Source organism: Mercenaria mercenaria, chromosome 16, assembly GCF_021730395.1.
Source record: "Mercenaria mercenaria strain notata chromosome 16, MADL_Memer_1, whole genome shotgun sequence".
Classification (NCBI taxonomy): Eukaryota; Metazoa; Mollusca; class Bivalvia; order Venerida; family Veneridae; genus Mercenaria; species Mercenaria mercenaria.
Genome location: NC_069376.1, coordinates 54,492,384 through 54,553,331, shown reverse-complemented (window position 1 = coordinate 54,553,331; position 60,948 = coordinate 54,492,384). Strand labels below are relative to the sequence as shown.

The 60,948-nt window shown below is 33.9% G+C and overlaps 2 protein-coding genes across 2 annotated transcripts; both read left to right on the top strand.

The window, feature by feature from the left end:
* The first annotated feature begins 1,248 nt into the window (after positions 1-1,248).
* Positions 1,249-15,891, top strand: LOC123540997 (uncharacterized). The gene is made up of 3 exons (XM_045326337.2): positions 1,249-1,921; positions 11,721-12,254; positions 13,729-15,891. Exons 2-3 carry the CDS (start codon positions 11,753-11,755, stop codon positions 15,141-15,143), a joined length of 1,917 nt encoding a protein of 638 aa, XP_045182272.2. The 5' UTR covers positions 1,249-1,921; positions 11,721-11,752; the 3' UTR covers positions 15,144-15,891.
* Positions 15,892-50,671: 34,780 nt separating this feature from the next.
* Positions 50,672-57,326, top strand: LOC123539871 (uncharacterized). Its single transcript, XM_053525946.1, has 6 exons — positions 50,672-50,785; positions 51,211-51,297; positions 51,917-52,157; positions 52,913-53,023; positions 54,617-54,748; positions 56,194-57,326. Exons 1-6 carry the CDS (start codon positions 50,672-50,674, stop codon positions 56,610-56,612), a joined length of 1,104 nt encoding a protein of 367 aa, XP_053381921.1. The 3' UTR covers positions 56,613-57,326.
* Positions 57,327-60,948: the final 3,622 nt, after the last annotated feature.

The following is a 60,948-nucleotide window of genomic DNA, read 5'->3' as shown; positions in this document are numbered from 1 at the left end:
AATATCTTTCACTTTATTAATAGTATAGAGATGACGGTTTAAGCACGTGTATACATTCACATACATCGGTAAATTGCTGTCTGGACTTTTTAAAGTTTTAGGCCTATCTGTCAGTACAAATTGTCCTACAAACACTCGGAAAATACTAAATTGGATCACCTCTGCATTTATCGTAATATTTATCATTTCTCAACACCTAATTTTTGTGATATCATGTGTTGATATCATAACTGTATTTAGTTTATGTACGATATATTTGTCTTGCGAGAGATTTCGTAGCCTAAGCCGGTGGCAGGGGGCGTGAGAGGTGTTGCACATTTCATTACCTCTCATGAACAGGCTCAATCAACCAGTTAACTTATGACTAAGTCTACGATTAAAATTGATAACTTCCCCTGCAGGTGTAATAATGTCGTTTTTATTCACTGTTTTTAAGTTTGTGATGCAATGTATGATTTGTCTTATCATGTTTGTCGTAGATGTTTTTGTCAGAATGAAGGATACACAATCAAATGAATAATAATAACCATTTCCATATATAAAATGCCCCCCCCCCCCACCACCCCCACCCCCACTCCTTTTTTTATATTGCCATAGAAACAAAGTAACTGCAGTGGAGATCAAATATTGAAATGTTCATAATTTTCTCATTTATAAGCCGATTTTGATAATTCTCCAATATACACTTTTGTATTTTCCCGTTTTTATCCTTTTTTATTGATTTTATAAAGAAAAGAAGAGGAGACATGTTAAAGAGTACAACCACGTTGCCTTTCCCTTCCGATAATTATATAAGTACATGCAACATTATTACAATGAATTTGAAACCGTTTCTGGAATGTGAAATCTAATTTTAGCTTTTGAATGAAAATCAAAGGCGAATTTCCACCTCAGATAATGAATTATAACAGCAGCATACATGTTTACAAAAAAAAAAAAAACAACACTTACACTCACCAGTTTCCTTTATCATTTAAAGAGATTTGCATTTTTCTTCATTTCATCCCCGATGTTGAAAAATCTAGGCTCTATTTCAGGTCGACATATTCTCTTTAAACGAGAAATTGTTTGTTGCAATTTTGTTTGATAGAAAGCAAGTTTGTTTGTGTCCAAAAATAAACCGTGAACATTCGCTCATCTCGCTCTTTAGCACTTAGGTAATTTGTGTCAATTATCAAAGTAGAGCCTTTCTCAGTTTTAACTCAAACAAACGACAAACATCGCAGTAGTTGTGATGCTACTATATTAAAGGTTCTGGGAAGTTTGGCTTACCTACAGAATAATATTATGTTATTAGTGTAATGTGGATATGATAAAAGCGAGCGTTTTAAGACATTTCTCAGCCACTTAACGCTGGAGTTTTATGAGACTTGAAGTGCGTTCGATATTCATTGCCTTGACTATAAAATCTAGTGCATTTTCCGTATTATATACTTGTCTTGAAGTCATTCAGACTAACCAGGTTGCTGCAATTTGTTTAAAGGCTTATTTTTAAATAACGTATTGTTCATATACCGTGAAATACTTCATGCATTATTCACTCATTCTGTTTAACTAGATATCGGGAACACTTAACTGCCTAACAAATCGTAGTGCATGACATTTCCAACCATATACAGTTTGAAATGTGTATCGGATTCCGTTAGTTTCTGTGAAAATATTGGCATTTTCAGGCCATATTACTGTCCTCACAGAGAGCGGGAAAACCATGACTCATACCGATCTATTACTAAAAGCCGTAATGTCTTAACGACAGTTACAGCAGTGTTTCAGAAGCTGCGGTCCGATTGAGCTTTGATAGCTGTATGAAAACTTGTTGCACATTTTTAAGACGGGAAAAAGACAATTATTATGTTGATGCATTAAAATGTGAGGATTTTATTCAAGAATGCCAGGATTCCAGATTCCAGAAATATATTGGGTATGTTTATATTTTTTTCTCTTGATGTTTTGTTAGCTTGTCACAGAGTTAAATGTCAAAAGGCGTGACATTACATATAATATTACTGATTCGTTCACATATATATAACTTTTACAAGAATCATGTTATACAGTATCACTGCCGACTGGTGAAATATAGTATTTCAGTTAGAACGCTTATGTAACGACGAAAGAAGAAAGCAATTAAATTGGAATTTGTGGTACAGTTTTCAGTATATATCGACCAGGTTATGTGATAATCCTTGTATATTTCTTTAATTTTTGCGCATGCTGCAATTAGAATTTTCCAGTTTCAGAAATATACGACGTTTTATATAATAAACTTCTTGTGTCTCCACGATAAACGTCTCGCAAAAAAAAAAAAAATGAAACATGAGCTTTTTTTCATGAGCGAATTTCTGTTGTAAAGTTGGGATAATGGTTGGGCAATTTTATGAATTATTCTCCATGTACTACTATTACTACTATTATTTTGCACATATTCGTTTGGCACAGCATATCTTTAAAAAATACTATACATGTATGTGTTTGTTGACACATGAGAATGTGAAGCTGAATTCGTTGTAATGATAAATGAATTTAGCACATTTTTTTTCGGAATACATGCATGAACTTTAAGTCTTAACGACAGAGTGACAGTACATTTTGAAAAGTACGGACTTGTATCGCAATATATTCTAGAAACGCGTCTCGGGGGGTCTATATTGATTACGTATTATATTTGTTTAATTTGCTCTTCAAACTCAGAAGGCGGTATAATGTTATACGGATTCAAACTATTTACATTGCAATTGCTCCGGGACAAAAAATTGTAGTTTGGGTTTGATCATAACATTGATTTTTGTATTTTGTTTCGTGCCAATTGTATTATCTATATTAAGTATATATTTTTCATTTACGGCAATGTTCGGAGCCAGTTTTTCCTACGGAACATACCTAGCTAAATTTAATGTTACATTTGAAACCAGAAAGAAATGTTAAATATATAGTTTAAAATCAGTGTTCTTGACAGTAAATGCACCATCTATTAACAATAGCAGTTATTATGCGTTTTTCTTTTAAACTTCTGATGACTTTTTACAAATTTGAGTGTAATTCTCTTGTAATTAACGTCAAAATGACTTTTTGCATAAACACGCTTTCTGTTAAAATGTTTTGGACCGCAAAAAGTAGAGTTATTTAGGGAACTTAAGAGTTTCACATATTTTCCGAACAAAATACTAATTCAAGTCTTTTCAGGTTCATTTTTGTGAATGTCGTTTACTACAGTCGAACCTGTACTGAACACTGCCTCAGTACGTAAAAAGCCACGATTTTTTGAGAACTTGCAATGAAAGGACAGTTCACCTATTACTTAGTCTATATAACATTTTTATGTATACCTTTTAACTGAGACAACTTTTCCCAATTTCTCCAGCATGGTCTTTATATACAAGGTTGACTAAAAGGGGAAATGATCTCCTTTGTTCGATCAATATACCACTTTTTCACATTCTCAAGGATAATTTGACTGAAAGGGAATTTTTTTCTTTTCAATTTGCTACTTTTCCCCGTTTCTCAGGCATTGTCGTTTACATAGGTTCGACCGGAACGGAAAGTATTTTGCTTGTACCATCAATGTACAATATCTTTTTATTTCTATGATGATCTTTATAATCCGGCATAACTGTGTCGGAAAGAGAATAGGAAACGGTATTGGATGGTCTTTACTGAAAAGTTTGACTGTACGGAAAAAAAACATCTTCTGTAGGACGGTCGTTACATACAGGTTTAATTGTGTAGTTAAAATGATCATCCGACCTAATGAATGGCCTTTCTATACAGGTTCGACTGTAAATAGAATGATATTCCTTAAACCATTAAGAAAACTATCATGTCTCATTGTTTACCCTTAATCATATTATTATGGCATAACACCAGCATGAGTTTTGTAACAACAATAATTGGATTACGCAATGGTATCAGCTACCTGTTACGAATCAATTAGAGGAGAATACCTGAGAGGGTTGCTTCTGTCAGATATCTATGTAATGTTAATGGAGGAGTGGTACTCGGCTTTGTAATAAAATGCAACATAGCATGAGGTCACGAAATGTTATGATTCAGTAAAAGTGAATTATTCAGTAGCTGTATAACTACGCGCGCAGAGTAAATTAAAGCTCATCTAGTATTTATAATATACTAAGTATACTAAGTAACCATTCACGCTCTGATTAGAAAATTAAAGCTTATTCATAATAAATTATAGACAAAAGTAACATTTTCATATAATGTACAGTTTGTTACGAGTTACATTAAATAGAATAACCGCTTGTATACTAGTACATATACCGCTTATGCCACTAGTTCGTTCATAATTTACGTTATTTTTAGCCCACCATCATGATGATGGTGGGCTATTAAAATCACTCTGCGTCCGTGGTCCGTCCGTCCGTCATTCCGTCCGTCCGTCCGTCCGTCCGTCCGTTAACAATTTCTCGTTATCGCATCTCCTCAGAAACTACTGGGGGGATTTTGACCAAACTTTGTCAGAATGATGTATTGGTACCCTAGTTGTGTCCCCCTGAAAATCAGACTGGTTCAACAATTTATGAGTGAGTTATGGCCCTTTGTTTATTTCTATAATTTATATAGATTTATATAGGGAAAAACTTTGAAAACCTTCTTGTCCAAAACCACAGAGCCTAGGGCTTTGATATTTGGTATGAAGCATCATCTAGTGGTCCTCTACCAAGATGATTCAAATTATTTCTCTGGGGTCAAATATGGCCCCCCCTGGGGGTCACATGGTTTATATAGACTTATATAGGGAAAAACTTTGAATAACCTCTTGTCCAAAACCACAAGGCCTAGGGCTTTGATATTTTGTATGTGACATCATCTAGTGGTCTTCGACTAAGATTGTTCAAATTATACCCCTAGGGTCAAATATGGCCCCGCCCTGGGGGTCATATGGTTTACATAGACTTATATAGGGAAAAACTTTGAAAATCTTCTTGTCCAAACCACAAAGCCTAGGGCTTTGGCATTTGTAATGTAGCATCATCTAGTGGTTCTCTACCAAGTTTGTTCAAATTATCCTCCTAGGGTTAAATATGGCCCCGCCCCAGGGGTCACATGGTTCATATAGACTTATATAGGGAAAAGCTTTTAAAATGTTCTTGTCAGTAACTACAACATTCAAACTTGGACCACATGTATATTTTTGAGTGGCAAGATGAACCTTGACATGAGTTGACCTTGATTTTGACCTAGTGACCTACTTTCACATTTCTGTAGCTACAGCCTTCAAATTTGGACCACATGCATAATTTTGTGCACTGGAAAAAACTTTGACCTTTATTTTGACCTAGTGACCTACTTTCACATTTTTGAAGGTACAGGCATCAAATTTGGACCATATGCATAGTTTCCTGTTTCAAATGAAATTTGACATTGATTTTGACCTAGTGACCTACTTTCACATTTCTCAAGCTACAGCCTTCAAATTTGGACTACATGCATAGTTTTGTGTACCGAAAAAAACTTTGACCTTGACATTGACCTAGTGACCTACTTTCACATTTTTGAAGGTACAGGCTTCAAATTTGGACCACATGCATAGTTTTGTATTCTGAAATAAATTTGACCTTGATTTTGACCTAGTGACCTACTTTTACATTTCTCAAGCTACAGCCTTCAAATTTGGACCACTTGCATAGTTTTGTGTACTGAAATGACCTTTGACCTTTACATTGACCTAGTGACCTACTTTCACATTTTTAAGGTACAGGCTTCAAATTTGGACCACATGCATAGTTTTGTATTCTGAAATAAAATTTGACCTTGATTTTGACCTAGTGACCTACTTTTACATTTCTCAAGCTACAGCCTTCAGATTTGGACCACATGCATAGTTTTGTGTACCGAAACAAACTTTGACCTTTACATTGACCTAGTGACCTACTTTCACATTTTTGAAGGTACAGGCTTCAAATTTGGACCACATGCATAGTTTTGTATTCCGAAGTAAAATTTGACCTTGATTTTGACCTAGTGACCTACTTTTACATTTCTCAAGCTACAGCCTTCAAATTTGGACCACCTGCATAGATTTGTGTTGTGTACGGAAATGAAATTTGACCTTGAGCTAGTCAGTAAGTCTTGAAATTTGGAACACTCAAAAATGGCACATTGGTGGGCGCCAAGATCACTCTGTGATCTCTTGTTTAATTCATGCAAATTACATAAAAATGATAGAATTTTTATATCATTATGTTAGAGAACTATACGTTACATTGGTTTTAGCCAAGTTAAATTAAGTTATTGTCATTATATCCTGTAATAAAACGAAAAAATAATTCCTCAAACTTATCTTTTTCATATGACATTAAAGATAAGTCATTTTTATTCATTTTTTTTATTTTAATTTCATATTAAACGATACAATTTCAGGAAAACATGTAAATAACAAAAGTCAAATTCTGTGTAGTGTCAAATGCTGTGTAGTATTATAAGAAAAAAAGCAAAAAAACAAAAAAAAAAAAAAAAAAAAAAAAACAAAAAAAAAACGGAAGGTTGCTTCTGCATGTCATTTCTCGAAATTGGATCATAGTTCTGGAGTCAACATAATTTAAACATTAAACCTCTCCACAGACAAAGTCGAAGTATTCACAAAAATATTGCTGTCTTTGTCTATAACATTGTCTTATATACTTAACTAGACAAAAATACTACTTTCACTTCTTGACATGCCGATACATGCTGTTTACTTTACACGTGCCACGCAATTGTCTGGCACGTGCTCATCCTTAAAACTATCGTTATTTCACTTAATGCGATACATTCTATATTCATATATTGATATTCAGAGTTAATCTGATACCGAGGGACCATTAAAGTATCAAGTATTATTCGCTTATTGATATGCAGAGGACAGAAAACTAAACTATTGGGTTTTCTGAATCTCTCCTCGATTCACGAGACAAACTCGTGCAGTTTGTGGCTTAATTTGGAACCATTTGACAGGACTCATAAATATTAGATAAGTCTTAAATTTAGAATTGGACGTTAGAAGCTTAAGTTTTATTTCGAAACAGGCAACATTTTTAATGAAACTTTGCATGTATATTGCTACAACTATAACAAAATGCTCTGCATTGTTGCAACAGTATAATTTCATCGTAAAATTTTTATAAGCAGTTCCACTTTTGGCGTTTTTACGACTCAGTTTTAGGCCTAGAAAAGTTTATTTTGGGATTCTCTGTCGAATGAAAGAATGAAACGAGACGCTAAGCCGCTTTAAAAATATCTTTATTTTTTCAGTTGTATTTTGATTTAGATGACGAATGCTTATATGTTGATTCAGGACTCCAGGTTGGCTAAGACATCTAAATTTTATGATTGCGAAAAACTTCTGAGAAATTGATCTCATTAGAATGTCTTGCAGGGCCATCTATATTAGATAAGAGTTGTTAACAACAGAAGTTGTGATATTGATATCTAGACAGGGCGTGAAATATTCATACCTTTAATAAAATAGAAAAATGTGAAATTACATAACCGAAACATTACTTGTGTTGGCCTATATCGCCTAACTATTCTGGCATAGCACTTATTAACAGTAAATAATGTCTTATTAAGATGCGGAGCATATTGTCAGGAATATCGTATTTCGGTCAACCGGTCATACGACCTTTATTTAGATGGCGTAGAACTACAGTCATTGATTTTTATAGGAAGAAGCCACTCAAGGCCGGTGTCTACCCAGGTATCCATCCGAAATTATTCTCATACATGTCCCTTGCTGTGGGTCTTTCATCACAATTTGACACATATATTCAATTTACAATTTTATAGTTTATTCAAGTGTCACATTAAGCGAACGGTATATACACATTTCAATACATACAGATAGAAATAAAAAAAAGATATCATTTGTTATACACCCAGCCAAATATTACTTATGAGACACAGATACAGATATGTACTGTTTATTTAAGGAAAGTACATTATAACCGGGGTATTGTCATACGAGTTTCGGGAATGCTATCAAAGCGTACGATAGCGGAGAAAACTGCTATCAATTCTAACTGTTGTTTCCACTTTTAGTCCAATTATAACGAAGTTTCTTTCTCTTAAAGCTCGAATAATTGCCCTTTAATACCAGTGAACCCTCCATGTATCTTTGACCCTAAAAACCTGTAGAATATTTCAGGAAAAAATCCCAAAAGGTCCCATTATTCTGTCAGAATTTCCGAATTTTCTAATTACCTGAGCGCCTAATTGGAACATAATCAGGTTTTCCCGCCACTGATATATTTCCCAAGGGGAGTTAATTACAGCATTGATAAGAAATCCACATTCATTTGCAGGCCATTATTTGTTTTACCTTTTTGCCAATATTTTGTTTTTCCCATGGCTATATTGTTTGAATGATTCTTGATTATATTTGCTTAACTCATGGGCATATTTCACACATATATCTCATTTCAATTTACTCCCTGTGTAGTGTTGGTTCATCGAAATATATCTATTTTATACGTGTTTTATATTAGTGTATACGCTTCTCAATCGAAAGGAATGAACTTTGACTGGCAAATACACATTCTTTTGAAACACTTAATGTTTTCCAGTACCTTGGAGATATAATATCCAAGAGTACATTTCAATAAAATCAAATTTTCATCGCCTCAGTTGTAGGCCGCCTAATTGTTTTGCTTGTATCAAATCAACGAATACACTAGAGGTAAAGATTTATTTAGTTTTCATAAAAGATAAATTAAATAAATATTCATTGGAAATATTTTTCCGCAATATATGAGGCTACCAAGAAAGAGATGAGATAACGATGCTAAAACATTCCAATTTAGTCATTTTTCCATATGTCTCTTGCTTTAATAGTATTATATGTTATGTATTGTTCTGAGGGCCTCATGGAAGATTGATGTTGTTCGTCAAATGAGTTCTCCTCGTTAAATAAAGGCTTTATTATTATTATTATTATTATTATTATTATTACACCATCCCCGATTCCCTTTCAGAAATAAATTGGTTTTATCTTCTGGAATTCATTGTCCCGTGGTGTTGTTAGCGCCAATTCATGCATGTTGATGAGCTGAATCAGACCAGATTTTTCATTCCGATAATTGTGTTATACTGTTCTCAAAGGTCACAATTTTATGATAGTTTCTGTAAGAATAGTATAATAACTGGATATGTCTGACATTTCAGGCGGAGTAAAATCTACTAAGTGCCACAGGAAAGTCATTTCGTTATGAGAAAACGCTCTCTCTTCAAAGAATAATTACTTTTTTTGTGTACATGTAGTGAAATAACACATCCTTAATTGCTATCGGCATCGTAACTTTACACTACCCAACATCAGTTATATTTCTGTCGTGAAAGATATAAAGTATATTTCAGAAATTTTGACGCATAAATTTATTTACTACCGCTGTCCTTTCACATATACATACACATCTACACATCAAATGATCTGAATCTGGCTAGGGTTCCAACCTACTACAGTATTTCATTCGAATCCAAAGATCTAAACAAATCGATGTCGCATGAATGTTTATTTCATGTAGAAAATCTGTCAGGTATTTTTACTTGCAATGTAACACAATTTTTAAATTCTACATACTGTACATTTTTCTAAAATAATAGTAACTGCTTTATAACCTTTTTCTAAATTTATCAGTAGATCTACCTATTTCAGAATATTCCTAGGACGTCAAATATTTTGAAGACGTCATTTTTTCAATATCTGTAGCTCAATGATATTACTTTAATTTCTTTTAGATTTTATTCACATATTATGACTTACGAGAGAAAATTGGAGATACTGACTAGTAAAACTTCCTGTAGAGTAATAATTGCTTTAACCAATTAATCAATATACAGTTGTATAGAACAAATGTCTTTGCGAACGCATTAGATTGTATATGCAAAGTAAATTTTGTCCGTGTTAATTTTCCGAAGACCTGCATCATGCCTATGAATGTTATTTTGATTTTTTGACTTATAAATTATTATTATTATTATTATTATTATTATTACTACTACTACTGCTACTACTACTACTACTACTGCTACTACTACTACTACTACTGGTGGTGGTGGTGGTACATGTAGTGGTATTTCACGAGATATTCCACACAATCAGGTATTCCATTAAATATCAACTAAGTTAATCACAATATCATATAAACTCAAAGTGCAATCATAAACACAGTCTCATAATAAAAGTACATTAAAATAAAGAAAATTTGTATTCATGTCAAAACATTATTTACAAGTTCTCCGAAAATATTGAAATAAAAAGTCTCGGCAATATATTTCGTTGCAATAACATGTTTACGTTAGAAAAAGTTATAGAATTCCCCGTAACGTTCTCCTTAAGGGTAGAATTAACATTTACATACTTGGGATTTTATGTCTCTGAGGATACAAGAACTAACTTTAATTATGAATATATTTCCATAGCTCGATGTTTACCGCGGAGCAATGAATCACAGAAATTCATGAATCACAGAAATACATGACGGGGATGTCAGATCTTGTTTAATCGAGGGAACACTGCACTGGCTATGTTAGGTTAAACGTCAAATATAGCGGAATGGAGAATGATGAATTGAGATATCTCCTATAGCTTCGTGGCGTTCGTCAGATATTGTAAAATACTGTAAGATATATCGACTGAAAATGACGCGAGTGAGTCATTTGACTAGATTATAGATATATCTCTAAGATTATGGTTACTACATAGAGTCGTATATTACTTAAAATTGCCACAGGGTACATCTTGTAATTTACATCCTGGTGCCAGTTCTGTGAAACTAATTCTCAGTCATCTCAGAGTCTGCTTCAGTTCTCATTTTCTTAAAGGGGCATGCTTCAAATATAACTATTTCTTGAATGTTTGAAGCATTGATATTTGTTTCAAAAATATAAACACAGCTATATATCCAGGAACACGTGTATAACTGTAATGGTCATATGAAGCAAAATTTTTATATGCGTTAGTCACGCAATAAAAATTGATAAGCAGTCAACTCATTCTGCTATTATTTTGCTCGATTCTTCAAATGATCATCTAATAGATTGTAGTTAACATACCACAACAGCAGTGGCTGTGTGGCGGTCGTAATAGTCTACCCTTGTTTGAACCTATGGTCGTTATATCTTCTGGTCCTTTGCGTCAATAGAGTCCATGTAGTCGAGTTCCTATGGGGCGTGGCCGGTGCTGCGCGTGTCAGTACCCGTCATAAACAAACTCATTCAAATATTTTTTGGCTATGTACTTCGTAGATTTCAGTCATTATTTCATTCAATAACATATTTCATGTGTTTTGAAAATGAAATTCGGACATTTGTTTGATGAATAGTCCCTTTAAATACGCATACAAAAGCTGCACCCAAAAGAACATTTTTTCTGGGAGATGGAATATGCGTCCTTGTATCTACACATCAAAGTCAGGACTCAGTTAGACACGTATCTATGTCAACAGAGTCTATTGATTTAAACTTGTTGGCTTTTATATCTAGGACATAACAGAGTTTATACACAATATGGAAATGATTTTCTGGCTGTAGGACAGGATTATCTCTTATATGATATGTCATCTTATGCGAATAAAGTCATATAATTGTATTGAGTAGAGGAGTAGCCATTTTGTATAGAGATTCATCAAGAAGTTCAAAGGAACAGATATGCTCAGTAGATGATATTATATGAAATTCATACTGTATCATTCTTATCTAACCAAATTAGAACGTTTTCATTTCAATTTCAGGCTGACAGAAGAATACACATCATTGATTCAACATGAAATTTAGACAGTTCGAATTTCGTCTGTTTCCAAGGATACGGAGCAGAAAGAAAAAGAAGACAAAATTCAGCCACACTGACTACCCACGTGATATAAGTCTTGATAAAAACTGTAATTTATACAAGACTGATTTTCCCTGTTTCTATGACAATTTAGCTGTAGATGCTGCCATTTCGGAGCAATTCCCAGGATATGTATTGTGCAGAAACAATAATGCAGTACTTGACAATTTCGGTAAATCATACAATGATGATATCAATACGAAAACATTCCCACTCAATGAACTAAAAATTGATATCGACAGTACCTGCAGTTGTACTCAGTGCGCCCATTTGACAGAGAACTTGCCTTCTGAACAAACGGCATGCGGAGTACTTTCGGAGACCTGCACCAGGACTTCTGTTGGGACACCAAATACCATTCCAAGGTCAAGAACTCGTATAAAAACAAATCCATGGTTACCATCCCCAAGATCAACTCCAAGCCCTTCTCCAACAGGTAGTAGAACAACTTCTTAGCCTAATCTAAATATATAAAGATAAAATATAGTCAAATAGTCAAAACGGTTTTATATACAAGTAAACTTTCAAAACTTGTATTCCGTAGCTTATTTATTGATCTTGTATCTTGATTTTTTTGAGTGGTCCGACAAGTAAATATTTAAGGTAGTTCTGCACGTTTGAAAAACCGGAAGTGATGGCGTAACGTTATTTATCCGGTAAACGTAGTAGAATAAAGCCTGGATTCGGCCTACGGAAATGAAAATCAATTTATGAATTAATTGAAACCTGTGAGTAAATTTATTACAATGGCATTGTTGCTATATTACTAAAGTCAAGATATGATAGTAAAACATACGGCACGTTAAATAATTCAAAATAATGTGTTAACATTAGCGTGAAATGTCCGGTTCACTTTATTCATAGTCAAATATCTCAAAAATAAGTACACGGACCTATACATTTTATTTAACCAAATTATAGTCCATATGTTTATTAACAACCATGGGAAGTTTCATCAAAATCTACATTGTAGAAAAAATTCTATTCGCGAAAATGTTATGAAATTTATGATTTTCCCATAGACTCCCATTATGAAATATTGCATGAGGTCCAAATTTTTCAAAGCAGTCTAGCAAAAAATCAAGCACACGACCCTATCTTTTTTATTTGCTGAATTTTCTAGGTATATTCTGAAGTTTTGAAAAATCAGAGTTTAATCAAATTCTACATTGTAGAAAAAATTTTCACCCAGAAGTGCAGAACTACCTTAATGATATTTGAATAATTTGAACAATTCATTTTTATATAATGTGCATCTTTGCGACAAATAACATTGTTACATTAATTGTACTATGATCTTAAAAGCGACAAAATCCCTTCCGGACAAAACCGTTCCCGCTGCATACCATGCTCTAAAATATCAAGGTGAATAATTAACTCTTCGGTAATTCTGAATAAGTAGAACAAAACTTCTTTCATCTTACTTGTTCAAACCCTGGGCCTTGGAATTTTAAACGGAATGGGCTCTGTTTATATTGGTTTAGTCCTTCTCATCATCAAGTGTCAGCGGGAGGGGTTTTATCCGAGAGGGTCTTTTTCTATCTGCCATAATGACAATAGATAACATATCTGCGCATTTGGTACACTTTATCCATCTATTAACGTATTGAACGAATTCAATCGTCCTCTTGTCTCAATTCCATTCATTACCTTCAAAGTTCACTTTAAACGGACTCGAAATATCAATCTTCAAACAAAGACTGGCTAATAATATGCTGTCAGATTTCAAAATTAGTTAATGTGCTGCATTTTATATTTAAGTTATTCTAGGAACATTATTTGATTTTTGATATTTCCTTTTATTTTGAAGATAATATGCAATATTCATAACTAATAAAAACAAAATTATAACAAGACCATAACAAAACGAGAAAACTAAGAATCGTGCATACATTTTGCTTTATTTGCAGACCAACATGTGATAGCCTACCCAGCAGGCTATGAAGAAAGTGATATTATGTATGCGACGAGACCGAGTACTCTCCCCTTATTTTCCTCTCATAACTCTAATTTTTATGCATCTGTGAGAGCATTAACAACACCTTCAACGGGCTTGGCTGAGATTCCGGAAACTGAAATTCTACATGACGGTTTAAACAGGAAACTATACGACAGAGGAGGAGAATACCTTTACAAAACTATTAAAAAGGAAAGTAAGCCAGTCTTTGCAAAAGGAGGAAGACAATCGCCGGTGAACAGTTTACTGAAAGACGATCCGAATTATGAAACTGATGTGTCAAGCTGTGGCTCACCTCTGAATGAATTCCTGAAATGTGTCAAGTATGAGATCGATTTCTCCTACGAGAGAATTGCCGATGATATGTTAGAAAGTTCAACATTTCCAAGAGATGATAGTTTTAATTCCAGTATTAACACTAATACCGACATTCCGGAAATAGAGAAGTTAGATGGAGCAGATAAGATTGCTTGTCAAACGAAAATTGAAGACGACGCTGATATTACGTTTGATGATACGAATAATAACATGCAAGAATCTATTGATACAGGGTATGCTAGTGTATCACGTGATAGTGATTTCATGTCGTCTGATGATGAGTTTGGAATGAAATCTGAAAGCAAATGTGAGATGAAAGATGTAGATAGCACAAATGACGCACATGATGACTACCATTCCATAGATTCTAAAGAAAATAGTAACATGAAAATCATGTCTGAATCCCCAGAAGTATATGAAAGTCATTTCACAAGAAAGACTGATTATGACGTCACAGACTATGATACTGACATTGACCATGAAATAGATATTGACCAGATCAGCGATTACAGTCATACAAGCGAGTTAGAATGGGATGATGAACCTATGACAAAAACATTAATACTTGAATTTCCACACGTCATTTCCGCTCAAAATGGAGATACCAGTTATGACAGTCCAATAAGTGAAAAAGACGATTCTGTTCGGCAACCGATAAAAAGATATAGTTCTGTCAAATACAGAAGAAACAAAGGACACTATTTAGAAAATGATTGTACTTGTCATCGTCGAAGGTCAAGGTCGCTTGCTGATATTCAACTTAGTCTAGACGAAAAAGTAATTCTACTTAGAGAAGAGAAAACGTATGTTCAGCGCAAAATTCACGAAGCAATATTAGAAGAAAAACTTAAAGAGCATCAGATGAAGATTTTCAGGCTGCTGTCGGGTGACCAAAAGAAACAGCTCATTGTAAAGACTTTGCATGATCTCAAATCGAGGCTAGAAGACCAGAGCGCTCGGTTGCAGTCAAGTTACAATACAGTAATCTCTCTGCAGAATATGTATTTAAAGCGACGCAACGATCGGATGTGCGAAGATATAGACTATTGAAAATGGTGACTATATTTGAAATATTCCCAGCATGCAAAGTCTTACAAGTTCAGGTAAAATTCGATATCTGTAATTCCAAGAACCAGTGCATTTTACTTTGAGATATCGCAACTTCGACTTGAAGGAGGTAGACGTATGAGAAATTTGTTCCTGGAGTTTCTGTCGCATCTGTTTATCCAGTGTTCAAAGAAAAAAAATGTTGCTACATATTTTTAATGCCTTTCCTCGAGGTTTATTTCTTTTGACATCTAGACAGTCTGCGCCTTTTAAGACAGATTTGGGACATATTTTACTTCGATAAAAAAACGAAAGTAATATGATTGACGGAAATTTAATATTTTTTTTCGGAAATTCGGAGTCGTGGTATATTGATTACTTTCAAAAACGGAAAAATTACAGAAGTTTAGAAGAAACTTTGTCGGGACTTCAACATTGCTTCATTTTGGACGAGATGAACGAGTTTATTGACTGTATATTGTGTGACATTTCACAATACGCGTCAGCTAAGATGTAAAATCTATAACGTACGACAATAATGTCATTATGCTATGAGATATTGTGAGTGGTATCAAAATATAAGACAGTTGATGTGTGCTCTAAGATATGCCCATTTGTGCAATATGTTATTTATTTGATATTTATTGTTGTTTATATAAAATATTACATATACATGTACATGTAAACATGTAATATCGTTAATTTCATTCATTAAAGTAGATATAGCTCAATCTTAAATAAAAGTTTAAAATAGAAAGCTGGGCGATTTTGTTTCTGAAACGAGTGTGTGTATTTAACATCTGGCCTCTTGTATGTACTGCAAATGTTTTCTTTTGTAAAATCTCCCCTTACATTATTGTTTACTCGCATTTGTTACAAGGCTGTAGTGTGCAATCTTTAACATAAGTTAAAAGTACTTTAAGTTATATATCCCTGTACGTTTTCCTGTCCTAATTTGCGAAGATGGTTATTTAGTGACGTCATAAGCATACCGTTAGGAATTTCTAACGCCCGATAGTTCCAATCATGTTTGGTCCAGATAAGTAGGCATTAACCATCCAGAGACGCATCCGAATTCGTATGCGACAAATGTGTGTAGAAATTTAAAGCAAAACGCGTTTACAAGTTCTTATTCTATCATATGTATACCGGCTTTCAGTCCATAAAGCAAAATTGATGCGATTTTCAAATAATACCATTGTTGTATTTAAGAAATAATTTACAACAAAAGAGTGCTTTAACACTATTTATGCACGATGGGCGGTTATACGTCGGGCGAAATAATTTCACGAGGGCGCAGTGTATAAAAAGTGTTAAAACCCGTTTGTGCTATAAATTATTTCGATTCTAATATGCCCTTAATCTATCTAAACAGTAGATAAAATATAGAAGCGCTCTTTCTTGGTCGCAACAAAAACTTTGATGTCACCGCACGTTAAGTGTTTTAACAGAGACCGGCATATTAGAATATAGTTTATCACATGATTGACGTCGTGGGAGTGAAATAAAACCATTACACTCTAGATAATGTAATAAAGTTTGACGTCGACGTCATTTAAAGTATATGAGACATTGGTCAAATCGACTTGTTTATAATAGTTAAAGAAAGTAGGATTTTTTTATGTTTAAGCAGAAAAAAAATAAGAATATTACATTTGCGACTATTCACAATGAATTTATTAAACTCGTTTAATAAAATTGACAAAATGCTCGACAGAGCCTCGCATTTTATCATTTTACTCAACTCGTTTAATAAATTCGATATAAAAAAGACACTCATCAATGTAAGATCCTCTTTTTATCTTCCGGAAACCATTGTCTCACTGTTCTGTATGCGTGTTGATGAGCGTTATCAGCCCCAGAGCTTTTCATTCCAATAATGTGAATACTGGCATACATTTCTCAAAGGTCATTGTCTGCTAAATTTATCGAAACCTTTGTATTATTTCACTAAATCATACCAAAACGGCTAATGTGTATCATATAGTAGTAGGTGACATTTTCCGCGAAATAAAATATACTACATTTGCACATTAGTTCAGAAACAACTCTATTTCACGGTAGTAGTATATACTGAACAGCAAAAGAAACTATCCAGTTTTATAACCGGGGTAATTTTTATTTAAAAATTTTGATTTATAAATCACTTGTGTTTTTCATATCACATTACACTTGAAGAACTTCACATGATAATATTTTAAAAATCAATCAACCGTGAAGTCAGTATTCCCACAATAGCCGTTTTGCACGAAATTCACGTGGGCCTAAAATTAACAACTTTCTTTGTAAAATTTTGTTGTCATTGGAAATATGGATAAATGGCTAACTCGAAAAACAGCATAAAGTTTAAAAAATATTGTTGGTTGCATCGTACGACTGAATCAAATTTAGCGCAAGCGCCCAATTGGCATGTTACGATGCAACTGACGCAAAGAAGATATAGCATTTCAAACGGCTATTGTGGGACTACTGACTTCACGGTTGATTGATTTTAAAATATTATCACATGAAGATCTTCAAGTGTAATTTTGGTATGAAAACACAATTCAAATTTGAAAAATTAATTTTTCATTTCAAAATATACCAGTTATACATCTGGATAGTTTCTTTTGCTGGTCAGTATATGTATACTGTTGTTATATCGATAGATTTTCATCATTTTAAAGCTATGCATGATTTTGACCCGACTTATATTAACCTCTTTTACCAAAACACATGTTTAAATATTAAATAACACTATGAAATATTTTGAAATAATTATAGATAATTTTTTTTTACGTAAACAAACATTTTGCAAGAACTGATAAATTTCCTCACATCACTGACCGTGCAACACAACCTTTAAGTGTGTTGATGCAGATTAAGTGTAGAGATGTCATATATCCTGGATAAATATGTTCGAAAGATTCGCTGTTATGCGAATAAAATTGAATCAGTCTTCGGAAATTGTTCCGCTGGCATCATTTCTATTCCATTACAGTCAATGAAACGAAATTGCATCGCTATCTTCTAATGTTCATCGCTCGTAACAACGTTAATTAAACACAGAGTGGCTTTTCGACCGGGAGCTACGTATTTAAGCTTTCAGGACAGAAAATAATTAGCGATTGACAGAATATATATTTACTACAATTCAACACCCTACTCTTTGGAGACCTTTATACAATGTGCTTAACACTTTGGAGACCTTTAAACAACGTGGTTAAACGGACATCGTCCTAACAAGCGTGTTCATATCAATTATAACGGACAAAGCTCTGTGACACGATGTTGTTTTCCCGCTCTTACCTTTACTTAACGCCATTAAAATCACACATGAATATGGAAGCACTGAAAAGAGCGTTACTTTTCAATATTAGTTTACAGTTACAATACTAGTATACACTTAACAAGTCTACTTACACAACAGTTATTGTTTGCCAGGTTTTGTTTTGTTGAGTTTAACGTCACACCAACACAATTAATGGTTATACGGTGACCTTCCAGCCTTTTAATGATAGAAGGAGACTCCAGGTGCCCCTTCGGGCATTACTTTATCACGGACATGCACCAGAGTAAAAGCGCTGACCGACTGTAAGCCAGCGAGATGGCTTCCTCACATGAACACATCGGTGAGGAGCATGTCATTCATCAGCGACAGTAAGCACCCAGCCATGAACCCCCCTACTATGTTGCCAATATTGTTTAAATAAATTAAAGAATATTTTTAAAATTTCATAAAAACCGACTTCTTCTAGAGCAATGCGTATTTACTAATAACGGTGTCCATTTTACTAACTAGTGTCTACAGGTAGAAATGAGTAACATTATATTCGAATGTGACTCGGAACAGCCCCGTTCAGTGAGGTAGAGTAGACTGTTTTCGATCTTTTTAAAATGTTCTTACGAGGTACATTGAATCTATTGTAATGAGTTATTGAAAATCACGTAATAAATTATATTAACGATAAACTAGTTTCTACCAGTTAAGCATTTGCAGTCAAACATACATCAGAAAGATTGCCGTATTTCTTTAACGGCAGATATAGCACTGGTATATAATTCAGATTATACAAAATACTTAACAATCAACATTGTATTTAAGCAATCAGCCAAGGGAGCGACAAAATCTCGCTGTTTAAGACAGGTGGTTGTTTAAGACAATTTAAAATCATCAGGACTAAACGTCATTGTAGGTTAGCTGGCTGGTTTATTAAGACAACTGGCGGCCACTAACGCAGGCACAGCTGAAATATTATACACCAACAAGGCACCATGGTGTACTATGGTGGCCTTACTCATTAGATATTACTGTTGATAAAAATGAATCATAATGCATCAGACTGTTTGTCCTATACCTCATTACGTTGGCTTTATTTCTATTGCGTGTATCAGTGCTATACACTGGGCACGTTAAAGAACCAGGCTGTCTATTCGCAACGAGCTAGGCTAAGTTAGCCGGACTAGCCTGTATCTGATTTCTGATCTCTCTGTCGTGGGGGCTTTGTCTCACTCTGTCCCTCTGGTCAGATCGCTCTGTGTCTGTACTAGTAGAGGATGAATTATGCGCCCTGTGTGGCTGCATTTGAACTATGTAAAGCGCCTTTGAACGTGAAATTGATCATGAAAAGGGCGCTATATAAATCTGGTATAATAATAATAATAATAATAATAATAATAATATTGCATTTTGTTTAATAAAACACGATTGTATCACAATGTAGTCGTGTCCACTACTTTTCACAGCGTTAATTAAACGCAATCCAAGTAAGTTATCGATCAGGAAGAACGTTGAAGAATATAACAGAAATAGTTCAAAGCTAGTTCATTAGCACAATTTTCATGTATTTTATGTATTTCTGTTGCAACTGATTACCTAACACTTTTGAGACTTTTGAACTATGTGTTTAAACGGACACCGTTCTGACTAGAGTGGTCAAACCAGTTATAAGTTCTGTTTAGTGGGCAACAATCAACGGTATTTGCAATGATATTCTATTCCAGTTCTCTTGTTTTGTTCTACTAGTTTCACTGGTGCCTTTTATATTTCTGTGTCTTTTGATATATGCACATATAAGCGGTTTTAAGCCCGCCCGCTTAGCTCAGTAGGTAGAGCGTTGGTCTACGGATCGCGGGGTCGTGAGTTCGATCCTCGGGCGGGGCGTATGTTCTCCGTGACTATTTGATAAACGACATTGTGTCTGAAATCATTAGTCCTCCACCTCTGATTCATGTGGGGAAGTTGGCAGTTACTTGCGGAGAACAAGTTAGTACTTGTACAGAATCCAGGACCACCGGTTAGGTTAACTGCCCGCCGTTACATGACTGAAATACTGTTGAAAAACGGCGTTAAACCCAAAACAAACAAACAAACAAATGTCTACAAAGTTATAACTTGATTCTTTGTCGTTTTTTTGTGTGTGAATTTCAAGCCTTCAGTACCCATACAATGTCTACCTGTTTTTCTTAGTGACTATGATTTTTGTCTTCATATCTATATCCTAGTTTCCGTATATAAATGGCGATGCATTCCATTCTGTATTCGTTTCCCTTTTCAAATAGAATAGATAGAAAAAATACTAAAATGTTCTATGGCATGTGGATATTGCTTATTTTATTTTTTTTTATTAAAAAAAACCGCGAAACCAATTTTCTTTTTTCTCTCTATTTTTCTTTCTTGTCTTACCTCCTTACCCTAAAAAAGTTGAACGTCCGTCCCTCTGGCAAATAGGAAGGTCAATGAATAAGTTTGTTATGGCTACTTCTCTTAAACTTCTGAGCTTGATAAACATACTGGCAATATATAAAGCATTCTAAATGTAATGAAAACCTATATATCCATGTAAAGTATGGATATATCTTCTGGTCGTAGAATTGGAACAGGATCGAAAACCTTCCAGGTATGCCCAAAATAATGAAATATTCCAAGAACGAACATTACCCGGATCACATTCTTTGAACTGTCCTCGCCTCTAGAACTGTCCCATGTACCCGATTAGGTCTCAAATGGAAACAAAGTCCTATAACTACATGTAGGGTATATCTACATCTCCTGGGTTAAAAACGTCGATCTATGTTAGTTAGTAAGTTAACATTTCAAGTAAAGTAAGATAAGATTTCGTGATAGTATATCAAAATTTCGGGTTTATATGTATCATCTGGCATTAATGTTCTTTCGTACTTGAGCACAGCACTTTGGTACTTTCGTGAATTTGAAATGAAACAAAAAAAAAACTGAAACCAAAAAAATAAACGAAGAACTTAGAACGGTTTTGCAATTGCTTTGGAAATAAATAGATTAGTTCACATGTAACCTATATGCCATCGTCCATGCATTTCACTTATCGACGGATGTGTCATGTTCCAACTTTCAGGACTATAACTGAAAAAGTAAGACAAGCGAAGATAGGGTAACACATTCACTGACGAGTTAGTAGTTGAAACTTATCAACCTTTAATCTATGATTTGGGGTCTCCATGTCGATGTGGCTGATGTCGCTGACTTTGAATCATTTGTCCTCACCGCCGTAGGATAAGGTGTTGAAATCTTTCGTGCGAGGACCCATCTAACAGACTTGCAAAAAGATCAGCTGTGCTACCCAGGAAAATGTCCTGACCTGAAATATCTCTTGGAGGATCAGCTAGAGTCATTTATCGCCAGCTAAAGCTCGAAACTTGCAGTATGACTTGTAATCGTCTTGTAATGACGTTGAACTCACACAAAAATGAAAAGAAAACATCTGTGTTTTATATGCAGTTTATAATTACTTTTTATTCAATATTACAGTCGAATGCTTTAATTCTAAGATTATAATCCGTGAAAAAACAACTTTAAAATGTGATTTAGAGAACAGGTTTTATTAACATATCTAGCGAGGAAACAAAAATGAAAACAGTTTAAGGCAAAGAACAAGTTCATAGCGTTCGTGTGTCGGAATAATAAAAATAGATATCAGCTATAGCATGTAATTGCCTTTGCAAAGTGGCTTTGAGATTAATTTGTTGGCTGAGATGAGAGTTTTAATAGTGATTACTTTATTTCATTAATAATAGATCGCGCGGTGTACGTTCAATACAGACAAGAAGGGAATATTTGTTGTCAACTGCAGTTATAAAAAGAATCAAATTGCTGTTAAATGGAAAAGAAGAAAAAACCAAAACTATCAATATGAAAGATGTGGGTTTGTGTGGGAAGTCAAACAAATTCATGTACTTTATTCTCAGTTGGAAATTACAAAACCGCAATTTATATTTTATATTTACAGTTTTTTTATATTAACCTAGTCGATCCAATGTTGCAGACTTTTGAAATAATGCATCTTTGATACAACAAACGGAAAAAGGCAGATGTCGGAAAAACGTTGCGCCGCAATGCACATTTTGTATGGGTAACATCTGGTAAAATTATGTTTCTCGTACGACATCGTGACGTAGACATTTACGAAAATAGAACCTGATTTAAAGATGTGAATCGGCTTTTAAAACCCTGTATTTTAAAATTTAGACATTAAAAGATGTGTAAGTGGAAACATTACAGATGTGAAACATTCAAGATGTCTAAAATACAGCTACAAAATTTACATTTGAGAATTACAGTGGTAAAATTACATGTCCCAAAATTACAACTGTATTTTTTTTTTGGAAAACATGGATATTGTCAGCCATCTTGAATACATTTTGGTGGGATGTAACTGAAACTCAAAGAGGCACCACATCTTCTAAAAGTCTGGAATAATAGAGTATGTTAACTTGTTTAAACATCTAAAATATAAAGACAGTTAAACGCACAGACATTAATAATTTGCAATATACTTGAGCCTGAAATGTTTGACAAAATGAACGGAATGATGTATTGCAATGCAATACAAAGTCTGTTGGGTGGCTAATTATCTCAGCTGCAGTATAATCTATTGATAGATAATATAAAATATCATTTTATAGATATAATATGTTATAACGCATAATTTTTTAATTGAAATCAGCACGTATAAAATTAATTAATTAATTATTAGAAATACATTGTTGACTGCTTATACTAGTAATATGGTTATAAAAAAGTATTTCTAATTACGTTTCATTTTTAAATTGGTGGCAAAATAAGAGAAAGATTGAAATGAAATACTTCATCATATTAAAGGGAAGTAATAATGAAGCTCAGACACCAACACTTTTTTCATTTGGTTCATATGACACATGCCCTTGTTATGTTGAATATTCATTCAAAGTTGCATAAATATTTTACAGATCAATGTTGACTTTTGACCTCAAAGTGTGGTATTGGCCTTGCGCGAGGGCATGAAACATCGTCTTAATATGGGGAACATTTGTGCCAAATAATATGAAATGTTGGAGTTATGGACCGGATAGTAAAAACAATTACTGAACTTTGACCTCGTAGGCTGACCTTGACCTTTGAGCTAGTTGTCTGAGTGTTGCGCATTAAAGTCGTTTATTTATATAGGACATTTGTGTCAAGTAATATTTAAATCCCTTTAATGGATTTTAATAGTTATGGACCGGACAGGAAAATAGCATTTGGAGGTCAAATTTCGTACAGGGCCGGTCGACTGTTGTGACCTATAGAATCCACTCCGCTGTCTTTGCGTGAGGTGATAGTCATGACTGTAAACATACATGTTATACGGGTTTATTGGAATTCAGGAACAATATAAATATTTGAATTATGAAACAAATTGATGAATTTAGACTACACTGAGGTCGGCAAGCTTTAGACAAGGTCACTGAATTTAATACTCATTTCATAGAAGTATCTTAAGTTATTTTGTATCTCATTAAAATCGTTCAAATGTGGCCTTCAAGTCTTTGAAACAACAAAATCAACAACTAGTTGCGGCCACTGGAAACCGACAAAACGTCGCATCATAACACAAGCTTTTAATAAACAACACCTAGTAAAATACATACGTATGAAAGAACGTGTATATTTATCCCTTTTAGATGTATAAATTTAGTCTCTCATACTCTGCAGAATTGTTTGCTGTACTTTATTATTGCGTATCTTTAGAAAGTCTTCTAATTTTCTTAGAAACATAATCACCATTTTTAGCCATTGTATTAAATTTGCCATAGAAGCATTTTCTTACTTCCGATCATTCCTAAGCTTTGAGTTCCTCCACGGACCTTTACGGTGCCGCATGATTCTCATTTATCTTGCTACTCTGAAATATTATTTGGATTCAGCTTTTTTCATGCGAATCGTTAATGAAGACAAAACCCATTCTTAGACCTTTGCTACAGCAGTGACAAACAGAATAATGATTATTGACTGGCAAAGCTTTGTGTAGGCGTGTATTCGGTGATATTGCTTTAAAGGGATTACCCACTTCTTGACATTCTGTGAAACGGTAATTAGAACTATATTTCAGATGGCGAATGATTTGTTAGCTTTATCAGATCCTAGATTAATTATACCAAAATGCATATGAATACAACGTATATTGTACATTTCTGAAGTAAATTTTGCATAAGTAAGCACACCTTTGAATTGTTTCATCTCTCGAGGTTTTTGTCAGTCAACAATAAAGAAAATCAAGCTCTTTCCCTTGTAAAATAAATAACTGTTCACGAGCGGACCTGTGAAATCTGCTTCTTGGAGAGTACGAAGATTAAATGTCTCTCCGGGGGTAAACGAACAAGCTTGATTATGGATAGTTTCCATAACTTGTTGTTTACCATTGAGCGTAAGGTCAGAACTTTGTTAGTCAAAGAAACAGTTAATAAGCAATGTTAGGCTGAACGTCAAACACGGCGTGATAGAGAACAATAATTCTTTTTAGCCAAATACAGAAAATATATATCTCTATGTGACTGAAATTGCATTATATATTATGAACAGGTTATACACCATTCTTTGCAGATCGATGCTCTATCCATCATTTCAAAATTATTTTTTCAATTTTCATTTTGGAATACTCAATTTCGACTTTATCAACAGAAAACCGTTTATTTTATAAATGCATTTCATATGGATTTCAAAAGGAGCATGTAATTACTAAGAATTTTGTAGAATAAATTATATTTGCGATTATTTAGCGTTCTGGTGCTACGGGTGTGTTCCTACAAAGCTATTTATAGGTTTTCTGTGCTCTTTTCAGACAGGCGGAAAAATAAATCATCGATTCAAACTACAATTGTAACGTTCGTCTGTTCCCGAGGATGCGAAGATAAAAGGGATGAATGAATCTATGAATATTTAGCCGTAAACCATGAGTTCGAACGTAATGTTATGATTTCGTTAAAAATTTTGATTTATTCAAAGTTTTAGATGACTGATTGTAAATGCTTTGGACTATGTTTATTTTTTCTTGAAAAGCAGCAAACAGACAAGCAAACAAAAAAAGAAAGAAAGAAAAGCAAGGAAAGCTACAACCTCCCTATACAGCAGCTCACAGTCATTAGTACACGTTTCACATATGAATCAGGTTATATTGTGCAATGTAACATTGTACTCATAACAGACATACTGATGAACGGAAAAATGGGTTTATATTTTCACAGTCATTTGACTATGGAGACTATTTACTTTAACCCTTGTAAACTGAAATGTTTTCTTTCAGGAAATTAACGTTGTAAGTTTTTTCACATATCGTATTGCTGATACCGGTAGTCATGCGGTTATTTTTCTATGTAGTGGAAAAATGAAGACGTTCTATCAGTGTCCTTGTAACGATTACCTGGGCAAATGGAGCCTTGTATACAACAGTTCGGATATGACCTGATTTTTTTTCTTTTTTTTTTGTTTTTTTGTTTTTGTTTTTAAATAAAATTACTAAATTTGAAGCTCTATATAGTTCCTCAAACCCTTTTTACTTGAATCTAAAGAGGGTTGCTGACTGACTTGCGAAGTTGTTATATTCGTAGATAATTGTGTTGATTCTTTTATAAACAAATTATGCCTTACCATACCTAATTTTAAATTGAAAGAGCTGTATTCTTCTTAGAAAAATTGCAAAACTATCCTTAAAGCTGAATCAGTTTACAACTTATTCAGTTATCACATATTTGTGACTACTTCATATGATACAACTTTATCCATCCTATATTGCAAGTTAGAGCATTGGAAGCAGCGATTAGTGTAACATACCGTCTGACAAACGAAAATTTGTTCCAGAAGTTAATTGTTCAATGCAACAACTTTTTCATTTTGCTTCCAGTAGATAATATGAGAAGTATCAGTAATTATAATAATATATGTATAGATAAAAGTATAAAGCAAAACCACGTCAACAATTAAGATTACATTATACTTAATGACATATTAAAGTCCGTTACGCAGCTTGACACAATTGATATGCTACACCTATGGGCACTATTGACATACAAAACACCGACGACACTGGCTCAAACTTTAGATTAAATATCTGACAGAAGCCAGAAGAGGGTCGTCTAGAAGGATACATGTATTTTACAGTCATGACTTTTTTTCTAGTAAATTGACAAATATGAAATTACTCTTTGATTAAATCGACAGATTTTCGCTTTCGTCGTTGTTGTTCCCAACCCATAGTTGGAAATGCTATCCAGGATAAACTTTATCTTGTGACTAGATTCACTCCCCCCCCCCCCCACTCTCTCTCTCTCTCTCTCTCTGTCTCTCTCTCTCTCCCCGATATAGGATTTTCCGTTGTGTCTCAATTTTGTTACACTTCCAAAACATCAGCAATATAAGTCGGTTTTATCTCACAGAGACAATTGTCGCGCCTATTCAAGCGTGTTGGGGAGCAGTATCAAGCTAGATCTTTTCATTCCAATAGTGGTGAATACTGGCATACTTTTCTCAAAGGTCATAATTGTCTGCTAAATCTAGCGAAAACCTTTGTGATTATTTCCCTAGATTATACCACACAGACTTATGTATATGGTATACTAGAAAGTGACATTTTATGCAAAACACATATTACTACATTTGTACTAAGTTATAAAGAAATAACTCTATTATATGTATGCTGTTGTTATAGTATTTCATGATTTCAAAAGTAGCTAGGCATGTTTCAGACCCGACTTATATTTTACCTCCTTTATAACTCAAGTTCAAAATACTCGATAACGCGATGAAATATTTTGAAATATTTATTGATAAAAATTATTACGTGAACAAAAATTTTGCAAGAATTGATAAATTTTATTACATCAATGACAATGTTTAAAGGAAAGTGTTACACAAGTTTTCAGAGTGTAGACGTAGATTAGATGTATAGATGTCGTACATCCTGGATAAATATGTTCCAAATGCGAATTAAATTGAATCAGTTCTCGAAAATTGTTCCGCTTGCATAATTTCTATTCCATTACAGTCAATTAAACGAAATTGAATCGCTATATTCTAATTTCCATCGCTCGTAACAGCGTTAATTAAACACAGAGTGGCTTATCGACCGGGAGCTACGTATTTAAGCTTTCAGGACAGAAAATAATAAGCGATTGATAGAATGTATCTTTACTACAATTCAACACCCTACTCTTTGGAGACCTTTATACAATGTGCTTAACACTTTGGAGACCTTTAAACAACGTGGTTGAACGGACATCGTCCTAACAAGCGTGTTCATATCAATTACTACGGACAAAGCACTTTGACACGATACTGTTTTCATGCTGTTACTTAACTTACTTAAATTACTTAACGCCATCAAAATCACACATGGTGAATATGGAAGTACTGAAAATAGCGTTACTATTCAATATTAGTTTACAGTTACAATAGATACTTAACAAATCTTTTTACATGACACTCACCAGTTTTTGTTTTGTTGAGTTTAACGTCACACCAACACAATTATTGGTTATAGGGCAACCTTCCAGCCTTTTTATGGTAGAGGAAGACTCCAGGTGCCCCTCTGAGCATTATTTTATCACAGGCGGATACCAGAGAAAAACAGCTGACCGACTGTAAGCCAGCTGGATGGCTTCCTCACATGAACACATCGGTGAGGATCATGTGATGTGATTCGACGTTAGCTACCTTAAGCACTCAGCCACGGAGACCCCTACTGTTTTGCCAAACTTAAAGAATAGTTTTAACATTTCATACACACCGATTTCTAGAGCAATGCGCTTTGTCCATTTTCACTAAACTAAACTAAGCTAAACTAGAGTCTACAGGTAGAAATGAGTAACAGCAAAAGAGATCCGTAATACTCGAATGTGACCCGAAATAGCCCAATTCATGGAGGTAGAGTTGACTCTATTCGATCTGTTTACAATGTTCTTGCGAAATACATTAAATCTATTACAATAAGTAATTGAAAATCACGTAATAAATGATACTTATGATACCGTTACCATTTCTACCAGTTAAACATTGGAATACGAGGGGCGTTCAATATGTAATGTTACTGCGTATGTAGTTCCGTAACCGCTTATCATTTTTAGACGCGGTTTTCGGCACATTATAAAGCAATTTATTGGGAACAAAATGCTGTATAAATTATAAAAATCGGCATGTTCATAGTAAAAATATAACCATTTTAGTGAGATGTGCTCAGGTATACTGGACCATAATTATAATTTAGGTTTGTCCTGGGCATCCAGAGTATCAGAAAAATAGAATAACTTGTGAAATCACAAAATTCTATCATTTTTCTACGAGGTACAGCAATTTGTGATGAGTTTGCATTTATTTTTAAACTATTTATTGCATTTTTAATTTTACAACACAACTAAAAAATCTAAACTCGAGGTTGATTCCATCTGGAATGGGTGTTGAGAGCGATTAATCAAAGTTGTAAGAACTAGTTTCGCAATCGAGAATTAAGATACTAGTATCAACTTAAAATACAAGAACTTTTTAAACGATGATTATCGCGCCTGACAAAATTGCAGAGGCTTATTGTACTCACCTTATCATTTTTCGAGTAAAAATATACAAACTCAATTTAAAACTGCTATAAACTTTTTTATTTTAGTTTTCATATGTTTTTGTGAAGATCATGATTTGTTTTATCTGTTTAAACTGAAAAATGAACTATAGTTCTAGTTGTTGAATAGTAGAATCAAGGAATTGCATATTACAATCTCAATATTTTGAACATAAAATTGTCTAGTATACCCGAGTACACCTCACTCAAATGATTATATTTTTACTATGAATCAACCGATTTTTTAAATTGGTATATCATTGTGTTGGCAATAAATTGCTCTATAATGTGCCGAAAACCGCATCTAAAAATGATAAGCGGTTACGGAACTACATGCGGAGTAACATTACATATTGAACGCCTCTCGTATACATCAGAAATATCGCTATATTTCTTTAAACGGCAGATATAGCACTGGCATATAAATAAGATTATACAAACAAACTTAACAATCAGCATTGTATTAAGCAACGAGCCAAGGGAGCGGCAAAATCTCGCTGCTTAAGACAGGTGGTTGCTTAAGGCAATTTAAAATCATTAGGACAAAAGGTCAAATTGATGTGGTTATCTGACTGGCTTAGTAAGGCACTAACGCAGACACAGCTGCGGTACTTTACACCAACATGGCACCATGGTGTACTAAGTTGGCCTTACTCATTAGATATTGCTGTTGATAAAAATGAATCATAATGCATCAGATTGTTTCAGTGTCCTATACCTCATTACGTTAGATTTATTCCTATTGCATTTTGACAATAAAACACGATTGTATCACAATAATGTACTCATGTCCACTACTCACCACATCGTTAATTAAACGCAATCCAGTTTAGTTACCGATCAAGAAGAACGTTTATGAAATAGGACAGAAATAGTTCAAAGCTAGTTCATTAGCACAATTTCCATATATTCTATGTATTTCTGTTGCAATTGAACACCTAACGCTTTAGAGACTTAAACAATGTGATTAAACGGGCAACGTTCTGAGTAGACAAATCAATTATAAGCTCTGTTTAGTGGACAACAATCAGCAGTACTTACAATAATATTATATTCATATCCATTTCTCGTTCTGTTCTGCTGGTTCTACTGGTGCTATATTTCTGATATATATTTTATATAAGCACAAGTAAGCGGTAGCTGTTTCTGGTGCAAAGTACGTAATTATACAAATAAACTGTTTTCATGCTTATATAATGTTTAATCAACTGCTCAGTCGTGTATAAAAAGTTATAAATTGAAATCATTCATCTTTTTTGAGTGAATTTCAAACCTGCAATACCCACGCAACCTCTGCCTGTTATTCTTAGTGACTGTGATTTTTGCCTGCATATCTTTATTTTAGTTTTCTGTACATACAGGCGATCCATTCCATTCTGTACTCGTTTCTCTTTTAAAAAGAATAAAATTAATATAAAAATTACTGAAATGTTGCTTTTGTTTGTTAAAAAACGCGAAACCAAGTTTCTTCCCTTTCTCTATTTTCCCTTTATTTTTGTCTTTTTATTCTTTTTATCCTTAAAACTTGAACGTCCGTCCGTCTGGCAAATGGCAAAAGGCCAATGGATAAGCTTGCTATGACTACTTCTCCGAAACTTATGAGCTTGAAAGACATTTTACTGACACTATATAAAGTGGCATCTAGAGATTCTAAAGGTAATGAAAACCTATATATCCATGTAAAATGTAATGAATATATCTTCTGATCGTTTCGAAAACCTTCCAGATATGCCCAATAAAACTAAATGTTCTAAGAACGAAAATGCCCGATCACCGTCATTGGACTGTCTTCGCCTCTAGAGCCAGCCCATGTACCGGATTGGTCTAAAAATGGAAACAAAGTCCTATGACTACATGTTGAAGTTGGGTATATCTACATCTTCTGGCCAGAGGGTTCAAACTGGGTTAAAATCTTCCATCTATGTTAGTTAGTTAGTTGACATTTTGAGTAATGTAAGACGAAACTTCGAGACAGTATACCAAAATTCCGAGTTCATATGTAACACCTGGCATCAATGTTTTAATGTTCTTCTTTCGTACTTGAGCAGTAACTGTAGTAAAGGCAAGTGAAATTTTGTTTCACCAAAAGAAATTCACACTACTTTGGTTCTTTCGTGAAATTTAAATGAAACTGAAACCAAAAAATAAACGAAGAACTTAGACTGGTTTTAAAATTTCTCCGGCAATAAATGGATAAAGTTCACATGTAACCTTTTAGCTACCGTCCATGCATTTCAGTTATTAACGAATGTGTCATGTTCTAACTTTCAGGACTGCAACTGAAAAAACTAAGACAAGCGTAGATAGTAGATAAGGTAACACATTTACTGACGGGTTGGTAGTTGAAACATTTAACCTATAAATCCGGGATCTCCGTTATGGCTGAGTTTGAATCACGTGGCCGTCACCGCCGTAGGTTCAAACCTGCCTTAGAGCGTTGAAATCTTTCGTGTGACAACACATCCAACTGGCTTGCGGAAGATCGGCTGTGCTAACCAGGTACCTGCTCGTACCTGAAACATTGCTTTGAGGGGCATCTAGGGTCATTTTTCAACAAGTAAAAGCTCGACAGAAGCAATATGACCTGTAATCATGTTATAATGATGTTAAACTCATCAAAAAACATGCTGTTTTGTATATAGTTTATAATTACTTTATATTCTATATTAAAGCCGAATGCTTTAACTCTATCCGTGAACAAACAACTTTAAAGTGTAGTAAAAAACAGTTTAAGGCAAAGAACAAGTTCGTGGAATAATACTATAAAAATAGATATCATCTGAGCCGCGCCATGAGAAAACCAACATAGTGGGTTTGCGACCAGCATGGATCCAGACCAGCCTGCGCATCCGCGCAGTCTGGTCAGGATCCATGCTGTTCGCTTTCAAAGCCTATTGGAATTGGAGAAACTGTTAGCGAACAGCATGGATCCTGACCAGACTGCGCGGATGCGCAGGCTGGTCTGGATCCATGCTGGTCGCAAACTCACTATGTTGGTTTTCTCATGGCTCGGCTCATCTATAACCTGTACTTGCCTTAAGTTTGCAAAGTGGGTTTCAGATTAATTAGCTGTCTGAGATGAGAGTTTTAATAGTAATTATTATAGAATGCGTAGTGTACATTCAATACAGACAAGAAGGGAATATTTATTGTCAATCGCAGTTATAACAAGAATTAAATTGCTATTAAGTAGAAAAGGAAATGAAATCAAAACCATAAATATGAAAGATATGGGTTTGTGTGGGAAGTCAAACAAATTCATGTATTGAAATTACAATTACTAAGCCGCAATTTATACCATATTTACAGTTTGTTTTCTCCTTATATATTGTTCAAATCGATCAAGTGTTGTAGACTTTTGAAATGATACATCTTTGATACAACAAACTCTCGTCGAAAAACCAAACGTTCTAACGTCGCGCCGCGTTTTGTATGGACGACGTCTGGTAAAATAATGTTTCTTGTACAGAAACGTACGTACGAAAATAGAACCCGTTTTAAACCTGTGAAACTGCTATTAAAACTTTTATTTTAAAATTAAAGCTGTAAAAGATCTGTAAGTGGAAAATGACCTGAAATACATTTGCAGTTTACAGGTGTGAAACATTTAGCAGGTCTCAAAATTCAGCTGTAAAAATGCATTTGAAAGTGACAGTGGTAAAACTTTCATGTCTCAAAATTACAGGTGTGTATATCTTTTTAAGGAAACATGGATATTGTCAACCATCTTAAATACATTTTGGCAGGATGTGACTGAAATTCAAAGAGACGCCAAATTTCCTAAATTTCTGGAATCTTAACAAATCTAAAATAGTTGTATAAGGGCATGTATACATGTACGCACAGACATTAACCACATGCAATATATCTGAGCCTGAAATGTTTAACAAAATGAACCGAATGAAGAATAGCAATGCATTAGAAAGTCTGTTTGGTGACTATAATTATTTCAACTGCAGTATAATCTAATATCTGATAGATGATATTACAATGTATTATGTTATAATGCATAATTTTTGGATTGAATTCTGCACTTATAAAACTCATTAATTGATTATTAAAGGTCAGTTGTTGACTGCTTTTAACATGTATGGATATCAAAGAGATTCTAAATGTTTCATCTTTCATTGGCAATATAAAGAAGATGAAATTATACTATCATTAAAAAAGTAATGAAGATCAGACACCAACATTTTTTTTTAAACTAGGTTCATGTGATACATGATCTTGTTATGTTGAATATTTATACAGAGTTATGTAAACAGCCATGTATGAACGAAGAAGCTGCAGACAGAACAACATAAGTGACCTAAAATATTTTACAGAGCCATGTTGTCTTTTGACCCTAAAGTTTGGAACTGACCTTTGAGCTAGTGCATGAAATATCGTCTTATTATGGGAAACATTCGTGCCAAGTGATATCAAAATCCTATGGTGGAGGACAGACTTATGGACCGGACAGGAAAAACAACTACTTACGTTTGACCTCCAAGTGTGACCTTGACCTTTGAGCTAGTAGTCTGCATGTTGGGTGTGACACGTCGTCTAATTATTGAAAACATTTGTGTCAAGTAAAATTAAGATCCCTTTTATGGCTTTTAATAGTTATGGACCGGAGGTCAAATTTCGTACAAGAATTTGCCCTCTGCCTTTGCGTGATGTCATAGTCCTGCCTGTAAATACACATGTCGTATAGGTCTATTTGAATGCAGGAACAATGTAACTTTTTGAATATGAAATACGTTGGCGTATTTAGACTATACCGAGGTCGGTAAGCTTTAGACAAAGTCACTGTATTTCATACTTAGTTCATATAAGTATCTTAAGTTTACTTGTATCTCACTAAATTGCTCAAATGTGGCCTTTCTTAGAAGGTTTACAAGTCTTTGAAACAACAAAATCGACCACTAGTTATGGCTACTGAAAACCGCCGAAACGTCGCATGATAACACAAGTTTTCAATGAACAACACATAGTAAAATACATGTGTATCAAAGATCATGAGTATTTATACTTTCACATACATGTAGTTAGAAATGATATATAAATTTAGTCTCTCATACTCTGCAAAATTGTTTGCTGGATTTTATTATTACGTACATTTGAAGAAAAACAAAAGTTTAGTTAGCATTAATGAAAGGGATTGGTCAATCTTTAGAAAGTCTTCTAAACTTCCTAGCAAAATAATCACCATTTTTAGCCATTGTATCAAATTTCGTCACTTTCGAAAATTCCTCAGCTTTAAATTGTTTCTTATCCTTTTGCAGTGTCACACGATTCTCGTTTATCTTGCTACTCAGCAATATTGTTGGGAGTCATGTTTTTAATTACTACTGCGATACTTTAATGAAAACGAAACCCATTCTTAGAACTTTGCTACTGCAGTGACAATAGAATAATGATTATTGACTGGCAAAGCTTTGTGTAGGCGTTTATTCCGGTGATATCGTTTTAAAAGAATTACTCAATTCTTGACTTTTTGTGAAACGTTTATTAGAACTATATTTCAGTTAACGAATGATTTGTGAGCTGTATTAGGTCCCAGATAAAAATTGCAAAAAAATGCACGTAACATGTATATGAATACTACGTACATTTTACATTCGTGAAGATATTTTGCTCAGACAAACACGTCTCTGAATTGTTTCGTCAGTTAAAAAGGAATCCGAGCTCTTTCCTGTGTAAATTAAACAACGTTTAACTAGCAGACCTGTGAGATAACATAATGACGCCAATTATGAAGTCAAATAGGCATACGACGCCCACTTTATAACATTTTCGTCATCATGTTTTAATGAACACGTCAGAATGAGAATAAATAAAGCCTTTTCGCGGTTTAGCCTAATTTAACACAGTTCATCATTCAGATGCTTGGATATTACTCGGGTTAACGTCTTTGTGATTCCATTCCTGGGCATCTTAATTCTGTACCGTTGTAAATCAGAAGGCAAACAACGCGAATGAATGCATTTATTTAATAAGTATAATAGTTACAGTCGATATACTGGTGAAACATCTGATATTTAACCAAACAAATCATAATTAATCACAGTTGTGACATAACTCAAACTACAAGCATGCTTCTCTAAGAGCATGAAGATTTAATGTCTCTCCTAGGATAAACGAACAAGCTTTGGTTATGGATATTTTCCACAACTCGTTGTTTACCATGGAGCAATGAATCATTGATATTCATGAGGTTAATGTCAGATCTTAGTTAGTCGAAGAAACAATGTTTAAGCAATATTAGGATGAACGTCAAACCGTTACTGCATGATAGAGATCGCCAAATACAGGAAAATGTTATATATATAAGAAATGCAAAGGTTGATGTGTCAAGTAGAGCTCTATGTGATTAAAATATGCATATCTTGAAGAAGATTGAAAATGCATTTATATATTATTAACAACATTTGCACCGTTTTGTATAAATAATATACTTTTACAAGTGATTATGCTATACTATATTCATCAATTTTGAATTAGGGTTTCAATTTTCCTTTAGAAATAAGGGGTTTTAATTTCGACTTTATAAACACAAAGTTATTTCTTTTGTAAATGTATTCCACATGTATTTCAAAAGAAGTAAGGTATTACTACAAATTGGTCGAATAGCACATTTTACAGATATCACTACGTCACTCTCAATGATCGAATGTTTTTCCTACTCTCCCAAAATATTAAGAATTTTTTTTATACTGACAGAGCACTGGCTGTATGTAACTTGTGTATTTGCACAATAAAATCTATAAAACAAGATTCTTAGGCGTTGTGAGCGTGATCTGACCTGATAAGGGCAACGAGAGTGAAATACAATCAATAAATCTTACGTAAATATTTAGATTTCTGCTCCAATATGTACTATGCCCCAACGATAACTTGATATTTACAAACATGACTATAAATAGATTATATTGGAACATAGGGAATTCAGCATTTTCCTAACATGTTACAATCTAAATATTTAACAGGCGTTAAGTTGGTCTGCAGTTTGCAGTTTGCAGTTCGCAATTCGAATTGCAAACCGCAAACTGTTTTGCAGTTTGCAGTTCGAATTGCAAACCGCAAACTGTTTTGCAGTTTGCAGTTCGAATTGCAAACCGCAAACTGTTTTGCATTTTGCAGTTCGAATTGCAATGCATTTTGCAGTTCGAATTGCAAACCGCAAACTGTTTTGCATTTTGCAGTTCGAATTGCAAACTGCAAACTGTTTAGCAGATTGCGATTCGAACTGATAACCACAAACTGTTTTGAAGTTTGCGATTCAAATTGCAAAATGTGTTTTTATTTTGCAGTTCAAGATTTGCATGAACCGTGTTGCTTTCCGAGAAAGGTGTTATTGTTTTGGGCTTTTTAGGATTGAAACTTTAACAATTTAATCTGATTTGTACATTGTAATATGAATTGCAAACTGCAAAACATTTTGCATTTTGCAGTTCGAATTGCAAAATGAGTTTTTATTTTGTAATTCACAATACATATGAAGCGCATTTTTTTAGGCTTTGAAATTTAAAATTTCACTCTACTTTGCACTTTGTAATTTGAATTGCAAACTGCAAAACATTTCGCATTTTACAGTTCGAACTGCAAAATGCATTTTTGTTTTGTGGTTCAAGATATATATTGACGGCAATTCTCTTTCTAAGAAATAATCTATTATTTTTTGCCTTTCAGGCCTTATTATTGAAGATTTCAGTCTGCACTTTGCACTTTGTAATTTGAATTGCAAACTGCAAAATATTTTGCATTTTGCATTTTGCAGTTCGAATTGCAAAATGAACTTTTATTTTTCAGTTCGAGAGATATATACAATCCGCAATTCGCTTTCCATAATTTTTTTTAATATTTTAAGCTACTCGGGCTATAACATTGAATATTTCAGTCACATCGTTTTCCTTTTCTGCGATTTGCGATTCGAATGGCAAAATGAAGTTTTACTTATATATATATATATATATATATATATATATATATATATATATATATATATATATATATATATATATATTATATATATATATATATATATATATATATATATATCAATTGTAATGTTTTGAGCTTTTCAGTATTTAAAAACGAATATATTTCAGGCTTTAAAATCGAACTTTTGCGCCTTGTATTTTTAATTGCTAACTGCAAAATATTTTGCACTTTGCTATTCAAATTGAAAAATGATTTTTTTTCGCCGTTTAAGATATAAATTAATCGCGATTCGCTTTCCGAGAAAGATGTTTTTGTTTTGAACTTTTCAGAATTTTTAATTCAACATTTCATTCTCATTTGCGCTTTGCATTATTAATTTTCAAAATGAACGCATGGATAACGCACGTTTTTTTTTCTTGTTATAACATCTGCAGAATCCCAAAGAATCGGTTGGTGCCCAAGCTCGGTAGGGCGAGGGCGAGAGTAGCAACGTATCCCGAGGGATATCTGATGATGTTATTACACGAAAATATAATGAACATGCGTTAACGCAATTCTAGCATAAAACACGCATATAAAAAAACATGTTTTAATAGCACGTGAACACGAGAACACGTTTACTCTCCTGTTAAAACATCCTCTAAACGTGTCAAGAACAGCAGTTTTAAGCTAGATTTTAATTCTGCGGTTCAAGAAATTTATACCGCGATTTGCTTTCCGAGAAAATGATATTCAGGCTTTAAAATCATTCCTGTGCTTGTAATTTCAATTGCAAACCGCGAAATATTTTCCATTTTGCAGTTCAAATTTCAAATGCGTTTTTTTTTTCTAATTCTGGTTAAGATTCAACAAGTTGTCTTTTTGGCGATGCTAGGAAAAGAATATGGGCTGGGTACACTGACCTCAGATCACAATCAAGGCCAGTAGGTAAGGTTAGTTTAGTTTACTTGGCAAAAAGAAGTATGAACGGAAAAAATTGTGAAAAATGTATTTCCACATTGGGACTATATTATGTACAGAAACACAAGCATCAAGAGTTTCTAATAACAATGTACCCCAGTATGCTGGATACCGTATAAATGAATCAGTTGCACAAAGCTATGCCATTTCTGACTCCCCTTAAATACCAAGGCAACAGAACATCAAACCGTGGTTAGAGCCAACGAGCTCCCACTTGGTACGATCAAAAAAGAATGTCTGGATACGCAATCAAGCGTCCGAGGTCTCAAGAAAAACAATCTTTGTCGACGTAGCAGACTTTAACAAAACCCCAATAGGACAAAAGGGATGGGGGATGTCTAAAGTATTACGAATGACTGTAATTTGACATTTGCTTTACTGCTAAATGCTAGTTTCTTGAAACAGAATCTCTTTTTTCTGTATCAAAAACAAATATAAATATGTATGATATTATAGATATTGAAGGTTATTTGCGATAATTTGCGTATATTTTGAAATATTTTACAGTTTGCAATTGAAATTACAAAGCGAAAATAAGTTTGAAAACCTGAAAAGCCCCAAACAATACCATGTTTCTGAGAAATTTCATCGAAGTTCATTACATATATTGAATCTAATGTAAAAATTCATTTTGCAATTCGAACTGTAAAATGAGAAATATTTTGCAGTTTGCAATTCAAATTACAATGCGCAATTGACATTGAAATCTTGAACTCTGAAACGTAAAACAAAAATTCATTTTGCAATTTGAACTGCAAAATGCAAAATATTTTGCAGTTTGCAATTTAAAATTATAAAACGCAAATAAGATTGAAAAGTTAAATTTTCAAATTTGAAAACCCCAAACTATACAGTCTTTCTGAGCAACTTCATAGCAGTTCAATACATATTGAATCATTTTGCAATTCGAACTGTAAAATGCAAAATATTATCATCATATTACGAAACGCAACCTAAATTGAAACTTTAAAATTTCAAGCCAGAAAAGCCCCCACTCCCCCCCCACCCCCCACCCCCAACTCACCCCCTCAAAATACCATGTTTCTGAGAACCTTCATCGTAGTTCGATACATATATTGATTCGAAAATAAAAATGCAAAATATTTGTAATTCAAATTACAAAGCGCAATTGACACTGCAATCTTTAATTCTGAAACGCAAAACAAAAATTCATTTTGCAATTTGAACTGCAAAATGCAAAATATTTTGCAGTTTGCAAATAAGATTGAAAAGTTAAATTTTCAAATTTGAAAACCCCAAACTATACAGTCTTTCTGAGCAACTTCATAGCAGTTCAATACATATTGAATCATTTTGCAATTCGAACTGTAAAATGCAAAATATTTGTAATTCAAATTACAAAGCGCAATTGACACTGCAATCTTTAAATCTGAAACGCAAAACAAAAATTCATTTTGCAATTCGAACTGCAAAATGCAAAATATTTTGCAGTTTGCAATTCAAACTACAATGCGCAATTGACATTGAAATCTTGAACTCTAAAACGTAAAACAAAAATTCATTTTGCAATTTGAACTGCAAAATGCAAAATATTTTGCAGTTTGCAATTTAAAATTATAAAACGCAAATAAGATTGAAAAGTTAAATTTTCAAATTTGAAAACCCCAAACTATACAGTCTTTCTGAGCAACTTCATAGCAGTTCAATACATATTGAATCATTTTGCAATTCGAACTGTAAAATGCAAAATATTATCATCATATTACGAAACGCAACCTAAATTGAAACTTTAAAATTTCAAGCCAGAAAAGCCCCCCCCCCCCCCCCCCCCCCCCCCCCCTCAAAATACCATGTTTCTGAGAACCTTCATCGTAGTTCGATACATTATTGATTCGAAAATAAAAATGCAAAATATTTGTAATTCAAATTACAAAGCGCAATTGACACTGCAATCTTTAATTCTGAAACGCAAAACAAAAATTCATTTTGCAATTCGAACTGCAAAATGCAAAATATTTTGCAGTTTGCAATTCAAATCAAAAAACGCAAATAAGACTGAATTGTTAAATTTTAAAGTCTGGAAAATCCCAACCAATACCACTTTTCTAAGAAACTGAAAAGCAGTTTATTACATACTAGTATATTGAATCGAAAATGAAACCAAAATATTTTGCACTAAGAACAGCAAAATGCAAAATATTTTGCAGTTTGTTATTCACATTAAAAGTCTCAAAGTTTATTTCATTCTCAGCTCATACATACATAAAAACATGATTTACAAATCGAAATGGACATTGATATCCTAAATTCTGAAAATAAAAATAAAAATTGTAGTTTGAAATTCAAATTACAAAGCGAAAAGGATATTGAAATACTGAATACTGAAACGCAAAATAAAAATTCGTTTTGCAGTTAATAAATGTAGAAATTCTATTCTCATTAATATGTTTAATTGTGACCTCGTTTTATATGTTGTATTGAATATATAGAAAATATGCACAGGCACTCTTGCAAAAACGTTTTACGCGTAAGGTTACAAACACAGAATTCTTTTATCTATGGCGAACTAGGAAGAGTGCCACTAATAAATCAAAGAATATTACAGATAATTAAATTTTGGTTCAAAATACTAAGGTCAGACAATACTAAACACATTAGAAATATTTATAATATGATGATACATGATATGGAACTTAGACCGAATAGAAATTGTTGGGCGAAATCAGTTCAGACAGTATTAGAAAGATTAGGTTTTTACAATGTTTGGCTCAATCAAGGTGTAGGGAACGAAGATGTATTTTTATTCCATCTAAGACAACGATTAAAAGACAATTTTGTGCTACTTTGGAATGAATCTTTGGACAGTTCAACAACAGCATCAACTTATAAACTTTTTTTCAGATTTCGAATTTAAATGCTATTTAGATAAAATAAAAACTACTAAATTCAGAATTGTATTAACAAGACTTCGTCTATCAGCACATCGATTATCTTTAGAAACAGGAAGATGGCATAAACCAAACAAAATACCGAGAAATGAAAAAAAGTATATTATATGCAATGTTAGAATGTCAGATATATAAAGATCTTAGACAAAATCAAATTAATTGTTAACGTCTGAAAACAAAGGCATTTGAACTCCGTAGACCTATATATTATAAAGAACACTTTTTTCCTCGAGACATAGAGCATTATGCTACATACTGATTTTTACATTAAAAACTACCGCAAATTTGCATATATATATTCATACGTGCACATTTCTGTTAACTTAATAACCTTTCCTAGTAAATAATAGAAAGGTTTAGGTCAAGTCAGCTTAATATGTTACACTGTACATCACGAAACGACATTTCAAACTACGAAGTGCTAATTTGATGGAAATGTTAAATAATAAAGCATGGAAGGTAAAAAATTATAGAATCTTTGTTTATAAAGCGAATCGCCCGTTCAAATATATATATCTTGAACCGCAAAATAAAATTCATTTTGCAATTCGAACTGCAAAATGCATAATGTTTTGCAGTTTGCAATTCAAATTTAAAAGTGCAAATTGGATTGAAATGTTTAATTTAATAGCCTAAAAGCAAAATACAATAATAAGTTTCTCGGAAAGCGAATCGAAGTTCATCTACTTAATATATATAATTCGAACCACAAAATAAATTATTCCATATTCATGAAAAACAAAAATATATATATAACGTGAACCGCAAAATAACAGTTCATTTTGCAATTCGAACCGCAAAATGCAAACTGCAAAATACAAATCAGTTTGCGGTTTGCAATTCGAATTGCGAACTGCAAACTGCAAACTGCAGACCAACTTAACGCCTATAAATATTTACAGGTTTTATACGAATTACGAATTAGCTCAGTGGTAAAGCATACAGTCCAAGTTCAACAGATCTTTTGCCGTGTGGGTTCGAAACTCGGCATCGACATTTAATTTTTCTTTTAATTTTTATTTCACTTTAAATTGCATAAAAATCAAGATTCCTTCATGAGCTCCGTGACAACACAACAGAGAGGTATCTAAAGGCGATATGGCAGATCAGAATAGTTTATTACATAACAAAGATGATATTGATTAAATGCATGCACTTATCCATGCAAATAATGAACATACTAGTGTGTTATATAAAGACATATATACAAATACAAGTATGCCCACGAGCAGAATGTCGAGCCTAACAGCACCTTTGACCTCCAAGTGTGACCTTGACCTTGGACCTAGGGACCTGCTTCTTACGCATGACACTCCGTCTTATAATGGTGAACATTCATGCCAAGTTACATCAAAATCCTGCCATGCATGAAGGAGAAATGCTCCGGACAAACTTCAATTTGACCTTTGAGATAGGAACATGGGGTTTGTGCATGACACGCCTTCTCATTGAGTTAAACATTAATGCGAAATATAGACAAGATTGGTCCATGCATGTCAAAGTTATGGTCCGGACAAAATCGGACGGACGCACGCACGCACATACGCCGAAAGTGGCGACTATATCGAGCTCACCGCAAGCGTGCTTGACAACAAACCATCAAAGAAAGAAACAAAAATACGGAAGCAAAAATGGAAACGAATAGGGAAAACAAAAAAAAATATGAAAAAAAGAACAACCCTTGTGAGGATTCGAACCCACGAAACGATCTGCTTACACCCAATTATTGTCTGCATTTTAGCCAACTGAGCTATGTTGCCATATACTTAGTGGATATTTGAAATGAAAGAAATACTAATATTTGCTTGTCAAGTAATGTGCAAGCATTATGAATGGTTATTTCATCAGTTATCATGATTTAGACTCGTCCTCGCGTTTCGGCGGGAATCACGTTATCATTGGGGATTAGTAGTCATTCAATTGTATACTGTCACTTATTATATATTAGGCCGGTGCTAATAGGTATGAGGAGTGTTTGCATTACATCTCATGACCAGATTCATTAAAACCAAGTATTCTACTATTTTTCTTGGTTGTTTTTACGCTTCGAAGGGGTTTTCTTATAGATTTAATTAACTATCACAATAACAGTCTTTAAGTATCTCTTGGCGGCTGCAAAATATCTCTCTTATTTAGCCTCAGTGTTGTCACATAATTTTTTGTCCTTCTGAAACATGCAGTGCATCAATTCCTCCTAAACAGTTGCTAGGGGTGTGCGTGGTGTTGCACATTCCATTGCTTCTCAAGAACAGATTCTATTAAACCGAGTCTACTATTATTTTGCTTAATTGCTTTTTATGCTACCATAGGATCTTCACAAAGATTTTATTATTTTATTTGTCCCGACCGCTTAGCTCAGTAGGGAGAGCGTCGGTCGTGAAATCATTGGTCCTCCACCTCTGATTCATGTGGGGAAGTTGGCAGTTACTTGCGGAGAACAGGTTTGTACTGGTACAAAATCCAGGAACACTGGTTAGGTTAACTGCCCGCCGTTACATGACTGAAATACTGTTGACAAACGGCGTCAAACCCAAAACAAACAAACAAAATGCCTCTCATACAAAGACCTATTTGTTTACTCGATTATCAATTTTAACGAAGCTTAGGTACAATTACAAAACCGGATTTCCATCTAGGACAATACTTTTTTCCTTTTGTTTATGTCAGGTTGTATAGTAACTTATGTTTTAAAGATACCACCTGCTTCTGGCTGACAATAGATATTGTTAACATGGAGAATACTTGCAACCGTACCAGAGCAGCGAAAACCAACATCGGGTAGTGTTTTTGTAAAGAATACTTCAGTAACATCCAACTTCACCCTACCCACCACATAGGAATAAATCTCAAATTACCACTAATAGAAACATCTGAGGTTTTCCATGGGTTCGCACGGTCTCAGTAATTGGTTTATAAAGTCTGTGATTTAAAAAAAATCTACTGAATAAATGTTGGATTGTTGGATAATCTTCATTCACAGAAACTTCAACGTTTTTAATTTTTCATGAAAACCCGGAGTAGATCTTCTTTGTGCAGAGTTGACAAAAAGCAATTATTCTAAAATCATTCGTTCGTTCAAATTTGGAACATTTTTGTCAAAGGTCTAGAAACTGTTTGCTCTCTTTGTAATCGAAGTTGATAATTGGCAGTAATACGGTAAACTGATTTGAAACCATTCTGCCCTGACAAATATGAATATTTTCGTAAATCGATATGGGTTTTCGCGTTTAATTAAGGCCTTGATACGTAAATTAAATTAACGCTTTTCCAATTAAGGAACTTAACTATGAAATAGATTATGCTAGCAGATTGCATTTAAAGACATTGAAATAATTTTAAACTACATGTATTTGTGTTTCTTTGGTTGTAGTATTTATGTTAAAAGGTGTCTTTAATTTTGTAAAAATTAAGTGCACCGTGTTTGTGTAATGTAAGTTTTCATGCTCATTTTCTTAACCTGAGAACTTGATTAAGTAAATGTTGCAGTCCCGTCTTTATTCTTTATTGCTCAGTGCGAAGCGCTTAGAAATGAGAGGGACGTAACCTACTTCTTGCAAGTTGCAATATTACTGATTAATTATCAACATAAATAACTGCTATATTCAGTAATTTAAAAGCAAATTGTATAAATATACGCTAGATATAGTTTTGATTTATACGTACTGATATAAATAACACTAACATATACCAGTTTTGTAGCAATTAGGAATATTTCACTGCAGGACATTGTGTCGATAGCATATATGATTACAGATAATATGACAAATTATTTGCCTAAAGGCCTTATGCTCGATTTCTATCTATGTATCCATTTGAACTTTGTCTGCTCGACATTTATTATATCAGCTCATACTACTGAGTAAAAAAGAGTAAAGAGTAAGAGAAGTATTGATCACAGCAAATACAACCACGTTGCAAAGCAGACAGCCAACAAGTTTAATGTTTAATCATTTCCAAATTATAATCATTTTCATACATACAATTTGTCGAACTTCAGTAGATACAGCGAACTAAAGTAACCCGCTTAAAACTGCGTATGAAGCTTTCTGTGTGTCAAGATAGCAGTGTGCTATACAAGTAGATTTTCTGTTACCTTAATTTTATACATAAGATTTATTATTCTGTAGTATTAACACAACGCACATTTCAATTAACAAAATTCTGCAATGCATTTGGCTATTCTTGTATATCTTGCCTTGTTTATTATTTTGTATTCTAAGATGAGGTTGTAAATGAATACAGTATTCTCGTAATGTATTCAACGAATGGCATGGTTAATTGTACATTATTTAAAATGCACACTCTGTATTGAGTTTGTAAATATCCATCCTAAAGTACATCATGAAGTATATCATTTTAAAACCTTATACTGGAGAGTAATGAGAATTTATTGTAATTCTCTTCACGAAACTTACATGGCTGTTTTCAGGATTTAGTAAAATATAATGTTAAAAGTTCTATTTACTTAAATATTTTGTGTAAATCATACGTAAAGACAAATACGACAACATTTATACCCTGCTTTCTTTAACTGATATCATTACATTCTTTCATCAAATATATATATGAATGGCTAAATCACTTAACAATTATTTAAGAACTTAAATTTGAAATGCCCTTGTTCACTATTGTATTCTGTTAGTGTGTGTATCAGTGAAATAATGTTTTCAGTTAACAAAAAAGGGAGGGGTCGTCTAGTGGATAAGGTGTCGGTCGCTCAATTCAGGAGTCTGGGTTCGAACCCCACTGGGTTCACGACTATGACTTGAAATGCCCTTGTTCACTATTGTATTCCGTTAGTGTGTATATCAGTGAAATAATGTATTCAGTTAACAAAAAGGGGAGCGGTGGTCTAGTGGATAAGGTGTCTGCCGCTCAATCCAGGGGTCGTGGGTTCCAGCCCCACTGGGATCACGACCATGATTTCTCATATGACACCAGTACTGGTTGTTGCAGGAAGCGGACTCGAGAGTGGTTCCAATAAGCTTGAAGCTTTCATCACAATCGAGCTAAACAAATTAGTATAAACTAAATAATGTTGAATATTTATGAATGGTGACATAATTATAGGTCTCGGTGTTTAAAATTTGTAATATTTTATATGTATATATCGATACCATACACATGTCACATATTTTACTTTTAGCAATTGAAATGAAATTCTTATCAGAAATTCTTATCATTTTTCATTTTAAAAAATGTGTCTCCATATATTAACTATTCATGCATTTCATGTTTAAGAATAAGTCTTTTCTTTATCTATGCATTAACCAATTGTTTTATAGTAAAAATATCTTTATAAATCATTTCTATTGTAGATAAAACTTGGTGTCAATTTATTATTCATTGTTAATAATATTTTTATTATCATACTAAAATGGAAAATAAGACGTTTTTTAAAAAAGAAAAATGTTTATCTACTTTTACTTATCTATATAAAACAAATAATTTTCTTTTGCAACTCATTTAAAATAAATGTGTTCTCTTTATCATAAGCAATCTACAGATCATTATCTAATCATGCTTACTATCATGCTGATTTCTCTCTGTCTGCATGTAATCATAATTATCTAATAATGATGCATGCCCTTGAGGTTACCTGGCTCAAAAAGAGCAATATTTCGGGCAAATTCCAAGCAGTGTAATTCTAATAACCAACCCCACATTTCTGGCTGTCTGCCTTTTCTTGTTAAATTTGCTAAAAGAGTGTTTCAAGAAAATATTACTTAGATATTAAAATTTTCCTAAGAACTACTTGAAAGGTTAAAACTGAGAATGGAATAATGAAATGTGTAGAAGTGTTCAAAAGTTAATGAAGCCTTTATTTCAAAATATCAAAGAGAGTAGTAATAACCAGTTAGCACTGATTACAAACAATCAAGAACAACTACGAAGCATTTATAAGAAATTAAGTTTATTGAAATATCATCACTATTTTATTCGTAATTCTGGACACCATGAAATACTAGTATCATATTACAGCTCAATCATTAACTTTTTTGTGAGACACAATGCAAGAGCATTTAGGTTGTCGACAGACATAGTTATTGATAAAGCTTTAGATTTCAGACGTCTTTTAAATAGGTGAATAAACCGGGGTCCTATGCAATATAAATAAGGGCATAATATACACAACACGGTTCATAATAGAGTCATTTTTAAATCATCCGCATTAACGTACTGTATATACTAATAAAATTCTCGTAGTGGTGACAACTTTGACCTATACTCATCTGGACAAAAAGCGAATCACCATATGACACAATTTGTGTGCAATACCATAAATTTCTTTAATCTAGATAATCTTTCACAATATATAAAGCTGATTGTAGTAAAGTAATAGGTCAATTATGGTACATTGCACAGCGTCGATAATGCAGGCAAACGTGAGCTTATTGTTCAACATTTCTAGCAAGGTACTATTTCTAAAACAATAAAAGTTACTTACCTTGAGGCTATTTGTGCCCACTGGGTTTACGCTTTAATTTAGCATTTACAGGTCAAGAGATTACACTCAACAAGTCTTACTTGTTTATCGTGGGGATACCCTGTAATTTATGTCACAACTATTTCCAGTCAGGCCGACGGCAGGTCTCCAGCATCCAGACTAAGCCGACACTGCTGTAAACAGTACCAATTTAGGTAAATCACCGTACTAAACTATGTAAGCGGGATGTTCGACCCAAAAATTTCATTTACTAGTAACCACAAAAATTTGGGCGAATGAAATGCAATTTATCCATCAACACATTTTGCGACTTTTAAGAAATGGGTTGATGTATTTAAAAAAGTCAAACTATATGATAGAAAAACTAGGTTTCTCTGTAATTTTGACATGATATTAAAATATATATTTTCCAAGTTTGTGTAGAATTTCAAAATTTTTAATGAAATAATTTAAAAATATTGGCTAAAACAAGCGTTACAATATTTGTTTAGTGTATTCGGTTTGAACACTTTACAGGTCAGGGATCACTGAAACCGTCAGTGAGGTAAAATATATACATCTGTAAGTTATATATGAAATTTTTAGTTCAATTATTGATGTCGGCTTTTTCAAGAAATGAAATGGATATTTTAGCCTTTGCAGTTGCCCCTCCGACCGTCCCCGCCCCCACCTCCCACACATACTCCATACATTCAGTGGAAGTAGGGTACATACACCTTCCAAATATTCTAAAGTACGGCTTTAGCATAAAATGCATGATCTTAAAAAAACATGTATCATATGCTTTGCTTAAAGTATTTTTAACTAAATGACCCGCGACGGGCTTTGGGCGAATCCAAACATTGTTCCAGTTTCACCAAGCATGACTAGAATTTGTATATACATTATAATTCGACCAATCTTGGTCACCAGTTAGATCTGCCTAGACACTCTGGATTAATGGCAATTTAATTGCCAAATTTTGCCAAATTAGCACTGTGCGCTCTTTAACTTAGAAAGCCTTTTTAAAGCCTTTATCCGATCTTCATCAAATTTGGTAAAATGTCAGTGGCAAAATTCAGTAACCTACACGATCGCCTACGTCACTGTGAAGTTATGGCCCTTTATTCGCCCAATGAATTGTTTTCTGTGCCATTATTTTAATTTGTATATATTTTGACTGTTTGTCACTCTTGTATGTTATTACAACTCTATTTTCCTTATTTACAAATTGAAGCTTTATGCGAAATGTGTATACACACACTGTGTATAAAGTTCCGCGAGGGCCGGGAAGGGTAATTCGGATTTAAAATATTCAGCTCCCAAGGGTGTATTATACGGATGTGAGCTTTATGCGGCTCAAATAGCTACTCTACCAAAACCTTCATGTCGGTAATATACAACTGGTATATGACAAACACACAAAAATAAACGTCTAAAAGAGTCTCTCTCTCAGGCTTTTGAGCGGTTGTTAAAACATTAGTTGCCGAAGTAATCCATTACTGGTGAAAGTAAACGCAAACAGAACAATAGCTGTTTATAAAACAAGTTTTCAATGGATTGTCCAAATTTCAGTCCTGTCCACTTAACACAGATATCATTTTCAAAGTAGGTCCTAATGTTTATTATATCCTGGTTATTGTAGAGGTTGGCTAGTTTTATTAACCTTAATTTCATCAGGATGTTCACGTCCGATATTTGTGGCCATTTCATTGTTGTACGTTATCTTAAGTACACATACATTTATATACTTCATTTATGTACCTTATCTCAAGTGTACAATTATACATCCATCGTAAACATATCCTTGTTTGCTGTTAATTTTTTTTTATTTCAGTTAAAGGTATCCAATGGCCATCTAAATATTCTAGCTTTAGATGTAGAAAAATCCTCATCAAATCTATTCAACTCTAATAAATATATTATAAAACCTGTGCATGTAGAGTTACAATCATAATTAAATGTCTTGCAGTAGCAGTCGATTTTTTAAGAAGAAAAAAAAAACTTCCAGTTTTTTAATTACATTACACATTCATACTGCGTTTAGCTATACATGTATTCTATGTGCAGTGTTGTGTTGTAAACATAATGCATAGTATTGTTCATACACACAAACTTGTTAATTTAATGTTTATACAAACTATATATAGTAATTGTTTATATTTTAATATGAAATGGGGTCTAGTATACATTTGAAATTATTTTAATATAATATCATTATCCAAGTGTAGAGAACGCGTAGAAAAATACATAAGTCTTCGTTCAGACGAAGAAATGGAATTCAATGCATCCTTCAGAGAAAAAACCCTATTTTTGGGGTTTAAAGTCACACCGACTGAATTTAGGTCACATAGCGGCTTTTCCAGCTTTTAGAGGTGGAACAAGACCCCAGGGGCATATCAAGGCATTATCTCAGGCACATATTGTGGCCTGGGTAATTCTATCTGCTGACTTGGATGCCCTCTACTCATGAGGAATTCTACAACCGAAATCAAGTTTCAAACACACATTAGGGAGGGGGTGGGGGACGAGGGGAAGAGTTTCGAAGTCAGGGACATTAACCACTCGGCCACGGAGGTCTCTTCGTCTAGTAAAAGCTAATCATTTACTGGAATTAAACGTTTTTGTCCACTAGATCGTAGCAAAACAGTATCTATCTTTGCTTCCTACCAAACACTGTGCATCTTTCAATAGATTCAATTAACTATTTGTCTTCTATCTTATGTTATTCATTTGCAATTGCTTATTTTTTAATGTTGAGGGAGAAAAGATGATACTTACATTTTTTAAACAAATAACTGATTTTATGCCCCCGGCATCTACTGATGCGGGAGGCATATAGTGATTGTCCTGTCCGTCCGTTCGTCCGTCCGTACGAGGTTAACCAAATGGGACCGTTTTGTCCAGCATCAATACCCCTAACTAGAATGACTTGATGCTAATACAGATGTAACTTGTGACCATTCCTCATCTTCAGACATCACCTGACCTCAGTTGACTTTGACCTTGAACTTGACCTCGTTTTGGACTTAGGTTGCTTTGTATCGACAAGGATGCCACCGGGGGCATCAAGCATTTATTGAGCGCAGCTCCTTGTTTTCTTTATTATATTTAGTGTGTATGCTTATGTGATCTATGTCAAACTTGATCAGCAGTGATGCTCAGGTGATTGATATAGGGCCATCAAATTCTTGTCCGAGCTGTAATTCTTTCATCCATAAAGGGATTTTGAAATCACTTGGCATAAATGTTCACCACAATGAGATGGCATTTCATGAGCAAGACCCAACCTTGCTCCAAGGTTAAGATCACACTTAGGGGTCAATTTTTATAATGGTCTGTGGAGCTTTGACTGGTTTGTATATTTCAGCATGAATTTTACCTTATATTAACATTTTTTTTTCTTGCAAGAATTATCATTGTCTTTACTTGTGTTTTATATAGAAGACAATAATGCCATGTGCTGAGGCTGTAGAGAATAACAACCTAACAGATCTACTTGTACAGGTGATGATGGCAGGAAACGATTACCTCATGGCTGTGAAAAGTGTTAGCACACCAATATATGTATCTACATCTTAATGTAATCGGAACAGTGTTAGTAGTACATGATTACCGCAGTTCTATTTAAAGAGTTTTATAAAGTTATGTGTATATTGTAATCATGAAAACATTAAGAAGTATGTAGAAAGAGCTTTCTACTGTGTGAGTTGCACCATAAAATTTGATTGAAAATAACTCCATATAATAACAAGTTAAATGATATTTACAGGTTGTACCAGGTTAAGATCAAACTCAAAGTCTTGCTCTAATGAGAACCTGGAAGCCTCTTCAAATGAATTCAGGATTCTTAAATGTATTCTTGCCAGGCTGTACGCATTAAAAAAATAATCGCATTTGTGAAATGTATCAAAAGAAATATGAAACGGTATATCAAACAATTGAAACAGTATTTCAAAATGAAAAAAAGTAATATTTGATGTTAATTTTAGATGGCTGACTTGTTGTTGCTGTTACTGGCTCTGTATGAGGCAGTTTCTGTTATCTCCAAGCGGAAAGCTGCGGCTGAAAAAACTCTGGTAAGATGTAGATCTGACTAAATGCTTTGAAGTATGTTTAAAAGTATTTCATTGTTGAATGGATGAATTGAAGTTGCTGCTAAAAATTAGATTAAACTTAATGAAAAATTAGAGGTACAAGTTTTTATGCCCCCGGCATCTACTGATGCGGGAGACATATAGTGATTGTCCTGTCCGTCCGTTCGTCCGTCCGTACGAGGTTAACCAAATGGGACCGTTTTGTCCAGCATCTATACCCCTAACTAGAATGACTTGATGCTAATGCAGATGTAACTTGTGACCATTCCTCATCTTCAGACATCACCTGACCTCAGTTTGACCTTGACCTTGAACTTGGCCTCGTTTTGGACTTAGGTTTCTTTGTATCGACAAGGATGCCACCGGGGGCATCAAGCGTTTATTGAACGCAGCTTCTTGTTTATTTTGTTTTTTGATTTGCTTTTATACTGACGTATTGTTTATATCTGCCCCTCACCTAAAAAACTATTACCTGCGCGTTTTCGGGCGCCAACACGCCATTACGCTATCACGATAAATTAGCGCGCCAATAGGACAAGGACGGTGTTTTTAAGGGGATGAACGTGAGACTGATAAAAAGAACATAAAATTATATTTGAAGATAAAGCATTTTGTATATACCTCTAAGAAGGCTTTAACGATTTTTAACATGAAACAAGCAGAAAAAGGTTTTGAGGCCACTATTAGTCATGTGGGAACATTGCTACAATATCGGCAATACACGAGTATAGTGCGTGAACATGCCTTTACTACGTCAAATAACAAGGCCACCTATATTGCGGAAATATTAATATCAAACACTTCCACAGCGTCTCTTCGCCAGAAGACAGTTCAGCTAAAAGGTACTAGATTTACTTACTTTGCGGTATAACGATCAGTGTTACTGATGCTATTGCTTTAATGTTTCAAATAATAAAATTTAACAATTATTATCATTTGCAATATAATTTGTTAAAACTAAACTATTTGATTATGAGAATGTAGGCGGTTTCAAATAGTATTAAAATTTAAATAAACACAAAATACAACAAGAAGCATTGAACAGATATGCATTTATAGGCATATCGAGTCATTTAATATTGCCGCATCATCATTTCGTTTGATAAAAATGTGTGGATTTGTTTTATTGGGTGGAGGTGCGGGGTTGGTTTCACATCACTTTGACACTATATCATATGGCGACTTTCCAATTTTTAATGGTAGAGGCAGACCTCAGATGTCCGTCCTGCATTAATTAGCAAGGGCGAGCATCTGGGTAGAGCTTGATGACTTCCCCGTGTGAAGAATTCAACTCCCCAATGGAAGCTCGAACCCACATCGATAAGGGGCAAGTGATTAGAAGTCAGCGTCGTTAAGCACTCGACCACGGAGGCTCTTGAAAAATATGTATTTTGGTTTACTATTGTGCTCAATACTTCCTGTTTCTATGAAACGATTTCTTTGCGATATATGTTGTTAAACTATCCGTCCCACCGGGTGGTTTAGAAGTACAGTATATTTTAGGCCAAAATCACCGAAACAGAATACTTTGAATAGGTCGACCATACTGATATAAGTGGAGTATTTTAGACAAATATTTTCATGCTATGTTTAACAGGTGGTGTATATACCAACAGGATGTGTTCAGTAATATTTTTGCTTGTATTAGCCGCTTCTCCGGCGTTGATATCTGCCAGACTGGCCAAGAGTTATGACAACTTTCCAGAAGGTATTTTAGATTAACATTCTTTTTACGTTATTCAAACATAATCAGTTTCATGAGTTCCAAACTTTCATGTCATTTTTAAAAAGTAATTTGAAATGAAACGGATTTTTTCATTTATATCTACAAGCCCATGGTGTCTGTTTATTTATCTGTTTTGTACTTTTATCTTTGGTGTGTGCGCGGGCGTGCATGCGCGCGCGCGTGTGTGTATATGTTAGGAGGCGTTGGTGTGTGCGTGCATTGCAACGTTTCCTTGCTGTCATTTGCAGTTTTGGCATGTGGATTTCCCTCGTGGATATTCTTCCTTGTTATCCCCCGCCGATGAAATCGGGAGGAAGGGGGGGGGGGAGGGTATTGAAATGGCGTTGTCCGTCCGTCAGTCCGTGCGTCCGTCCGTCCGCAGCCATTTCTCAGTAACTAGCAGGTAGAATTTCATGAAACTTGAAATAAACATGAACCAACATACTGCGATGATGCCCGTCAAGTTTTTTTTTTTGGATTGGTCAATTTCCCTTAGAGTTATTGCCCTTGATTTAATGAAAAATGCCCGTCCGCAGCCATTTCTCAGTAACTATCAGGTAGAATTTCATAAAACTTGAAATAAACATGCACCAACATACTGCGATGATGCCCGTCAAGTCTTTTTTGGATTGGTCAATTTCTCTTAGAGTTATTGCCCTTGATTTAATTAAAAATCCACGTCTGCAGCCATTTCTCAGTAATAAGCTGGTAGAATTTCATGAAACTTGACATAAATATGAACCAACATACTTCGATGATGCCTGTCATTTTTTTTCAATTGGTCAATTTTTCTTAGAGTTATTGCCCTTTTATTGTTTAAAAATCTACAGATTTGTACATAACAAACCAACCAATTGGTAGAATTTCATTAAACTTCTTTCAATCTTTTCCATGAAAATTTATTATAAACATGTGAAGTTTTGTACCCACACCTGGTCACCACCTTGCCTTGGTCACACCCCCTCCCCCCACCCCCCAAAAAATAATTTTAAAAAAATCATTCCTTTTTATTATTATTTCTTTTCAAACCTTCCATGAATATTTATCAGCATGCAAAGTTGTACCGTTCCCCCACCTCACTCTCCACTCAGTCTTGCCCACTACCTCGATCATGCATCCCTATCCCCCACCCATTTGTTTTTCATCATTTTTAATTTTCCATCAATATTTATAATCAACATGTGAAATTTTGCACCCTCACCTGGTCACCCCCGCTTCCCCATCCCCCACACACCTCCCCCTCCCCCCAAAAAATAAATTCATTTTCTGTTAAAATGATTTTGACCAATGAAATTATTTGCTTCTTAGTAACATCCTTAACTTTTTGCCGGATATATTTTTTTGCCATTCCTCACCACAAGCCCTTTCGACGGGGGATACCAATTCATCGAATTTGCTTGTTTTGTTTAATGCATGCTTTGTTTTTAAATAAGACTGAAAAGCAACTTACTACCAGTACATTACAATTTATACATGATAAAAACATAATTCCTTTATTTTTGCTTGCAAAATAAATGATTACATAAATAATTTAAAAATCAGACACTGCATGATTTAATTTCATAAACATTTTAGAGTCGATTGTCACACTTGAAGAAACTTCACTGGCACAATATATCACCATGGACGATACAACAGAAGACATTCTTGGTACTGTTAATCAGTTGATAAGTAGAATAACTGCATTAGAAAAGACGATTAAACATCGTAAGTATTCCTTGATATTTCTTTCAAGCTACTCGCCCACAGTTTTAGTGAAAATTTTCGACATGATCAATTCCACCAAGTTTGGCGTGGAATGTATATATGACATTGAAAAATGATAAAGTGGGGGAAAATAACAAGTAGATATTGGTAAAAATACAAAAAGAATGTTAATTGTCTGTGTTATTTCAAAAGCTATGCATCGGTTTACTACCTTCTGCACAATATATTTTATTATTCATAAGAATGTCTTGCAAAAACTTATGTCAATAAGTTTGAACCACTTGTCACTTTAAGAGTACTCACTTTTCATGGAATTTTAAGAGAAAATATTTTTCGCCTGAAAGGTGTGGTTTAGTCTCTATAAAATAATTTACAATTCGCATTATTTAGAATAATGCAAGATAGCTTAAAAAGGGAAAAAGGTAACTTTTTTATTAGCAAAGAGACACAATTTTGTCAAAACGGCTATTTTGTGGAGGATTTTAGTTCATGGATCATATAAAATTTTGAAAATAAAATAAATTGGACTTTTCCTTGTTCATTGGATTTTAATTTTTTGAATTGACTCAACCACAAAATCAATCTAAATTTGCCCTCTACGAAATTTAATATTACAGTACTTGTGCACATTCCTATATAATTCGAAAAATTAGATTCTTAACAGATATAACAGATAAGACCCCGCGATCCGTACATCTGCACTCTCTATAATGCGCTAAGCTGGCGGGCTTTTAATTTTCATGCAACGGCGGTCAGATACCCTTACAGATGCTTATTGATTCTGCAATTGTTCTCCGAATGCAATTGAATTTTCTCCACATGATAGATACGAGAACGGGCAATTTCAAGCATACCTGTTTTATGTTAAAGAGGCACCACAAAATAACTGTATTCTTTTTGTATTTCAATGGTGGTAATTTTATATGATTTGCACGAAAAAAATGAGACATACAAGTATTTAGTTACAAATTGACAATGATATATATTATGCCAAGACATTGTGTTTAATGTTTTAGCATTTTATTGAGTTAATGTAGCAATATGTATAGAAATCGGTGTATCTAGTTAAATTTCAATCACATTTTGTTTCTACAGTGTAAGATAGATATTCATCTATATTCTTAAAACTATGTTGAAAAGAGATTGACTGAAAAAAGTTTGCAGATGAAATTGTGAAAACACATTTATTTGGGAAGGGCCTAAATTGTCCACCTGAAAATTACAGTATAGCTGTTAATTACCTGTATTATAAGAATGATTTGCATGAAGTTTTGGTGGATGGATAAACTAGGTTAAAATGTCGTGCCGAAAAATTAGATTCTCAACAGATATTCTGAAGCTGTAAAACAGGTTTTTATGGCAGTGTTACAGGGGTATTGTTTAGTCTGCCGAAATGCCGATATTTCCGGTTCGTTTGTATTTATAATTGTTACTGATTTTTTCAGAGTGTCAGAAACCGGTTGCTTTTCACGCTGTAAGGGACGGTGCAGAATATGCTCATCTTGGAGCCTATCAACATATTGTATTTAATACAGTCTTACTTAACATCGGGAATGGATACAACGCCCACAATGGCATTTTTACCGCCCCGAAAGCCGGCTTGTATATATTTTCGGCTTCTATCTTAAGCTACAATGGACCCAAGACATCCGCGTTTGCTGCAGACATCATTAAGGACGGGAAGACTGTTCTTGCCAGAGTATACGGCCATGGAGTTAACGGATTATATGACCAAGGATCAGCTACCGTGGTCACCCAGTTAAAAGCTGGGGAGCAAGTTTGGGTTTGGCTATTCTGGACTCCGAATGATTCGCTGTACGGAGGTCGTTATACAACCTTTAGTGGGTCATTAATAAGTTCCTGAAATTGGCCCCGTTACTCCATACATGTTTAACCTGTCAACCTTTTATTTCATTTTCCGAAGCATTTTGTCGAATTTTAATACCCATGTATTGTGTGTACACTGTTATATCACATTTCAGGACGCATGCGGCAGTTTTGCGTAAAAAATTTCCCAACAATAGAATTTGTTCAAACTTTGTATATGAACATAGTGTCATGTTAGAAACAGAATTATGAAAAAAAAAATCGAAGGTCACCACGCTTGTTCAGGAGTTATTTACCCTTGAATGTGCAAATTTGAAGAAAAATCAGGTTTTAAGGGCAAATAACTCCTGAACAAACACGATGACCTATGATTGTTTTTGCATTTTTGCCCCATCTCTCATACAAGAAACTGCAGCAAGTTGCTTTAATACGAAAGTGTGCATGTTCTTAAAACAAGTAAGTATTTACAGTGTCTTAATATTCATAGGGGCTTGAGGAATGTTCATGAACATTCTCGATCAAACTGAGTCCATATTGTTTTGTTTACTTGGATTTTATGCTTCCAAAGGATGTTTTACATGTAGTAGATATTACTCTTTTCTTCTAAAAAAAATACTTACATGTACATATGTATAAACAGCATATTATTATATAATTGTATCCTAGTATCAAACGAAAGCAGGTTACCATGATCACGGTACTCATCTGAAGACAGTCTAAAAGCAAATACTTATTAAAATCATATGTTCTACATCGTTTGTTTTCTATTTTATGAACAATTGAAGTACTAGTACAGTAAGCTCCTTCAACAAGAAATATAGTTTTTGCATAACGCAAGCCACGTATGCAATAATAAATTGACAAAGCATATATGTTCGCTGTTTGACGTAATAATGACATCTAATTAGTTATAGTATTCGTTTGTTACTTACTAGGGATAAAGATATCAGAAATATCTGTTGTTATTCTCATTCTTGTTAAACAATATCCAACTAACATTTTCACTGAGTCTGTCAGAAAATATTAACCTTTTAAATCAGTATAACACGATTATCAGAACATAGAAGCAGCATCAGCAGTCTTGAATTGGCCTTTAGGGAATGATTCACAGGAGATAAAACCAATTTAAATAAGAAATATTGGGGGAAAGAGAATTGCTAATGGTGTAATAAGCGTAAGACTTAAAGGAAAATGACAGGACTGGTTTTTAGAGCTGAAGATAGTAACAGAGGGAGACTGAATCACAAGCTGGTTCAGATTAGGCATACTATAGGCCTGGTAGAGAAAAATATACTTCCGGTCAAATCAACGAGAACAAAATTCGGTGCATCTACAGTTATTCGATATTTGTCGTCTGATATTAGACAATATTATAACATACATGTATGCTTCAGACAACATGTTTAAGTAACTTTGTGATATCTCTCTTTCGTATAATGTACAGTTCTTATCAACCGAGGCTTATAATAGAATTCCGCTAAATCTGGAGCAAGTGGTTCCTGAATATTGAGAGTGTTGCATTGCGACTCACATACTTATCTGATTTAGGTTATGCTAATGCGTTATGATACATATATATATATATATTACTTTAGGAGCAATGTTAATTTGATGTGCAGTTACCATGTTTTCTAATTTGTTTCTTTGTGTCACTTTTAACAAGCATTTTTGTCTCAATTTCTATGGGAAATATTATTTGTAATAAATTTGAAGTTGATGATATTATAAAAAAAAGAACTATGCACGTATAATCACTGTATTGCAATATATAGTAATTTTAAGATAGTTGATTCAATACATTTAATAACGTAAAGCACTCATCAAATATTGTGTCTGTCTCATAGCATATGAAAAGTTGCTTCATCTTTATTTTCGATGTTTAGCTCGATTAACTGTGATCTGACATCCCCTCATGAATATCATTGAGTCACTGCTCCTTAGTATATATCTAGTTATGAGTATATATCAGTGGTCATTAGTTAGTTCGTGTGCCCTTGAAGAGATATAAAATTCTATTTTTTTTTGTAAATGGATACCGTAAAATAATCCTATTGTTGTTTTTATAAATATCATTTACTGAGATTTACTTTGCACTTCCAAATGTTTTATTTTATTTCTTAGAATAATTCTATACTTTTGGACAAGTAGATAATGTTCCCCTGCTCTCATTATACGAATTTATATGTGGGGAATAATATAACAATGTAATTCAAAGATATATTTGCCAAGATAAAATTAACTAGAGAAACGCAGCCTGCAATTTTTTTATGCATATGCATGTTTATATATCGTGTCCTATTTATGTATACGAGCATATCATTTTGTAAAAAAGGGCTCGTTTGAAAAAGCTGTTCTTTGAAAAAAGAATTGATCAATATCACTAGATATTACTCAACACGATCGAAGCTCTACAAGTGAATAAATCTTTGCTATTTTCCAGTGGAGTTATAAAGTTATTAACGTAAAATGTCATGCCGGATTTTCTACTTTTTAATATCGGCTTTTGAAGACATGCAAGTATACGAACCCAAACAATATTGCAGAACAACAAATTGGGTTATGATAAAGTTACACTGCAGATGTTTTCTCTGAAATATTTGACATCCAAGAAGTAATCTGAAATAGATATTGATAAATTGCGATTCTGTGATTCAGTAGCAAAACAGCCTTGACGAAAGAAAACTAGCGCTTCATATAAAATGGCTACAGGTTTTGTTTTGTTATGTAATTACTTTCTTGAGGGGTTATATTTAGTTTCCCTACATTATTACTTTTAAACTGGTTCAAGTATGTTTTAATTAAGACCTTCTTGAAAACGAGTTTTGTGGTAATTAGGTATATTTCATTCAAAGACACATGATCGCAAAGGAATATGATTATAGATAAAAAATAATGTGTCCACTTACCTGCCCAAAGGCATACAGAAATTCAATATTTGGCAGTATACGACATATCTGCATTTTTTAACTAATTTAAACGTTTATCTTTGACAAGGTTAATTTGTAACGTAAATAATGTTCTTGCATAAATATTGAAAATCATTTAACTTTCATTTTTATTTTTTTTTGCGATTGTTTATGTATCAGTTACGGATGTTTTTACTTTTCGAAAGCCGGACAAAGACTGTGTTCGTTTCCATCAGCAGAAATTTCTTTAATAGAAACCTGAAGATGCAGTTGCTTATTTTCTTGAAATCAATAAGCAATACCTAATATTTTTCAGACTTACAGTGCATACACAGCTATTAGTGGAGCCTGAATCCGAGAAAGCACCCGCTTTTGTTTCGCACCATTTTCCGTCTGGTGGCAAACATTTAAGCTAAAAAAGATGTTAAACTATGCCCCATCTCTTACCTGTACAGCATTACAAACAAAACATGTCAGCTGATTACAGTTTAAGCACTCTTTGCTAAGTAAGACCTACAACAAAGAACTGTTGCAGAATCGCATTTGAGCGGCTATGAACGTCACTTTGCCAGCAGTTTCAAAAATGTCCATAATACAGAGTTTGCATTGATTGCTAAGGCTTATTAAGAGAAAACCAGTGCTTTCATTCTTGAGACCTCTGGATTGTAAGATTTGACTGCGCTGGAAACTTCCAACCGATACGTTCACAAATCGATAGTATTATGGTACACAGTGTCAAAATTTTTCAATGAATAATAAATGAAGGATTATGTAATTTCCAAAGTGTCTTCATCTTTTTGTTGTTGATGATTTACTTTACGTAAAATATTTTAGCACGATTGTCGTGCATGTTTCGGTCAAATGTCAACCCATCGTTACTGTTCCATTCTAAGGTCCACTGTGATTTATTGTCATGATTTTCTCGTGTAGACACTAGAAGACCTTCTATGTCAGCTATTAAAATCAAATACATTTTACTGTTTGCTAAGCCACTCGCACATCAAAATACACCTCAAGAGCCATACGTCTACATTGTTTTTGTTAAACTTGGAAAAGTTATGCATTGGTTTGTGTACGCTATTTTACAAAAGCCCGGTGGTGACTTCCGAGTTCTGAGTTCCGACTTCTGACTTCTGACCTCGCACTTCAGACTTTTCATACTATAAACATATGGAAGTTAGAAGTCGGAACTCGGAAGTCAGAAGTTGGAAGTCAGAAATAAAATCTGGAAAGTAGATCCCTCTAAATGAGTTGAAATCAATGATCTCGAAGGAAGTCGGAAGTCGGAAGTCAGAAGTCGGAACTCGGATGTCGGAAGTCAGAAGTCGGAAGTCGGAAGTCAGAAGTCGGAAGTCGTAAGTCAGAAGTCGGAAATCGGAAGTCAGAACTCGGAAGTCGAAACTTCGAAGTCGGAAGTCCGAAGTCGGAAGTCTGTAATCAGAAGTCGGAAATTGGAAGTCAGAAGTC

Coding starts and splice junctions, on each gene's coding strand:
- LOC123540997 (XM_045326337.2), top strand. CDS start 11,753: ATGAAATTTAGACAGTTCGAATTTCGTCTGTTTCCAAGGATACGGAGC. Junction 12,255..13,728: donor TCCAAGCCCTTCTCCAACAG/GTAGTAGAACAA, acceptor CTTTATTTGCAG/ACCAACATGTGATAGCCTAC.
- LOC123539871 (XM_053525946.1), top strand. CDS start 50,672: ATGCCATGTGCTGAGGCTGTAGAGAATAACAACCTAACAGATCTACTT. Junction 50,786..51,210: donor GTGTTAGCACACCAATATAT/GTATCTACATCT, acceptor TGTTAATTTTAG/ATGGCTGACTTGTTGTTGCT. Junction 54,749..56,193: donor AGAAAAGACGATTAAACATC/GTAAGTATTCCT, acceptor TGATTTTTTCAG/AGTGTCAGAAACCGGTTGCT.